Raw genomic sequence first — 72,089 nt, 5'->3', positions numbered from 1 at the left:
TATATCATTTAAATTTTGGTCTTTATTTCTATATCTTTATAAAGTAATGTTGAAGATAGTATGTGTGACCACAGGGGTAGTTTTAATAACCATCGAAATAGATTATAATACATCATTTAAATTGTTTGTATTTAGTTCATGTTTGATATAGAAATTAGCTAACTAACTCAAAATTTCTTGTCTAAACTGAAAGCATGACCTAATTTTATATTGTCTAATAATTAAAGCCTGACCTAATTCAAATAACCAAATGTTATTAAACAGTTCAATAAAGCCCCTTATATTTGATCAAATTAAGCTTACTAATGGATTAGATTTTGTAGGCCCGTTAAAACCCTTCTATCAAATATGGATTAGATTTGTTAAAGACATGTATGAAATGTCCTTAATACCCTTATCCCTTAATATCCCTTAATATTCCTTAATACCCTTATCCCTTAAAACCCGTAACATAGGCAGATTTACATCAGATTATAATATATCATTTAAATTTTGGTCTTTAGTTCTATTTATACTATATTAGACCATGTTTTATAGATAAATATTACTTTAGTTTAATCTTTTCTAATTAATTTATATATAATCCTCCTACTAAATATTATTTAGTTTAATTTCTTATGGATAATTATTTTTTAGTTTAATCTCCTTGTCATCATCACACTTCTCCAAAAATGCAACTTGACTGTTATAAGTTGTATGAAATGACTAACATCATCACCGATCATTATCATCATCACACTTCTCCAAAAATCTCCAAATATCTCTCTCAACTCTCAACAGTCAACACAGATCTTCATCATCTTCATCCAGCTTCATCATCTTCATCCATCTTCATCTTGAAAATAGAGGTTTGAATCATCATCTTATCTATATATATTTTTTGATATTTGTGATGTTTTTGTAAAAAACAGAGGGTTGATTTGGGTATTTTGTTTCAGTTTTTGATAATGATAATCTGAATGCCACATGATGATGATGATAATCAGTTTTTTGTGAATGTTTTTTTTTTTTGAAAAAACAGAGGGTTGATTTGGGTATTTAGGTTTCAGCTTTTGATAATGATAATCTGAATGCCGCATGATGATGATGATGATAATCAGTTATTTGTGAATCAGTTTTTGATAATCAGTTCTTTGATAATCTGAATGCCGTATGATGATGATAATCACTTATTTGTGAATGGGTTGATTTGGGTATTTTGCTTTCAGTTTTTCAGGTTTGTTTGTTCTGTTTTTGTTCTGTTTTTGTTCTGTTTTGTTCTATTTTGTTCTGTTTGTTTGTTTGTTTTGTTTTTGTTCTGCTTTGTTATGTTTGTTTGTTTTGCTTTGAAAAAACAGAGGGTTGATTTGTTTTGCTTTGTTCAGGTTTGTTTGTTATGTTTTTTGTGAAAATTTTGTATAGAATGGCTGTGGATGTAAAGATACGCAAAACACCAACTACGAAGGCGAGAACACTTGACAACCTCCTAGAAGATAGTGGGGTGCACATAAGGAAGTGATTGATCAAAACGATCAATTACATATGAATGAATACACCCCCAGTGGTAGATATGTAATTAGCGAACTCTGGAATTTCAAGGAAAATCTAAGAGCTACACTGGCGTTATATTCATTCATATGAATGAATATAACCCAAGTGGCAGATATGTAATTAGCTACACTGGGGTTATATTCATTCATATCTGCTACATTCCGAAGTGCACCGTCAGTAAAGATCCAAAATTGCTTGTAGTGGTATGACGTTTTGTCTATGTATTGTATGTTACAGTCTTCTGTTATCTAGTCTGTAAGTTCCATTAAGTCTACGAAGTTGGTATGAAGTTTTGTCTCTGTATTGTATGTATTAAAACTTTACATTTAATATACAATTTAGGCTTTAATAATTTGTTATAATTTGTTATAAAAAATATTAACACTGCCAATACAACTTTCATCAACAACTCTCCTTAAATATCAGGTTATGTGAATGAAATGAGAGAACCAACTGGATCAACTTTTTCTGTAATACGCAACTCTTCTGGAAGATGTCCTCCTTTCATCAGTTACTATAGATAAATCAACATTCAATGAATGATTAATAGTTATAATAAAACTCGATAGATAATACAGTTTGTAATATTTGTTAATGGGCTGCTCTCAATGTTATGATTTGACGATTCAAGTTGTGTGACCATTGAAGATACAAACAATGATAGATTGGTGAATTATACTTAGTGTTGTTAAAAAACTGTTTTGAAAACACTTTTGGCTTAAAACATTGGTTTCAAACACTGTCCTTAAATCAACAGTAGTTTCAAACAGTGTTAACCCAAAAATGGTTTCAAAACATGTCATTAACAACACTATTTTAACCGAATAGTGACAAACTAAACTGCTGCTTCTTCCTTCCATTGTTGCATGTCAAGCACTGATGTTTGACATTCTGTGGTTTCTTCAAAGTTGATCAGTCCTTGAGTGGGCACTACTTTAATCAACAGCAGTACTTATATAGCATCAGTAGATTGAACCAGCAGTGTTTAATCCTTAACAGTCTTCAGGGCTTCATCAGCAGTTTGAAGGATAGCAACTGTTGTATAGAGACAGTGGATAGAGGACATCAGATATTATAAACACTTTCAAGGGGAAAGCCTAGTGTAAACTACTGCTTATGATGAATGATTAATAGTAATAAGAAAACTCTATACACCATACAGTTACTGAATTAGGCACAAGTTATCAAATCCACCTGAGAAGGTTTCCACGACAGCGCCAAAAAATATCATTAACAACACTATTTTAGCCGAACAGTGGTTTCAAACACTGCTAACCTTAACCACTGATTCTATACAATATAAGTGATAAACTAAACTACTGCTTCTTCCTTCCATTGTTGCATGTCAAGCACTGATGTTTGACACCCAGTGGTTTCTTCAAAGTTGATCAGTCCTTAAGTGGGCAGTACTTTAATCAACAGCAGTACTTAGATAGCATCAGTAGATTGAACCACCAGTGTTTAATCCTTAACAGTCTTCAGGACTTCATCAGCAGTTTGAAGGACATCAATTGTTGTATAGAAACAGTGGATAGAGGACATCAGATGTTATAAACACTTTCAAGGGGAAAGCCTGGTGTAAACTACTGCTTATGATAAATCCACTGTTGTGAACCAGTTTTGGCTTTAATTATCTGTTCCTCTGATAGGGTTCAATCCCAATACTCTTTAGATTATTTTTCAGTACTGTAAAACTTATCAAAGTTTGAATTTTCTTCATTCATTCAATAATAAACCATAGTATTACAAAATTATGATTTTGAAAAATAATAAAAATTAAAAATTAAACATTACAATTAATACTTCCTAGAATATCTCGTTCTCTTGCCTTCTTCCATCCAATTTCATTTTTTGTTTTAATTTGCAGATCAGCTAGCATATCACGGGTCTTCTGATCCTGTTTCAGCAAATTTGTGATAAACTCTTCCGCTTTTTCTTTAAATTCTGTTGGAGTAGAAGAGGCAACTTCATCCAGCAGTGCAATGCTACTCCAGGTTTGCTTATAATATTTATCACTAACCATACCAACTTTTTTGTTGAGTTCTTCAGCGTTTCTCTGTTCTTGGAGTGACCATGTTGAAAATTCTATTTTAAGATCAGTAGTATCCGACCAGTGGTAGAAGGTTTTCCTTGCCACTTACGAAGAATGTGAGTGTTTTTGGACGGTTTGCTTTAGGATGAACGTTTTTTTTAAATTGAAGTGTTGATGTTTTCAAATAAACTAATAATGATCCTTTATAGTGTTTAAAATGTTTGATAGGATAACTGAAGAGACGTCTCCTAATTATGATAACCTTTTTTTGAAGGTTTCAATTTTGTTCTTTGGTTTTCTAGATATTTAATTTTACTTGTTTCCCATGAAAACTCATTTTTCAAAGGTTTTGCATTAAAATGTTTGATAGGGTGACTGAACAGGCATCTCCCATATACACGTTTTTTACTGTTAAATCATTAAATGTACATGGTTTTTAAGTATAAATGTTTATTTAATGATTGCATTTAAATCTGACCTTTGGCCTGTTTACATATATTCTATATAATAGCATTGCTAATAAAAAGTTTTTTCATCAAAACAGATTCATTCAGTGAAACAGAAGAGCAACTATTATTATTTTGCCTTAATTCTTATAAATATACTAAAATGGAGTCATATACTTCTGCAAAATATGATGATTTCAAGCAACGTTTTATTAAACAAATCGAAGACCAAGTTTTGGCTGATAGGTATACTCTTCAAGAGTTGAAGAGGTGTTTTAACGGTCTGGAAGTTGGTCTGCTGAAAAGAGACCAGGTTTCGAGGGACTTGAGGGCGATGCCGACTACTTCCGTTCGTGACCTGTGTGTTGCGAGTAATATAGAATGTGGAGAAAGAGACCTGGAGTTCATGAGAAAGATCAATGAGATACATCGAGAGGTTCAGTGCTCCATGGAGTTGAAGTTAAAGTTTCTTGATTCTTGTTATTAGAGTTAGACGTGTCTGATTAGTTTTCTTTTTTGTATGTAATTGCTACTTTATTAATACTTCATACTTTAATCGTATTAATTTGTCAGCAGTTTTTACATTCCACTGCTTCATTCCAAGCAGGGCTTTGCTCTTTAGCAGCACTTGAGTTAGGACAGTAGATTAAGTAGCAGCACCTTGTCTTCAGCAGTTGTTGTACACAAGCAGTACTTAATGGATAGTAGTTGTAGTATACAAACAATGGATGAGGGCCATCAGATGTTATAACCACTTTCAAGGGGGTAGTCTAATGCAAACAGCTGCTTATGATGAATCCATTGATGTGAACCAGTTTTGGCTCTTATTATCTGTTCCTCTGATAGGGTTCAATCCCAACAAAAGAGGCGTGTACAAAAGAGGCGCATCAAATTCAGATTATAATATATCATTTAAATTGTGGTCTTTAGTTCTATATCTTTATAAAATAATGTTAAATACAGTATGTATTAGTATTATAATAACCATAATGATAAAAGTTTTTGTCTATGTAAACTATCATGTGAACAAATATTTGATGAATTGACATTCGCACAAACTTTCATTAAAAGCAGTCTTATTTGGCCCAAACAAAACGTGTTCTTAGTTAAGTGTAACAAACGGATTTTCTTTAGTGGATAAGATCAAAACACATCTAACATTCTATAAAAAAACATCATTAACAACACTATCTCGATGGTTAATAAAAATATTATGATATTGAAAAATAAGATGGTGGGACCTCTTCTTCTCCTTTGAAAACTTTAATATTGAAATGCTGATGAAATTGTTCTTTTGCATAATTAATATAAAACTGCTATATTAGCCATATCATAAGAGCAAATACACCCCAAATAGAACAAAAGCAACAAACAAACTACACAGAAGCCTATACAAAATCCAAGTTTTACAAAATTGTTCCAGCTATCTAAGGTGAGATCCGCAATTTTTCTCCTTTTAACCATCCACCGATATGATTTCATTCTGCCTTTATACTTTCCAGGAGATGTGTTGATGTATCCATATACTTTAGTTCAAAAACCCTCTCGTCTCGGTTCTTCCAATAAAGCTCTAAAAACATTTCATAAATTCAGCCAATTTCACTACATATAAATAGAAAAAAACGTAAATGGAAAGAACTACATTGATATGAAACCACCAAATCACAAAACCACTTTATTACCCTTCGCTTCCACACTTTCAACACATCCAAACACTTTCAACACACATCCAAACAATGGTTCCAACCACTTTTTTAACCCAACAATGGTTTCAAACCTCCGTTTTAACCGAACAATAGTTTCAAGCAGTGGTTTGAACAAAACAGTGGTTTGAACCACCGTTTTAACCCCAACAGTGGTTTGAACCACCGTTTTAACCCAACACTGGTTTCAACCACCGTTTTAACCCAACAGTGGTTTCAACCACTATTTTCTACACAAAACACTGTTTAACCCAACAGTCGTTTGAAACGTCTGTTTTATATTCTAACATCTATTCACAACAAACAGAGGTTTCAAACATAAAACAAACCTTTGCAAAATACATGTTTCACAACAAACTTAATTGATACTATCTATTACCTAAACCGCTTTTCTGAACCACAAGTGATGATTGCATAAGGATCCAACATTCCATTCAGATTAGCACCAATAAGATTCTTCGCTGCTAACAGTTCCATTGAGATTAGCATAAGGATCCAACATTCCATTCGATTCGATTAAACCAAAACTCGTCCGATGAAACAGGTGCCCAATTCATCCATCCATCTCTACACAAAATTCAATCCCTAAACTAAATAATAAAAATGAAGATGTTATCATCCCATGAAATTAATTTGAACCAAGAATATGTGAGAGCACATACCTTGGTTTACCAAAACTTTTGGTTCACATTAATAAACTTAATTAAAAATCAAAATCCGTTCAATCAGTCGATTATTAAGCATAAATTATCACAAGTTCAAATCATAAACATAAAGCACAATCGGTTTAACAATTGTGAATACAATAAATAATTTTATTTCAACCCGCAAACCTTTGCAAAACTCACCTACATCAACAACTGCTGCTGCTGAACCTCACAAATTCAATCTTCATATTCCTAAACCTCACAAATTCAATCATTTTGGTTTAACAATGGTGAATACAATAAATATTTCAATCGGTTGATTATTAACTGAATCTCACAAATTCAATCTTCATATTCATGCATCAACAACTACTGCTGCTGAATTTGCCGTTGATTCGGTTGCAACACAACTGGAGCTAGAAACCCAACTATCTCTTTCTTCTCTATTCATGGTGAAGTTGCAAAACATTTATATTTTCAGAGGGTCACACTCAGATTAGGAGGTCGGTGACATGGTTGAGGGTTGTCAGGAAATGTTATCACTTTGCATTTCCTGACAACCTCGACAACGTCACCGACCCCTCCAAGTTTTCCACCAAAACACTCTCACTGGTTGCTTCTTCAACAAAGTTACATACAGCCTAAAAAACTTGGATTTCTTACAATTACATCGCTTGCAAGCCTCCACCTCTCCAGCAGTTTCCGCTCTACGCCTATAAAATTCAACCAAAACGTTAATAACCATTACGCTTAGCATATTGAAACGTTATACACCGACACTATAATGATCTATATATCTATATATAAAACTGAAACTCATACCTGAAAGTCTTTCTTCTTGCCACCAGACCTTTCTCCGATAACGTTGTCATCAATTCTAACTTCACCTTTATAAGCAAGAACATATCTTCCTTTATAATAACTAATAACTAGTAACTCTTAAGTTGGTTCTCATACCTGAAACTGTTTCTTCTTCTACCACAGATACATACTGATGACACGGAAATCCCCATTACCTAAATTAACAATCAACTTGTTATCACAACCATAGTAATTAGTAATTTCAATAAAAAACTCGTTCATCACCATTTATAAGATCGGGGTATTTATATTTTTTAACTTTGTATAAGATTATACTGCACAAATATCAGCTCATAAAACTCTGCCAAACATAAATGCTTTTTAACCTAGTGAAATTAGCTCATAATACTCTGCCAAACATAAATGCTTTTTATCACCTAGGTTATTAATGATATATGTTTGTTTATGGGCTCATAATCTACACATCGACGGTCAGGTAACGATTAACAACATGTCATACAAATACAATAATATTCAAATCGATGGTAAAGATGATGAATAAACAGTACATGAGGGTCAAGATTCGGTGTAATATTCAACTACCAGTGCCCTGATGACTCTAAAAACCCTAATATGGTTCCAGTAAATAAAAAGTAAGAAATCGAAAGAAAAGGCAAGAAAACCAAGATTGAATGTTACCAAAGAGATGGAATTGTACCTTTGTGATGAAGATTTCGTAAGGCTGAAGGATGGCAGACAGAATTAGAGCAGAAGATTTCGATATGAAGAAGAAATTGAAATAATTCCAGATTCTTGCCAAAGAAGAAAGATTTATCTTTCAAAAGAGGGGCCTGCTACTGTGAACCGAATGATTTATCTTTCAAAAGACTGTGAATTTTAGAGAGAGAGAGAGTTGAGAGAGAAATTGATTAGAGAGGGTAATTGATTGAAGAAGGTGATAGGTTATATATCTGGAGCCATAATTTTGAATTTTGAATTTGGAGCCATAATTTTGATTTTGAATCATCAGTGGTTGATTTTGAATCATCAGTTCGTGACTTTTGGAGTTGGTCAGTGGTTTGGATGATCATCAGTGTTTGCCCTTTTGCCCACATTTAGATACTGATTATATATTTTAGATAGATTATTAATTAATAGATATGATTACTTCTTACAGTGCATTAATTGCTGATTTATTCTCCCCATGCAATTTCAAACTTCCCTCCCAAAGAAATCTCTTATTTACTAATAATAAAATCTGATTATATATTTTAGAAAGATTTATACATATCTAAATATTGGAAAAGGAATTATGACATCAACGATTACATGTGGCATACCTTAGAAATTGACACATAGGCTGATGACGGGGGTAGCCCAAGACTAAATAAAGTGACTAAATATGCAAATGCTTAAATGGTTAAACGGTTCAATGGTTAAAAAGCTGTAAGATGGGAAAAGCGAGGAGGAAACAGTGGCCAGTCACATCCGGAGCTCGCTTCACCAACCCATGGCCGCAAAAGCAAAGCAGGTCTGCACAATGCACGCTATTACCCAGGGGTCAAAAGCCTTTAACCCCCAAAAGGGGAAACCCTCCACTGCAAGCAAGGTTACTAGTCTAATACATTCTACTTCGGGAGATGTCTTCTCTTATAAATTGACACTTCATATACTTCAAGAGACATCTCCTGGCCAGCTCTGATTCTCCAATCTCTGGTCATTCGTGTGGAGTACTTGTTCACATACAAGTCACTCCTTCTCACATTCAACACACACATTCCATTTGCTCCTACTTCCGAATCTGAATACATTTCAGAGAAGGAATCTTCAGCAAATAATTATAACAAACTAGTAAACCTCCTTCCACGTCTTGCAAACGTGGGGGGACCCCACGACCTGCGTTAGGCAAAGTTGAACCCTTCAACCCTTTTGCCTAACCAACCCAGCTACTACCGTTGGTCTTGTATTTGTTGCATCAACAAGTTGGCGCCCACCGTGGGGCTACGCCGCTATTTCTTCTCAAAAAAGACCTAGTAGAGTAGCTCTCTTCACTTAAAGTCACCATGTCTGAAAGTGGATCTCCGGGAGAAGTAAATCAGATTCCAAACACTTCCACCCCGGGTAGTAGCCAAGTTCACGTGGCTATACCAACATCTTTCTCAACTCCGGGGAGCACACCCGAGTTCCTTACCTTCAACACACCAACTCCGTCCAGATCCGGGGTTCCATCTCCCAATGTCGGTGTCTCGGACACCCCAGCACGTGTTGAACTTACCCCCGAGGGGGTCGCAAATAATTTCCTTGAGTTAAGGTCACTTCTCAACCAGCATGTGAGTAAAGAAAGGGAAAAAGGTATAAGGATTGTTTAGACTATGACGAACCTGAACCAACATTGTCTCCCGGACCACCCCTACCTCAAGAAGTGAGGTTGGTCCCAGCAACCTTCCAAGCCCTCACCCTTATCTGTCCACTATGACAAATCCTACAGTGCATCCTATCTTCTCTTCCCAACCAATTACTAGTGGTGCTCCTTTGGGACACGAGCTAACACTTGATCAGCTCCTACAGTCCCCAGCAACAAGCTATCCAGCTTCTGTAACAACCACGTGGGAGCAAGCTCTGTCTGTGCTCCCTTTAGCACGAAGTGCTGTTATAAGCACCCCTCTCGGGATAAACTGCTCGGTTGGTCCAGGAAGCCTTCAAGGTTTCAACCTCGTACCTAATATGATGACCCAGATGATTGCCAACTTCCCGTGGCAACACTTCATTAATCAAGTGCTAGCCACTCAGGGGAATCACGGCAATGGCAATTATATAGATGCAAGGGCTGAAGAGGATTTGGCTAAACCTTATAAGCCTAGTAACCTTTCATGCTTCTCAAGGCAGATAGCCGATTATGCTTTCCAATCAAAGATTAAGATGTCGTCCCACATCAGAACGTATGATGGGACTGAAGATCCTGAGGACCATCTCCAGATCTTCACTGGTGCAGCCCGAATAGAGAAATGGTCAAACGCTGAATGTTGCCTAATGTTCATGTAAACCCTTGTTGGATCCGCCAGAATCTGGTTCAACGACCTACCTGCTCAAAGCATTCGAAACTTTGATGACCTAAGCAAGGGTTTTTTGGCCAACTTCTCCCAGCAAAGGCGATATGTCAAAGATGCAACCGTCATTTTTCAAATAAAACAGCGAGACAATGAAAGTCTTCGTGAGTTTATTGAACGATACAAGAAGGAAGGTCTAACCTACGTAGGGGCAGATGAAAAAGTGAGGGTAGCCGGTTTCATGAACGCTATCACCTCAAAATACCTCACAAGAGATTTCAACAAGTCCCTGCCTAAGACCTTGGAGGAGGCTCTTGAAAGAGCAGAAGCCCACATTCGGGGAGAGGAAGCAGTTGACATCAAGGAACAGAGGAAGAGATGGTCTAGCTGGCGAAGTAATAGCCCAGTCAGAAAAAGAGGGAATTACAACTCCTACGATAGACGGCAAAAGGGTTCAGACCATCGAAGGTCTGAAGGCCGGAACCCTCCAACCAGGGAAAAAGGCATGAGTTTCACACCCCTCACAAAAACCCCTCAAGAAATCCTGGCAACAGAAAAAGTCAAACAAAACTTCAGACCTCCCAGGCCTCTCCCCAAGAGCAGAAAAAATGAGAACTCCACACAGTTCTGTGAGTTTCATGAAGAAAAGGGTCACCACACCAATGATTGCTTCCAACTAAAGAAAAGAATTGAAGAGGCTGTTAAGTCAGGTGAACTCGCCCATTTGGTAAAAGGAGTTCGAGACAAGATGGTTGAAGGCAAGGGAAAGGAAGTTAATATGGTAAACTCTGATGAAAAGGTTCCTCGCAAGAGGCAGCGGTTGGAAGCTTGGGAGCTTCAATGTGTTTGCTTTCCCCCAACAGAAAAAGGCCCCCTTTCAAGCCCGCTGGTCGTAGAAGCTACCATTGGAACGTTGGAAACACATAGGGCATACATAGACACTGGGGCAGCCACGGAGATCATATTCGAGAAATTTTTCAACCGTTTAAGCAACGAAGAACGTTCAAGGCTTCAACCCTCTGGAACCTCCATAAAAGGTATCGCCGATATACCCCTCAAGCCTTTAGGGCAATTGACACTGGATGTTTGCTTCAGTGAAGGTCTGAAGAAGAGAGTCCAGCTGCTTACCTTTGTGGTCCTCAACATACCTTCGAACTATGATGTAATCATAGGAAGGCCAGGGCAATGTGCCTTCTTTATGGCAGTATCCGTTGGACATGGCACGGCTAAATTCCCAACCGAAAGGGGGGTAGCAACCCTTCAACCCTCCCAAGAGGCCTACATGATCGAAGGTGAAGGTCCCAGAAATGAAGAAGACAAGCAAAGGCTCATCATAAACCCCAAATACCCTGAACAAAGAATAAGGGTTAACCCAAACCTCTCACAAGAAACTCTCTCCTATTTGGAAAAGTTGTTGACACACTACATCGATGTCTTCGCTTGGTGTCCGGAAGATATGACAGGAATCCCTCGAAGCATCGCTGAACATGAATTGAGAATACCTCCTGATGTCAAGCCTGTTGTACAAAAGAAAAGGAGCTTAGCACCTGAAAGAAGCCTAGCTGCTTGTCAGGAAGTTGAGAAGCTCGTCTCAGCTGACATTCTCCGAGAAGTTAAGTACCAATCATGGGTTGCAAACCCTGTCATGGTCAAAAAACCTGATAACTCCTGGAGAATGTGCATAGACTTCAAAGACCTCAATAAAGCTTGTCCTAAGGACTGCTATCCACTACCAGAAATTGACCTAAAGGTTGACTCGCTTACCGGCTACCCTTTCAAATGCTTTCTCGATGCATACAAAGGGTATCACCAAATACTCATGAAAGAAGAAGATGAAGAAAAGACGACATTCCACACTGATAAAGGAATCTTATGTTACAAGAAGATGCCTTTTGGGCTAAAAAACGCCGGTGCAACCTACCAACGTCTGGTGGACAAAGCTTTTGCAAGCCAAATTGGTAAAAACATGGAAGCCTATGTGGACGACTTGGTAATCAAAAGCAAGACGGAGAATCAAATGCTCGACGACATCCAAGAAACTTTCAAAAATCTCAGAAAGGTTAACATGAAACTTAACCCTGAAAAGTGCTCGTTTGGGTTCGAAGAAGGAAAATTCCTGGGTCACATCATCGGAAAACAAAGCATCAAGGCCAACCCAAATAAAGTAAAGGCTGTCCTTGAAGCCAAGCCACCAAAAACCAAAAAAGAGGTTGAAAGCTTAAACGGGAAACTTGCTGCCCTAAAGCGTTTTACTTCCAAGCTTGCTGAAAGGTCCCTACCCTTTTACAAAACACTTAAAAATTGCTCTGATAAGAAGGATTTCAAGTGGACCAACGAGGCTGAAGAAGCATTCAACCAGATGAAGCAACACCTGGCCTCCTTGCCAGACATTGCAACTCCAAAAACGGGAGAATTGATATCAGTTTATCTATCAGTTGCCGAAGAAGCCATAAGTGCGGTCCTCACAATCGAACGAAACACGGCTTAGGTACCCGCTTACTTCTTCAGCAAAACTTTAAAATTAGCTGAAACTAAATATCCTCCCCTCGAAAAACTTGCCTTAGCCCTAGTTCAAACAGCCAGAAGGCTTAGGAGGTATTTCCAAGCACATCCCATACAAGTGGTCACTGACCAACCAGTCAAAAATGTGCTCGAAAAACCTGAGAACTCAGGCAGACTAGCAAAATGGGCAGTGGAACTGGGTGAGCACAACATCACCTATGTCCCACGAAAAGCCATTAAAGCTCAAGTTCTGGCCGACTTCCTTGTGGAAGTCCCAAACCAAACAATTGACGAAGTAAACACTACAACCACTGAACCCTCCAACCCTGAGGCCTGGAAATTATTTACCGACGGGGCTTCAAGCGTTGAAGGGTCAGGGGCTGGTTTAGTTCTAATCAACCCCAAAGGGCTAGAATTCACATATGCTCTCCGTTTTGATTTTCAGACCACCAATAATGAGGCTGAATACGAGGCACTGATCGCCGGCTTAAGACTGGCCAAAGAAATAGAAGTTCAAAAGCTTGAAGTGTTCACAGATTCATTACTAGTCTCAAGCTAAGTCAACGATAACTACGTTGCTAAAGAACCCAATATGAGAAGATATAAAGAAAAATCCAAGGAACTGATAAACACCTTCCAAGCATGCAGCATCAAGCAAATTCCAAGGTCCCAAAACAAAAAGGCCGATGCTTTAAGTAAATTAGCATCCCTCACCTTTGCCCACCTCACTAAAAAGGTGTTGGTTGAAGTGTTGAAGGCTCCATCAATTGATGAATTGGAAGTCCAAGATGTAGTCACTGAGGAAGATCCAAACTAGATGACTCCCATCAAAAAATTCCTTCAAAGTGGTGAATTACCAAATGATCAAGTAGAAGCTGAAAGGGTTAAAATCAAAGCAAAACAATATGTGTTGCAAGGAGAAACCCTCTACAAAAAGGGTTACCTTGCCCCCTTGCTAAGATGTGTTGGTCCCGAGCAAAGTAAGTATTTGATCAAGGAAATTCACGAAGGCATATGTGGAGCCCATTTTGGAGCAAGGTCGGTGGTTGCAAAACTCATGAACCTCAGATATTTTTGGCCCTCGATGCATCGTGACACCACCGAGCAATTGAAGAAATGTGATGCCTGCCAAATTCATGCTCCAATCCCAAAAAGTCCCAAGCATGATCTTGTCCCAATAACCTCGGCGTGGCCATTCCATAAGTGGGGAATGGACATTGTTGGACCATTCCCTCCGAGCAAGGGGGAGTGAAATTCTTGCTAGTGGTAATAGACTATTTCACCAAATGGCCCGAGGTTAAACCCCTTGCAAAGATCACAGGCAAACAGGTCATTGACTTCATTTGGGAAAACATCATCTGCCGCTATGGATTGCCGGGAGTGATTGTCACTGACAATGGAAAGCAATTTGCTGAAAAGCCTTTCAGCCTTTGGTGTAAAGAGTACAGAATCAACCAGATCTTTAGCTCAGTGGCTTATCCACAATCAAATGGCCAGGTTGAAAGGGCTAACCGAAGCATAGTGGAAGGCATCAAGACAAGATTAGGGAGGTATGAAAGCAATTGGCTCGAAGAATTGCCTAGTGTTCTATGGGCAATTAGAACAACCGAAAAAACAAGCCACAAGAAAACACCCTATAGCTTGGTTTTTGGATCTAAGGCCGTAATCCCTGCTGAAATAGGAGTTGTAACCCAACGAATAGTCAACATGGATCCCGAAACAAACCAAAAAGAGACCATGTTGAATTTACAACTCCTAGAGGAAGCCCGAGATCAAGCCGCAATCCAAGAAGCCAAATACAAGCAGAAGATGGAAGCCTACTACAACAAGAAGGTTAAGAACGAACGATTCAAGCCAGGGGACCTAGTCCTCAGAAACAATGAAGCTAGCAAAAAGGAAAACCAAGGAAAGCTGGGCCCAAAATGGGAAGGTCCATACACCATCCTCGAAGCACACAAAGGTGGATCCTACAAGCTAGCAGATTCAGAAGGCAAAAGGCTTCCAAGACATTGGAACGGCAAAACCCTGAGAAGATTCCATGTTTAGACAGTAAAGTTTGGTTTGTATCAAAATGTACCTCGAACAACGCTATGAAAACCTTTTGTAAAAAGCAAAGTATTGCTTGAATGAATGAAGTTGTTTTATCAAACTTGTCTTTCTATCCTAAGATCAGGTTGAGAACCTAGCAAAAAACTCCATGGCAAGGGCCATGAAAGGGGATGAGCTCCCAGGCCACATCGCTCAATAGGTTCAAGGGTTGAATGAACCTATATAAGGGGCGAGTTCCTAAATCAATACAACTCCATGAGACTTATTAAGCCAAAACAATAATGTCTCATAGACAGGCCAGAACAGCCTACACCAATCGTTCCTTAAGCCTTAGAAATATAACCAACAAACAGGCTTACGAAGTAAAATAAATCACAAAGAAATAATAAAGAGGATAGGTGCTATGTCTTTTCGTTAAAAACACCAAGGCTAAGTGTCTGCAGCACTGATCCCTTTAAGGTGTAAAAACATAAAGGCAGCGCAAACTCAACAAAGGCAATGTTAAAAAAGGGAAAAAATTATCCAAGTAAAAATCCATCAGCAAAGCATACAAACCAAACCAAAAAATATCAAGGCTTCAAACCACCCACATGATAAGCTTGAAACGTTGAAGGCTTCAACCCAAAAACAGCCAACCAAAAGGCTTGAAGGGTTAAGAGCCTACCGAACAAACTAAGCAAAGCAAGCATAAAAACATAACACAAGTAACATAATAACCATCATATCATAGCAAAGAAAGTCATAAAAGACTTTCAGATAACAGTTAAAGCAAGTTCTAGTAACTTGCAAGGTAAACTACTGTTCAAATGGCCATACAGGCCCAACACACCACCAACAGGAACCTTAAGGGTTCCTGGAAACCTAACATTGTTCAAAATAACATTACAAACCATAAAGTGTTTTACTAAGAAAGCTACGAATAATCATCAGATGGCAGAAGGCTTGGAACCTTCAGCTTTGGACTTCTTGGCTTTCTTAGACTTCTTGGCCTTAGCACCATCATCACCACCAACCGCTGAGGCCTCTAAACCAACATCCTTCGAAACATCCGGCAGACTCGAGAGAGTATCATCACTATCTCCGGAATAAGATCTCTTCTTTGAAAGGGAGCCCAAAACCTCAGTGCACACCTTTTCATTCAGACCCTCAGGTTTCAAATCCTGTAAAACAGACAAAGGCTTACCAAAGCAAGAGGAAACCTCATGAACATAAGGATAGGTTAGCCTCTCCATTTGCTCAACGGAGCCTTTAAAAACATCAGAAGCCTCGGGACGAAATAGAGGTGACTTCTCCAAAGGATGTCCGGATTCATGAAGCTTGTAACCAGCAATAAGGCCTTGGTGTTTCCCCAGGTTGAGAAGCTTAGTATAAACATCACCAAGGGCATAATTAAACTCCTTGGAATGTAAAAGATAAGTAACAACCTGCTGGAAACCATGCTCAATTAACCACTGATTGTCAGCGGTAGCACGACCAACTGAAGCCTTCAACCCCTCTTTCTCCTCACGAAAAGCCTGTTGCTGAACAACCAAAGTCTCCCGGTCAGCTTTTAACTTCAATAAGTTAGCCTCAAAACTCTTCTTCAAATCACCCATCTCAATCTCATGCATCTTCTTCAAGTCACTAACCTCCTTCTGCCATGCTGTTTCTTTCTCGGCAAAACCAGCTATCTCCTTTTTCATCGAGGCCATGGAGGATTTCATCTTATCCTTTTTCTTGGAAAATTCCTCATATTCCTGCATCCTTTGACGAAAACGAGCAATACCTTGAGGAAGCATAGCAGCAAGGTTGCAAGTACTAAGAATCATCCGGGACAACATCACATCATCATCCATTTCGGAGATAGTCTTGTGAACCGAAGGAGGAGCAATATGACTCAAGGCCTCTTCACAAACAACAGCATCTTTAAAGCTATCATCAACCTTTACTGACCAGCTTGGCACATAAACTGCATCAGGATCCAACCCTTCAACGTCCATACTCGAAGAACCTTGAACAGGTGTAGCAGCAACCTTCCTGGTTGAATCCTTTTTGCCATGAACAACTAACTTCCTCTCTCGTTCAGAACCAGCCTCAACACCTTGGTCCTCAGACTCTTCAACATCATCACTCAACTCCACCGGTTCAGTAGATGTGGATTGAGGAGCAGCTTTCAGACAACGAGTAGATCGCCGGGTCGAAGTCTTGGGAGCAAGAGGTTTAGAGAAACCCTTGACATTGGCAACACTAGCATAACCCGTGCCCTCAAACCTTTGCTCAGCAGTCCTAACCACAACATTCTCACCAGGAACAGACGGAGCATCCTCAAACACAACATCGGAAGTATCATCACTTTTGATAAAATCCAAAGCAGACATGACTGCAAAGAACAAAACAAAAGCAAATAAGTCATAAGTCAAAGGAAATGCAAAAAGGGCAAGAAGGGAAAATGCATACCCATGCCATTTCTCATTAGTACCGGATCCCGATCGGCTTTCCCCCAAATGTTACTAACCCCTAAAAGAACTAACAAATGTTCAGGGAAGGGACGAACCCTCGAAGGGCACCCCCGAATGGCTGTAAGAAAAGCATCATTCAATTCAGATTTAGAGGGCTCCGGATCATTGAGAACAGCATCTGGATGCCTCCACACCATCTTGAAGGGAACAATAGACTCGGAAACCCAGAAAAAGCGATCCTTCCAAGACCCAAGTGTTGTAACCATGGACGAAATGAGGCAAGTGTCAACCTTTGATGTCTCAAAGGTGAACCAGTCACCATTCTTAGCCAAACGAAAAAAACGCCGGAAAAGCAACAAAGAAGGATCATATCCAAGAGCACGACATAAAACCTCAAAATGCAAAACCCTAGCCATCCCCTTCGGATGAACTTGCCCAAAAGAAACCCGATAATACTCCAGCAAGTTCAAAACAAAAAACGAAAAGGGATAACGAAGATTCGACCATTGAAAATGACGACAGTAAAGAGCAATCGAACCGGGGTTCGGTTTATCAACATAAACATCGCAAGCAGGGGCAGTTGGGTTAAATTTTCTATCAATACCATATTCCATACAAAATAAATCTACTTCCTCTTGTGTTATCCGAGAAAATGATTTTGCTAGGTCCTTACGAGCACCCATTTTTGAAAAAACAGAAAACGAAGAATGAAAGGTGTAAAGGAAACTAACCTTAGAGAAGGAAGGTAATTGGCAGAAACTTGGAAAGAATATGAATAATATGAATAGAGTTTGCAGATATAAAATAAATAAAAACCCACAAAAGGGGTAATAATGGCAAAAAGTAATTTCTGCAAAACCGCCACCCTATCAACTGCCACACATCAATCAAATCAACTGTCAGTTATTTAAAATTCAAATATTAACTGCCTCCAACCTTTCAAGCAATCAAGCAACGAACCCTTGAAACCTTCAGGCGATAAAACACATGCATAAAAGTCAGAAGCCTTTGAGCATACTACCCAAAAACCTCTGACTTGGGGGGCTGATGACGGGGGTAGCCCAAGACTAAATAAAGTGACTAAATATGCAAATGCTTAAATGGTTAAACGGTTCAATGGTTAAAAAGCTGTAAGATGGGAAAAGCGAGGAGGAAACAGTGGCCAGTCACATCCGGAGCTCGCTTCACTAACCCATGGCCGCAAAAGCAAAGCAGGTCTGCACAATGCACGCTATTACCCAGGGGTCAAAAGCCTTTAACCCCCAAAAGGGGAAATCCTCCACTGCAAGCAAGGTTACTAGTCTAATACATTCTACTTCGGGAGATGTCTTCTCTTATAAATTGACACTTCATTTACTTCAAGAGACATCTCCTGGCTAGCTCTGATTCTCCAATCTCTGGTCATTCGTGTGGAGTACTTGTTCACATACAAGTCACTCCTTCTCACATTCAACACACACATTCCATTTGCTCCTACTTCCGAATCTGAATACATTTCAGATAAGGAATCTTCAGCAAATAATTATAACAAACTAGTAAACCTCCTTCCACGTCTTGCAAACGTGGGGGGACCCCACGACCCGCGTTAGGTAAAGTTGAACCCTTCAACCCTTTTGCCTAACCAACCCAGCTACTACCGTTGGTCTTGTATTTGTTGCATCAACATAGGCAGTTTTACATCAGCTCATAATTTCTTTTTTTATAGATAGTATAGATAACATACATAAAAATAAAAAAATGCCATGTGACAATCTCTTAATAGACCAATCACCACATGGCAACTTCTTAATGGATCTATCACTATTCATTAGGTTTGTTTTTTAATATATAGATAGATAATAGTAAAAACATAGATTTGAAAATCCCAACGTATATCTATTAACAAACTAATAGGTATACCTGACATCCGACGGGTAATTACCCGAAAAATACCTGACAGGTATTGACTCGGGTATAAGACATGATTTTATAACCAGGTATGGGTATAGAATTACCAATACTCGACTGAACCTGAGTCCTGACCCATTACCATCCCTAAACATATGTTCTAAGAAGTCAAAGTTGATAAAGCGATGTTCTGCAACACCAAAAAATTTACACGAAATCTACATCAACAATAGTTTGTTCATGTAGCTTCACATAACATGTTTAACGAGTTTAATATATAAAAATGGTTATTAGAATGTATTCAACATATAAATATTATTTTTAATATTTTAACATATAAGTTAAACAATGACATTATAACTTTTAGTATTAGTCTAGATAACATCACTCCTACAACTCAACACCAGTCCAACAACGCACTTCAATATTTTCCGATGCAACCTCTCAGCCACCTGAGAACCGTCATTTGCGTGCCGTTAACCACCGCATCGCCACCGTCAAACCCTAAAAACCACCTCATCCCACACGCCGTGAGCGGCGGACCTACCAGCAGCTTCTCCGCCAGCAAATGGGCGAACCGACTCTTCGCCGACTTCCAATTCCTCCCTACAACCACCAATGCCGACTCGCCGGATGTAACCGACACCGCTCTCACGCCGCCGTACACTCCGCCGCCCTCCGACCGCCACGTGGCTATGCCGATTGACTTCTACAGAGTTCTCGGAGCGAAGGAACACTTTGTAGGTGATGGAATTGTTAGGTGTTATGAAGCTAGGGTTTCGAAACCGCCTCAGTATGGTTATAGTGAGGATGTGTTGATTAGCCGGAGGCAGATTCTTCAGGCGGCTTGTGAAACCCTAACGAACCCTAGCTTGAGACGAGAGTATGATTTAGGGTTTGTGGATGATGCGATTGTTACTGATGTTCCGTGGGATAATGTAATTCTCTCATCTTGCTATTTACTTGTTTTTTTTTCTTATATAGGTTAGAATCCTGTCTCATCTTGCTGTTTAATAATTTTTATGACTACTGTAAGTTTGATCTCTACTAGAGTTGTGGTTATGCAGAGTTATATATAATTACACTGGAAACAATTAGGGGGCGTTTGGTTCGCGGAATGTTTTGGAATTGGAATTGGAATTTGTATAGGAATTAGAATTTGTATAGGAATTAGAATTTGAAGGAATTGGATTTGAAATTTAAACATTCCAATTGGAATTGGAAATTGTTGGAACTGGAATCTCAATTCCATTTTTGTTGTGTTTGGTTGTCAAATGAATTGGAATCCATCACCCCGGCACCCACAACCCCCGGTTCGGGTCGAAACGGTACGAGTGGAAACAATACGGGTCGAAACGGTACGGGTCAAAACGGTGCGATTTGAAACGGTACGGGTCGAAACAGTTTGCGTCAAAACGGTTCGCCCCGAAACGGTTCGCGTTGAAACGGTTCGATTCAAAACGGTTCGCGTCGAAACGGTACGGGTCGATACGGTTCGCGTTGAAACGGTTCGGATCGAAACCAGTACGGGTTGAAATGGTTCGGATCGAAACCAGTACGGGTTGAAATGGTTCGGATCGAAACGGTGCGGCTCGAAACTGTTCGGGTCGAAACGGTCGAAGATTCCAAGGAATTACTTTAATTCCTTCACATATAGGAAGGATCTTGAATTCCTTTAGTTCAAGGAATTTGAAGGATTTCATGCTCAATTTCAATTCCAATTCCATTGTCAACCAAACACATGAAGATTGGAATTTAGATTCCAATTCTATCAAATTCTGTGAACCAAACATTTTAACATATGGAATTCAGATTCCAATTCCTTTAAATTCCATTGAATTCCTGCGAACCAAACGCCCCCTTCGGGAAGAATAACGAGGAGACTATGAATTAACTTACTAGCTTGGTATTTAAAGGCGTAAGGCTTTAGTTATTAAAAAAAATACTAAAGATTGTTTGTAGATAATATTTTAACTTGTTAACATTTAAACACTAAAATATAAGATATTCTTTTTATCTCTGGTTAGATTTGTTCAATTGATGGTCTAATTTGTTCAAATTTTCAATCCCATTGCTCAAATGATTGTCATATTTGTTTAAGTAGATTTGAAAAACTCAGAAGTGGTGTAATTTGTTCAAATACTGGTCAACTACATAAGGCGCTGCAGGAGACCGCATGGCATCAATTGCAACGATGCGTTTCCATTGCGCATCAGGTGCAATGCACATTATGCACTCGTTTTTAAACCAAGTTTAGTGGCCTAAAAGTATGATTTTTGTGAATAAATTTTTTCAAGGTGCCGGGAGCTTTGTGTGTGTTGCAAGAAAGTGGTGAGGATGAACTGGTGCTTCAAATCGGTGAGAGTTTACTGAAAGAGAGACTACCCAAATCATTCAAGCAGGATGTTGTGTTGGCAATGGCACTGTCCTATATCGAAATCTCAAGGGATACGATGGCGATGTCTCCCCCTGATTATATCAAGGGTTGTGAATTGCTGGAAAGAGCGCTTAAGTTATTGCAGGCAAGAATTTTAATTAATTCTTGAATGTTTACTTCCTTTGAAAATTTTCTTTTGTGTCTTCTAATCTATACATTAAAAAAAGCAAAGAAAACGGTTGGTTGAGTTCTTGAAATCTCATCATTTCATGAGTAAAGACTTAAAGTGCACAGATGGTCCCTGTGGTTTGCACTTTGTAACGTAATTAGTCCCAACCAACAAATCTAAAGGTTTCATCAGGTCTAAGTTATAGGCCAAATGCGTTACAAAATGCAAACCACCCATATATATTTGGCAAAGTTGGGGACTGAATGTGTTACAAAGTGCAAACCACCCGTGTACTTTTGAAAATCTAGTGACGTAATCCAAAATTTTGGTAAACTACAGGGACCGTCCCTGTACTTTACTCTAATTTCATCCTGTGTGCTAAGAATTATTTGTTTTTTATTTATTTCTTTGCTTTCTTTCAGGAAGAAGGTGCAAGCAGCCTTGCACCGGATTTGCAATCACAAATTGATGAAACTTTAGAAGAGATAAGCCCACGATATGTGCTGGAACTTTTGGCGTTACCTCTTGATGATGAATACCAAACAAGAAGGACAGAGGGTCTTCAAGGTGTGCGCAATATTTTGTGGGCTGTTGGAGGTGGTGGTGCCGCTGCTGTTGCTGGCGGATTTACACGTGAAGATTTCATGAACGAGGCCCTCTTACGGATGACTGCAGTGGAACAGGTAGCATTTTGATTATTTCAATATGCTTTGTTTAAATTATTGTTTCTAACTTATTATTTTTAAGATTGAACTCTTTAGTGCCACACCAAAGAACATACCGGCAGAAAGTTTTGAAGTTTACGGAGTTGCTTTAGCACTTGTAGCACAAGCCGTCATGGGCAAAAAGCCTCATCATATTTCAGATGCCGAAAATTTATTTCAAGAACTTCAACAAATCAAAGTAACATCCTTGAGTGATCCATCACTTACATACAGCGTAAAAGAAGTTCGCCAGATAGATTACTCATTAGAACGGGGTCTCTGTTCACTTCTTGTAGGTGAAGTTGACGAATGTCGCTCATGGTTAGGTTTGAACAATGAAAACTCACCGTACCTAGACCCTTCCATTGCTACTTTTGTTCTTGAACATTCCGGAAACGATCCCGACAACGATCTTCTTCCGGGCCTTTGTAAGTTGTTGGAAGCATGGTTGACGGCAGTTGTTTTTCCTAGGTTTAGAGATACCACGGATGTTAATTTTAAGCTTGGGGATTATTACGATGATCCTGTTGTATTGAGATATTTAGAAAGGCTCGAAGGCGGTGGTGGTGGTTCGTCGTTGGCGGCAGCCGCTGCCATTGCGAAAATCGGTGCTGAAGCTACTGCGGTTCTCGATAGTGTTAAATTAGAGGCAATTCAGGCGTTACAGAAGGTTTTTCCACTCGGTCAAGAGTCAGAGAGCACTGTTAGATGTTATGATAACAATAACGATGAGTTTGATGATTCTGATGTTATTGAGAGTGATAATTTAATCACTGTTTCTGAAGAAAATAGTTTAAATAATAGTGATGAAAGTAAAGAAGAAGAAACGATAACTTACCAGATAAAAGATGCGGCTGTGAAGATTATGTGTGCTGGTGTGGTGGTGGGATTGATGACTTTGGCGGGCTTAAAATTTTTGCCGTTCAAGAAAGGCTCTACTGAGTATAAAGAAGCAAGTCCGCCTATGACTTCTGATGCCGTCACTGTGGGTATGTTCTATCCGTGTGCTTTACTCTTTAATACATTAGTAGATGTGGCAAAATGGGCCAGGCTTGTTTTGAGCTCTATTTTTAAAGCTCGAGTTTGGCTCGCAGCTTATTTATTATATTTTAGCTAATAGCTATTCAAGTTATTTATTTATATATATATTTTATAATTTTTTTATTTATGTATTCTTTATATAACATAATTTATATTGACGAATTAGTTTTATCATAATTTAAAATAAAATAATAATTGATGTGTACATATATATATATATATATATATATATATATATATATATATATATATATATATATATATATTTAACATAACTAATATAAGTTTTATAAATAATAGGGATGTTGTGGCTCGCTCGCCTACCGAAGCCTGATAGGGCTGACCTGAAAATTTTGTGTAAAAACTGATATGGTTTATAAGTAGTTGTGTGTTCAATATTTTTAAAAGATATATGTTTTCCACTCATTATTTGACAACCATCTATGTCAGAGGAGAGTGTAGTTGAAGAAATACCTAGAATGGATGCAAGATATGCTGAAGGTCTAGTGCGCAAGTGGCAGAGCGTCAAATCCCAGGCCCTCGGACCTCATCATCACCTCTCAAAATTGTCCGAGGTAAAGTAATTGATTAATTTCCTTTCGTCAACCCCCCAACCCACACACACAGTCAGACAAACATATTTTAGTATCACCACAAGGTTTTTTTTTTCTTCCCAAAAGAGTGTTGGTGGAAAAACTGGTTAAAAAAATCGCACGGGAAGAAGGATTTCCATTGGAGTTCTCAAGTGCTTGCAACTCGGGGGAGTTCTCATCTGCACTTGATCCTATATACTCGACTAAACTTAAAAATATTATATATATTTATACACACAGAGAGATACACTTTTATAATAAATAATCAAAATATAATATCTTCGCATTTTAAATTATTTTCCTTAAAAAGTAATTTATAGTACGATTCTTTTAACTTTATGTTTTAAAAACTACCAATTTCATAATTATCTATTATAAAACTAAACAACTCAAAACACATGCCATTTTCATTTTGCGTCACATGAAAGCCACCTGCATATACCATTTAGATCTCAGTTTCAATCTGGTCTTTTCTCGCCGTTTGAAACCAACTGCAAATTACCATTTTGATCTCCATTTCATTTCAGTGCGAATCTTTACCATTTCTAGTGTCAAATTGAAACCACCTGCGATATACCCCAACCTCACAACAATCTGCTAACACACATCAACTTTCCTACCTCTACATATATGGTCTCCGCTGTTCGCCCATAACATGTTTGGTCCTTTTCAGGTTTCACCGATTTACTTGAAAATTTGTATTAAGTCGATGTAAAATGACCATGATACCGTTTTACCTAAAAACATACAACAAATCACCATAATGGTCATTTTACATTTACTTAACAAGCTTTTTAATGCCCATTTACTAAAAGGACAAAATGTGTTGCTAATGGTTGAACAACGGGACCATGTATGTAATTTCTACAAAGAAAGGATCAAACTTGCTTTATGAACATACCACTGGGATCATCCGTGTAGTTTAATTCAGACGGTTTTTTTTTTTACTAAAATGTCATTTTCGTCTATATGAGGTTTGGCCAGTTTTGCGACTTTCGTCCAAAGGTTTATCTTTCCGCATCTGGATCCAAAAGGTTTTATATCTTGCCATTTTCATCCAGCTCATTAACTCTTATCAATTTTTCTCCGTTAAGTAGGGGGTATTTCTGTCTTTTTTGTTAACTTAAAGGGCAATTTGGTCCTTTTCACTTTAGTAAGGGTATTTTACATGCTTGTACATAAAGTGGAAAAGACCGAATTATCCTTTAAGTTAACAAAAAGACGAAATTTAACAAAGAAAAATGGATCGAGTTAACGAGCCAGATGAAAATGGCAAGATTTCACACCTTTTGGATTCAGATGCAGAAAAACAAACCTTTGGACGAAAGTCGCAAAATTGGCCAAACCTCACGGACGAAAATGGCATTTTACTCTTTCTTTTAATACTGATCTGATTGAAGAGATCAAGCATTACCTGGTTTGACCATTCATAAGTCATGGGTATATTGTGACCTCAACATGACTTTGGTCACACTTATATTTTGACCATTACTCAACCATTTATAACTAAACGTTTCAATATTGCAGGTATTAGATGGTGAAATGCTGAAGATCTGGTTAGATCGAGCAACCGAAATTGGTGAACGTGGTTGGTTTTGGGAGTACAATCTTTTAAACATGAGCATTGACAGTGTGACGATTTCACCAGACGGGCGGCTAGCTGTTGTGGAAGCAACCCTCGAAGAGTCCGCTAAGTTGACTGATTTGACAAATTCGGAAAACAATGACTCGTACAGTTCAACCTACACTACACGTTATGAGCTGTCATATACAAACTCAGCATGGAAAATCACAAAGGGGGCTGTCCTTAAATCTTAGTTATGTCTCCTTCACTGTTAGTTGTGTTAGGTGTTGCTTATAAAAATAAAAATATAATACAAGTCTGTATAGGTAGCTGGTGTTTGGATGTAATTTTTAATATTTGTGGTCATTTACAAGAAATATCACAATTAAACCATATTATTATGAATCGGTTTTGGTTACTCAAAATGTTGGATAGATCGGTTTTGAGAGAGTGGAGCAGCGGAAGTCGTGCCTTTGGGTGTGGGAGGCACGAATAGCTTGAATCTCGGCCGGTATTGTTTGAAATTGGGTATTGACATGTGACTTGTATCATGCGAACGCTTGTTGCGCCAAGGCTTTGTGCATCCGCTAGTGATTTTGTCACTTGCGTTCATAGATGAACCGGCTCTCATACCAATTGACATGTACCAAATGTCCAAATTGGCAATAGGGAAAGCATGAGGAAACAAAGAGATAATGGACGTTTTTGAGAATCAATTCATATCAAACTTTTAACACAAAACACACAAGGCCACTTATAGGCTCAGAAATAACAAAGGCTTGAACTGAATCACTAACCCACTGCTGCTAACATTTAGGAAAATAATTAGGAGCACCATGTAAAATTAAAGCGCCCATGACGTATATGGTTATTGTACGGAGCGTGTGTCAACGTGGGTGGAAATGACACGCAGTTAGTAGTTATCTATTGGCTCGTTTTAGTTAATTCGACGCTGTAAATGTACCTACCCAAAACCGAACCAATATAATAGATTATTAAAACTGACCCACAAACTTTGTTTAGGTTTTTCTAATTAAAACTATTTAATATCACATAATCACATGTTTTTTAATAATAAAATGCTGAAAGTAGAATTTTATTCCATGAAGTACAAACATACAATGGTATTGACCCATGGGCAAAAGATACAAATTTAAAGCAAAATTGTAATGATGGATTTAAGTATACAACTGATTAAGGTTAGTTTTGTGTAAAATCGGAATGTTAGATTTGAATATATAACAGATAAGGTTACTTAGCATTTGGTTACATGGTATGACTTAATATCTTAGCAAGGAGAGGGCATTTCTCCATGAAGAGAAAAGGCCGGTCTGCGGTTCTTGTTTGGGAGCCGCGACACTCAATGCAAACAATTCCATTGGCGTGCTTGGTTCAACGAACCCGACAAGCTTTGCAACAATATCTGCACTCTCCTTAATATGCTCAAGATCATCTGTTTTTGTCCATAATAATTGAGCCAATTGGAATCTTCTGTTTTTGGATTCCAAAGCGATTCCCCACTTGGCAAACAAGCTCTCTCTTTCACTCGATGTGTATTTGCTCAAAAGCTTCCTGCTTAGCATCGCCCTCTCGAGCGTCAGGGCTCTTGCACTGTTAGTTATCAACAAACAAACAATATCATTAGATCATCAACACTTCATGATCCGATTTTGACGAAAGTTATGGCTACCTACGGTTTTGGGAAACAACAAGCAAAATTGGCCAAGCTGTGGGTTGGCCGGTTTGACGGTTCAGTTTTGGTCGAACTTTCTTATATTTTCTATTTCAAGATCGTTTGTCTGTATTAGAATTTTTAAAGGAATAGTGGATTTAAATAATCATCTTTCACCATTTGGCCGATAGCACTCTTAACTTACGAATTGTACCACACCACTCCCAACTTTCAACTTATTTTCCTCTGACACTCCCAAACTAACTAACTGAACCCTAACCCTGTTAGTTAACGTCAGATACCACGTCACTAAACAAGTGTCACATCAGATGCGGTGTCACTAAATAAGTGCCACATCATAAAAAGGCAATGTCAGAGAAAACTAACTGGGGTCAGTTAGTTTGGGAGTGTCAAGAGGAAAATAAGTTGCAAGTTGGGAGTGACGTGGTACAATTCGTAAAATGGGAGTGCTATCGGCCAAATGATGTTAACATATATACATAAGTGCTAGTTTCAAAAGTATATAAATGATAAAGATTAAAGTATTAAACCACCAGTTCCAAACTCAAAACCATTGGCCAGACCGTTGAACCGCCAAAACTTGAACTGTATGAATCTCAGACCGGCTAACATGCTTCGGTTCGGATGGTTTATGAACACCCCTGACATGCACCCATGGATGAATTGACCCCCCATAATAAACATCATTAAAATCAAAATGATTAATGTAAATAATGGGACTTATTTAAAATTGTATGGACAAATGCATTGCTCGGGTTTATCAAAATAAGAAGGAATGATAAGAGAGAGAGAGAAATGAAGTATGACCTTGCAACATCATCTAGCGTTTGCTTGAGGAATGATAGGCGTCTAAGCTCTACTTCAATGTACACAGAATCCGAAGGATCGCCTTTGACGAGCAAGAAAAAGTAGGTCCTATGAAGCAATGGTATGTTGCATTCATTCCAGAGTTCAACTATCATCCTTCTTTGCTCCTCAAACAATGCACACCACACGTTTTCACCCTCCTTCATTTCATCTCCTGATTCAATTGGTTCCGGTGTACCCTTCACAATGAATTATTATTACTAATTAATAAATAATAATACAAAACACATCGTTTTTGTACCAAGAAAGGTTTTATTTGGGTTATGTTTCATTAGTCAAACAAATTGCCGGAAGAGAAGAGAGTCAAATGGGTCGAAAGTCGGCCAAAGTAATTTATAATTGTATTTGACACTAATCATCTAAAATAATATATATTTTTTTAAAAAAGGAAATTGATAATGGTGTGAGAGCAAAATCCTTACTATGCAATCTTTAAACCTTCCTCTAAGGTCATACTCCATTACTTTTTCAAGCGTCCTAGATGATGGAGAAAGGTCGAAAATGCCCCCATCGGTCCGTTGCTGCATTTCTTTTTCATCAGCACTCATGGTTGATCTCTTAGAATCTTGTTGAGTCAAGTTCTTAATATCCGAATCGGATTTCGATTCAACCACCACATTCTTTTCAGATTTAGGAGAAGGCGATGGATCACCATCAACAATTGCAGAGCAACTTGTGCTTCTTGTTAACGTTTGAGGTTTCAAACAAGTTACATTTTCGTTTGACGGAGCTTGATCAACATGTGAATTTCCCAATTTGCCCTCATTGTCATCTGTTTCATCTTTCTCAATAACTTCTTCTACTTCTTTGAAGCTATCTATTGAATCTATACTTCTCCTGTTCTTTTGGGAAGGCTTCTCCCATTCCTGGGTCGAGTCTGGCCCGAAATATTGGTTCATAAACTCACGCGGGGTGATATTATCGAAAACGTAGTGGTCTTCATTTGGATTGCGTAGTTTATGGTCCTTTGGAAAACTGTATGTGTTGACCGAAGCATTGGGGAGAAGAGGAGCGTTGACCACCACCTCAGATGTATCTGACATGGAATGTGCATCCCATGAACCACTTCGTTGGTGGCCAGATGCCGAATATTCATCCCATGAAGCGTTGCGTAGGTGCCCAGATACCGAACTTCCATCCCATGAACCGTTACGCAGGTGGCCAGCTATAGAACTTTCATCCCATGAACCGTTGCGTTGATGACTAGATACCGAACTTCCATCCCATGAAGCGGAATCAATCTGCATGATAATACGACGGCTTAAAGATATAATATGCATGTGGGTTTGTTACTTTTTTTAATGGAAAAATAATGTAACAGCAGGATTCGAACTTGGGACCTCTGGGATGTAAACCAGAGTCTTAACCAGCTGGGCTGCCTAAGTCCTTAACTTGGGGTTATAGGGACGTCTGTTTCAATACCAATACTATGTTGAGAACCCCGAGAATCGCATAATCTATTTGCACCTATCGTCTTGAATGTGATACATGAGGCGTTATACTTCTGATTATCTTTTTGCACTACACATTATGTGGTTCTCATGATTCTCAACATACGTTTTTTTTTTTCTGTTTCTGAAAAGAACTTGCCCCTCTTGGGTTACGGGAAAATAGATTGCATACCCATGGCAGTATATTTTGATCAACTCCAGCTGCTCGTAATATTTCCTCAAGGCGCGCTCGAGCAAGATCACGTTCCTGAGTCAAATCTTTTACTTCTTGCTCCATCTGGAAGACAGTAAAATAATTTTATCAACTTAATTGGCAAATAGATCGACAATTATTATTTACTAATTTGTGTCACATTAACAAAACCTAGTAAAAAAGAAAACGAGTCAAGAGAAGTTATTTTAATCAACTAATATAAAACTTTTAATGGAGAGTGTTTGAGGTCAACGCAACTCACTTTTTGTATTTGAACTTCCTTTTCTTTGATTATTACTTCAGTATCATTTGTCGAGCCGGACATGCTTTTTAATTCATTTTCCAATCTAGTCATTTCTCGTTGCAACTGTTTGACCAATGCCTTCTCCGACATGACAACATTAACCTGGGCACTTGTTCTGACATCCTTGGCACAAACAGCAAACAGTAGTGTGTTTCTTGATTGTTCAAGATGAATATGTGCGGGACTCAGTGTGCATACTATAGCCGTTCTTGCATTTCCTCCAAGTGAATTTTGTAGGATTCGTGTTAGTTTTGAGTCTCTGTATGGAATATGACCGTTTGGCGCTTTGCTACATCCGCCCAATGAAATATCACAATTAGAAAAAAAGGTTAGCTTTCACAAGGATCTGAGAAGAATCATAAGATAATTATGTTTATCAGGAAATTTAATCTAGTCATTAAATGAGTATTTGTTTAGTTTGTTATGTTTATTTGTATATTTCCTAGTTTTATAAGCTAGCATAGGGAGCAAGATTTATTTTACTATAAATATAAATAAATGATTAGGCTTCATTGTAACACGTGGTGAGTTTTCCGGTTTTGATTAATAGAGTCAAACAAGTGTTTGTTCATATCTCGTGTGCATTATGTGAAAGAATTCGAGTGCCTGGGCCAATAGTTAAAAAGATAAAAACTCAAACATGGCCAAAAGTTACTGAACATGTTAGCTGTCACATCATATTTTAACAACAGACCGACAAAATCGAAAGTTGGTTACATTATATAAATGAAACTGAATTTTTTTTATGGAAAAACAAACCTTAATTTGCGAACAACAGTTCCTAGTGTTAGTAAACTGCGGTTTATGTGGCCACCTTCTTTTAGCCGTTTACCAGCTGCTAACGTCTGAGAAGCGCGTTCACTTCCTGCTAGATCAACAAAATTCTACAAAAAAAAAGAAAAAAAGAAATCATTTATATATTTAATCATTTTGACTTCATAACAAGGAGATTTATATAAATTGGTTTTTAATATTTGAAGTAAGCATCCATACCACATTAGCTGTAAGAGTGGTTGCACTATCAGTCACCGAGAATTCGTTGGCGGTACTTTCAATAGTCTGAAAAATAACCGAGTCATGATTTAAGAAATGCAATTTTGTTCATGTTGATAAGTATTAGATTATCAATATGTACCAGTCGAATAATCTGATGCGATCTGGAGCTCATTTCATTTAATGATGTTTCCCCAATTTTTCTTTGAGCTATAAATGTGATCCCAAATGAGTTATCAGTCTACATTCTTGTAAAATATAAGGATGGTTAGGCCGGAGGGTGTGGGGGCGCCACCCTTGCCAACTCAACATCAATGGCGCCTGGGTGGTGGCGCCACCCCACACCATGCGATTCAAGGAGGGGCGCTATAGGTAGCTCGTCAACATGGTAACGAGGAAGAACCATGTGTTCAGGTGGGGCCCACTTGATTTCATCCAATCAAATCTTTTTTTTTTTTTTTTAATTTTGTTTAATATGGGGCTTTTATCCCACACCCTGCAAGTTAAGGGAGGGCGTGATAAAGCCCCCTAGCTAACGTGGATCCTACGTGGCGCTGACGTGTCCTAATAAAGCCCCTAGGGGCTCCATCCCACACCCCATAGCCTTATAGTGAATGCTAGAGACAACAATTTCGGCTCATTCATTGTTGTTAATAGAGAGCATAGCGCCCGCTAGCATGGGCATGGCGATGCGGCAATAGGTCGCAATTTGATTTTGGCGCAGCCATAGCGTGAAACGTAGTGGGATTATAGATTTTTTTAGTTTTAATCAAAATAGCAATAAAATATACCTATAAATAGCGGGATTTTAGTCTATTTTATAAATATACATATAAAATATTTCTAAAATTTTCTTTTAGTGTATCACTAAACATAAAATAGTGCCCGCTATTTCATCGTTATCGCTATGTAGCATATAGGTAGCTTGTCGCTATCGTCTGCTATTCGCTATTAACAACTATGGGCCCATTGTGTGTTAATGGGTGGGTCTGGGTTATATATTGACTCGAATGGGTCGAAAGGGTAAATATTAAAAAAATTAGCCCTGACGGATCAAACAGTCAAAAGTCACCCAAAATGATTTTCGAAATACATAAAACTTCTAAAACTGAAACATTAATTATTAGTGATCAACGAAGGAGAAAATGTTTGTGAGTCAGCCCGGCCCGTCAATTTGTCCACTTGTAATACAAAATTGCTATTACCTTCACACACGGCGAGGAGTTCCATTAGATGGGTCCAGTCCTCTAAATGGATTTCTGTGAGTTTATCGACAACTGTCCCTTTCTGATGACAGCAAAAACCAACTGGATTAAGTTTAGATTTTTGTTTAATTAATTGAGCGTTTGTAATTAATAAGATAATACTCACCTCCGGATCATCAAGCAGTCTAAGTGGAGTACCATCTGCACTAAGAAGGTCTCTAACGCATTCATTGTAAATCTCAATGGCCGAAAATTTCAACATAAATTCTCTATCAATTTGCTGCAAACAAAAGCATACATAAGTTTTTAAGTTCCAAATGAAACGACCCATTAAAAGGTTTAACCTTTTCTCTTAGATTACCTGGTTTATGTGGTCAAATATGTCGGATATTGCATATTGAGTGATGCCAGTCATGGTGTATGTCTTCCCGCTGCTTGTCTGCCCATATGCGAATATACTTGCTGAAGAAATAATTTAATTTACAACATAATGGGTGATACATTTTAATATCGGAATTCGAAAATTGACAGAATAACACTCACAGTTGATGCCATTGAGGGCCGAAAGAGCAACTCTTTTGACTCCCTCTTCGTACACTTGTCTTGTTGTACTGTCGCTCCCATATACTCGGTCTATTTCCAAAACAAACCTTGTTACCTTTTGTATAACCACCCCATGTTGCATATTTTTATGTGGTTGAAGTTGAATATGAAGTGTGAACCTACTTTATATTTTTCTTCAACATGCAAAAGGACATGGATATATTGCTTACCAAATGTGTAGGCGTTGGGGTACTTTGAACGTTCTGTCACGGCAGTCTTGCATATGATAGTGTTGTTGTTTATGCATTCCCAATCAGAAGAATAGTTCTTGGCGATTTCCTTCTCATTCAAAGGCCTCACCCTCACAGACACAAAAATCTTCTCTCCTTGTCCATTCATCTCATCTCCGCTGCTTATCGACTCCATTGTAAATATTTCCCTAGCACTTGAAGACTTTGTTTTTCCTCTCTCTCTTCACAATGACAGAGAGAGAAGAAAACTCAAATGCCCTGATTTCTTGTATGTATCTGCAAAAAAAAACATCTTCACAATCCAGTATCTGATGTAAACTTATGTGGTTAGGCCTCTCATACCACAACCAATATTGTCTGTTTTGCTCACAAGGAGCTCACGGATTTGTCAGCCCAGAGGTTATCCATCCTGATACTAGTTCCCCTTGAGCACGCTTAACTATGGAGTCGCGCGATGTGATTCTATGATGTGGCGCGTTATGTAGTATTTGAAAATATTGGACCATGATTGCAATGAGTCTTAGTTTTTCAAATCTGATAGAACATATATGACCATCGATTGAGCAATTGGTTTGAGTATTTGAAAAAAATCAGACCATCGATTGAACAAATCTGACTAGAGACGTTTAAAATATCTTATATTTTAGTGTTTGAAAGTTCACAAGTAGAAATATTTAGCTTTAAATAACGAACAAGACGATTACAGACTAATGGCAGGTAGACGAGCAACAAGTTGCGCCGCTACCCCCTTCTGAATAGCAAACCCTACCCTACTAAACACAAAATTCTGCCCCTTAACATGCGCGGTGTTACTGCTTACCACCTGCTGAACCCGCTTGAGGAACCGCACCACGTCAGGGGCGAGAGCGCCAAAAGTATCGAAAGCGAATGGGGTGAACACGTGCTGATTCTCGATGCAAGCTTTCTCATGCTTAGCTACTTTGGCCGCCTCTGCCTTAGTTATTGCTTGACCCGCCACAAACCCGTGGTCCCTTAGCCCAACGAGGGGGGACACACCTGTCAAATCAACACACGCGTGTTTTCCTCCTTCCCATCCAAAAACAAGAATGTCAGCGGGCCGTAGGGTAGATCTCCCTTCTAATGGATCGGTCAAGAAGTTCACCGGAGCTTCCTTTTTCGCCGAGATCCCTGCCCGCTTAAGGACATCATAAAGCACATCACGAACTAAATCGTGTCGATATTTAAATCCTGGTAATTCTTTGCAATGGATTGCATGCTCCCCAAAAGTATCCAAGCAAGACTTCCGACATACAGGACATGGGTCATCAACCGGGAAAAGCGATACCATCAGCCGGTACTTGAGGATAGCCCGGTATTCCACAGCCGACATACATTGCCCTAAACCTTCAATGGGAACAACAGACAGGAAATCCTGAGCATGGGGGGCTCGCAAACACTCAAACACGGCTCGCTGCCGCGGAGACAAACACCTTGCAAGCGTGAAGCACGCACACACATCAGCTTTTGGGATCAAAACAGAGCCCTACACGCTCGCCCAAAACACATTGGTGATATATGAGGCCACCATGGATATTAACATATGGTTTTTGATTTCGAAAAACCCTAACTTGATCAAAAAGTACATGAAACAATTACACAATACCCTAGGTGATGCGAAGCTTGAGATTTCTGACCGGGGTCGAAAATGTATTTACCCGAAAATTTCTATAAAACCTGGGGTTAAAAAAAGTATATACCCAAATATTTCTATACATAAACTACATACTATCCACTACTGAGCGAAAAGGTCTGTGGTCGGCCGCCCCCGATCAATGATTACCGTGAAAGCATGAATTAAAGAATGCATGCAATAAGCAACAATGGGGAATCAGGAGAAATTAAGATCAAAATTCATAACTGTAAGATGATAATCTTAAAAAAAAAAGCCTCACCTCAGCCTCAGGGGTATGGAACGTCGATCGAGCTACCTGAGGAGGAGGATATGCAAAATGGGTAAATAAGAGAGAAATTGACATGATTCTGGTGAGAGAAATGCAAGAATTGAAGAAGATATTTGGGGTGGTGAAGATTAACGAACGAAAATAACGGAGAACCAGAAGAATTTCGTTTGATAATATTATTATAGCCGCCATCTTCAACGGTACTGCAATAACCAATTCCTTCCTTCCTACCCAAATGGGGACTTTAAGCAGGGTAACTAATCCTTTTCACTGTTTTTTACCATATTATACGTGTGAATTAAGAATTAGTAGTTTCCATGAGTGATCAAAGTGTTTATTTATTTTTGAGTTAATTGCCAAAATCGTCCTGGAGGTTTGGGCAGATTTGCCATTTTAGTCCAAAACGACACTTTTGTACCAAATTGCCCCCAACGTTTGTAACTTTTTGTCATTTTCATCCAAACCACTAACTTAGTTTATTTTTTCTGTTAAATTGAGGATATTTGGATGAAACTGACAAATATAACATCACAAGGACGATTTTGGCAATTTACTCAAACTCTTTTAAATTTCTTTTGTTTAATTAATTTTGTTACATATATAATAAAAAAAGAATATACATGCGCTTTTTATATGAAAAAAATAATAGGTTTGTCACATAACTTTATAAATTTTCATCCAACCACTAACTAAGTTAATTTTTCAATTAAGGAGAAGGATATTTATAAAGTATGACATAAATTAATTTCTAATTTTTTTATATAGACCAGTTTTATAAAAATAAAATCTACTTAAACCTTTAAATTTTATAAAACTAAAATGCTGGTGACCTTATTAAAAAATGTCAAATAAAAACTCTTATCATATCCAGTGCCCCCCCCCCCCACTCTATCAAACAACGTATCGTTACCAAACCTTAAAATTACCCACCAAATTGGAATTATAATGTTATGAACCAAAAGTTTCTTTACTCAAGCCACTCATAATAAGTATTAGTTAGTTACCCTCATAATCGTAATTAAATAAATATTTTATTTCTACCAACATATTTCCTAGGTGCTCAACACATTTAAAAAATATGTAACGTTTTACAATTTTTTTCCATCTCTACAACTGATAAATACTAAAACTTATAATCGATTGTTATGTGTTGCACAACAATGACGTTTTCTCTTTATAAAACTGATTTATATAAAGAGTTTTAAACCTCTAAATTTTATAAAACTAAAATGTTGGTGACCTTATTGAAAAAGGTCAAATAAAAAATCTTATCATATCCAGTGCCCCCCCCCCCCCACTCTATCAAACAACGTATCGTTACCAAACCTTAAAATTACCCACCAAATTGTAATTATAATGTTATGAACCAAAAGTTTCTTTACTCAAGCCACTCATAATAAGTATTAGTTAGTTACCCTCATAATCGTAATTAAATAAATATTTTATTTCTACCAACATATTTCCTAGGTGCTCAACACATTTAAAAAATATGTAACGTTTTACAATTTTTTTCCATCTCTACAACTGATAGATACTAAAACTTATAATCGATTGTTATGTGTTGCACAACAATGACGTTTTCTCTTTATAAAACTGATTTATATAAAGATTTTAAATTAATTTATGTCTTAGTTTATAAAATTTAAAACATCCTTCACCTCAACAGAAAAAATAAACCGAGTTAGTGATTTGTATGAAAATTTATAAAAATTATGTGACAAAACTATTAATTTTTTTTCTAAAAACGCCATGTATATATATTCTTTTTTATTATATATGTAACAAAATAATTAAATAAAAGAAATTAAAAAGGATTTGAATAAATTGCCAAAATCGTCCCTGTGGTTTTATATTTGCCAGTTTCATCCAAATATCCTCAACTTAACAGAAAAAATAAACTAAGTTAGTGGTTTGGATGAAAATGGCAAAATGTTACAAACGTTAGGGGCAATTTGGTACAAAAGTGTGATTTTGGACGAAAATGGCAAACGTGCCCAAACCTCAGGGACGATTTTGGCAATTAGCTCTTTATTTTTTAATTCTATTTTCAAGCAATGGAGAGGTATGGTACCAAATCACTACACATTTGGTATATGGACCACACCACTTTTTTCAGCTTAGCGTCTACATCAGCTGAGTACATCCAGAAGCTTCTGGAAGAAGTCGCAGGTGACAAAGAAGATGCACCTCCGGACATAAATGACGACACGTGATGTGTGTAAAATGCAACATATAAATCACATCAATTAAGGCATAAAACTAACCTTTTTTAAGTACTAATGTTGGAAAAAGAGTGTTTTTGTCTTCCTTTTGTATTTTCAGGATGAAATGAGCTCAAAATCACAAAAGAAGCAAAAAGACAACTAATTCTAGCATAAATACAAGAAAAGGAATAAAAGTAGACTGCCCGGATCCTCAACGGCACCTCCCAAGGCAAAGAAGAGAAAACAGAAGACTGAACACGCCCCGTGTCCAGCGAACACGGGGCCGTGCCCAAGAAGCAGCAGAAAAGACAAACCAGTAGAAGCTTCCATTGCCCACCACGGGGCCGTGTCCAGCGGGCACGGGGGCGTGGTGAAAGTACAGCAGGCGCATTAATTGTAATTGCGAATTACAATTAATGAAGAGAGAGAATGTCAGACGGGCACGGGGGCGTGTCCAGCGGACACGGGGCCGTGCCCAGCCTTCTCTTCAGCCTATAAATAGGGGTGCTTGGTTTCATTCCATCTCATCCCTTGGCACACCACCTCTCTCACACTCCATCCACCACCCACCACCACCATAACACCATCATCCATTGTCCATCGTAGAGTGTGTGAGTCGTCTCGGGATCCAAGATTGATCGTAAGAGTTCTTGACAATCAAGGCCATGTTTGCCTAAGTCTCTTACATCACTTGGTGAAGACAAGTGTTTAGTATAATACTTTTTATTTTTAATCTTTTGCACTTTTTATTTGGTTTTGTATTAATGACTTTAATAACTAGTTACTTATGTTGAAGGTGATCTTTCCTTATCGTTTGTCCGTGGTGTCTTGGCATTATTTTACTGTCTATATAAAATAAAAGATTTTCACCATTCATATCTCCACGGTCTATATGGAGGTATGTTGGCTACCTGGTCGGGGGTTAAGGGAACGGTTTGGTAAGGGTCTTGCCCTTGTTCAGCGTTTAGAGGTCCTGCTTGGGACCTGGGTCAAATTTAGTAGGATCTCCTTCAATGCCCATAGATATTGGATGGCGGGGATCCAAACTCTTTGACCCCCTCATAAGTTAACTACTATTAATACTATAACCCGGCTATTTAGGACTGTATCCCTGCTGACTCAGACTACTTAGCCGAGGGTAACGTCACCGCCGAAAGCGGGGCCTACCACAATTTGCATTAATGACTTAATTCATTATCTTTCAATAATCCGACCCTTTAGGATTGTATCCTTGCTGACTCAAACTACTGGGTTGAGGGTAACGTCGCCTTCAAAAGAGGGGCCTACTACAATAACTAAGATAATCTCTTAAACAAGTGCAAAAGTGCAAAAATAATCAAAGGTTATACTAACACACGTGTCGGATCCAAGTGATTCATCTTGTCTATCTGTTTTTATTTTATTTTATTTTTTAGCATTTAGTTAGTTTTTATTTTTCTTAGTTTAAAACATTTTTCTCACTTTTTGATTTGATTAGACGTTGAGGATAAACCGGTATTAAAAGCTCTTGTGTCCTTGGACGACCTCGGTATCTTACCAACACTATACTACGTCCACGATGGGTGCACTTGCCCATATGTGTGTTTAGTGTTAGTAAATATCGTGTTTTATAAATTTAAAACTTGGCTAAAAGTGTAAAAAGAGGCTTAAATATACATCTAAAATATAACACACTTCACGCACATCAAGTTTTTGGCGCCGTTGCCGGGGACACAAGGATTTTAAGAAAGTTAGGAATCAACGGCCTAATCATATTTTTATTTTTTTCTTTAATTTTTAGGATTTTTCGTAGATTTTCAGCTTCTGCAGAGCTCAGCACGGGGCCGTGCCTGGTCGGACACGGGCCGTGCTCAGCATCGTCACTGGCAGTTTTTGTTTTCCAAGTTACAGAAGGCTGACCACGGGGCCGTGCCGGTGCAACACGGGGCCGTGTCCAACTTCCAGTAACTGGGATCTGGAAAACAATCACTGAAATTCCGACCACGGGCCGTGTTCGCTCAACACAGGGCCGTGGTGAACCTTCTGACCAACATTCTTTTCTGTTTTTATTGCAGGACTTGGAACCCGACGCCAACCTCACGTAGTGTATGAGCTCCAGTTCCAATAAAGACATAAAAGAACCACTAGAAGAACCCGAACGCTTTCTCAGAAAAAGGTTAAAAGCCAAAAACCAAGAGAAGGTTTCGGGTGATCCACCTCCAATGGCGGACCAACGTACCCTTATGGATTATCTACGACCCACCGTAGGTAATCTAGGCGCCGCTATCAATGCCCCGAATGTCGAAGCCAATAACTTCGAACTTCGGCCGCATTTGATACAAATGCTCCAAAACTCCGCGACCTTCCACGGGCTTGCGGACGAGGATCCCCATCTACATATAACTAATTTCTTGGAAATATGTGATACCTTTCGGATCAATGGAGCATCAAACGACGCCATCCGCCTCCGTATGTTTCCCTTCTCACTAAAAGACCGAGCGAAAGCTTGGCTCAACGCCCTCCCAGCTGGATCGGTAAACACCTGGGATGAACTAGCCCAAAAATTTCTATGTAAGTATTTCCCTCCTGCTAAAACTGCTAAGTTAATGGCTGAAATTAATACATATTCACAAGAGGACGGGGAATCCTTATATGAAACTTGGGAAAGGTTCAAGGAGCTATTACGCAAGTGTCCCCATCACGGCCTCACAATATGGCAACAAGTATCCACTTTCTATAATGGATTGTTGCCACACACTAGGCAGACACTTGATTCTAGCTCCGGGGGACTTTTAGGTAATCGACGCCCACACGAAATATATAATCAAATTGAGGAAATTGCTCAAACCAATTTTCAATGGCACACCCCCGGGGAAATAAGTCTATCGCCCCGGGCGCCCATAAGGTCGATGAAAGCACTTCTTTACAAGCCCAAATCGAGGCCCTTTCTTCAAAGATAAAAAAATTGGAAATGACAAAAACAGTCTCGGTTATGGCTTGTGAAGGGTGTGGTGGGTCACATGAAAATTGGAGTTGCATGAAAGAAACAGACGATCAACAAGAAATGGTAAACTACATTGATAATAGACCTAGGCCGTCGGGTCCCCCAACGGGAACTTACAACCAAGGATGGCGAAACCACCCAAACCTTGGTTGGAGGGAACCCGGCAATAGTAGTAACCAACAAACCCAACGAACAAACTTTCAGCAACCAAGAAATGAGTCATAAAATTTCACTCAACAAACTGGACGAGAAAGGCTCGAAGATACGATATCTCGCCTCGTCTCCGACACTGATAAGAAAAACTCGGAAAGATTTCTACAATTAGAATCAAATTTTAGAAATCAACAAGCTAGTATTCAAAACATAGAAAAACAATTAAATCAAATAGCTCAAAATTTTTCCGAGAGACCGCAAGGCGCATTACCTAGCAATACCGAAACAAACCCAAAAGCACAAGTTCACCTCATCACACTACGGAACCGCACCGTAGGGCCTGCAGAAGTGCTGCCACCAACGGAGGAAACAGTACCCACACCTCTGCAGGAAAAGGACTCCCCTCCGTCACCAGAGCCTACCAAGGCTCCTCGAGTTCCATACCCTGGTAGGTTAATTCGTCAAAAGACCAATGAGCAATTCGCCAAGTTCGAAAGTCTGTTAAAACAATTGCATGTCAATATTCCTTTTATCGAAGTCCTAACTCAAATGCCCAAGTACTCTAAATTCATGAGGGACTTCCTTACACATAAAAGGAAAATTGAAAACTTGCAATTAGTCAATTTAGGCGAAGAATGCTCTGCCCTCGTACTCAATAAACTTCCCCAAAAGAAAATCGATCCCGGAAGCTTCACGATTCCTTGCTCAATAGGGGAATCACCCGTTCGTAATGCCTTAGCCGACCTTGGGGCTAGCATTAACCTCATGCCCTCATCAATGTTCAAAAGACTCGGCTTAGGAACCACAAGCCCTACAAAAATGAGCATACAATTAGCCGATCGATCCGTCAAATTCCCACAAGGTGTCATCGAGAATGTCTTGGTAAAGGTAAGCAGATTCGTTTATCCAGCTGACTTTGTCATACTCGATATGGAGGAAGACACCGAGGTCCCCCTTATACTAGGGAGACCCTTCCTTGCCACCGCCCAAGCAGTGGTGGATATGAATGATGGGACACTAACCTTGAGGTACGGGGATGATGAAGTGAAGTTCGGGGTTGGGAAGAGAATAGAGGACGACGACCCGGTAAAATACATGAAGGTTATTGATTCAAGCTTGGATGCTGCTCTCCGACGGTGTAACATGGGACGCCAGACATCCCACTCAGAAAACATATAACCTCGAATTGGGTCTAGCCAAGGACCCTTATAAACGTGGCGCACCACGGAGGCATTCCGCGGAACTATCCTTAGTTTAGTTTAATCTTTTAGTTTTATTTTGCAGAATAAAACACACTCATGGTGGTAATAGATGAAAAGGGGAACGAGAAAAATGGACCATGCACGAAGAACAGAGCAACCCGACACAAATCTCCATCACAGAAGGCTCAACACGGGCCGTGCCCAACCAACACGACCCCGCGCTGAGCCACCTGCAGAAAAACGCCCAGTTCAGGTAACTGGACACGGGCCATGTTCAGCGGACACGCCCCCGTGTCCAGGCTTCTGTTTTAATTCTTTAATTTTCGTTACTGGCACCTGACCACGGGGCCGTGCCCGGTCACCACGGGGCCGTGTCCAGGATGCCAGTAACATAAATCTTTGCTTTTTAACCTACTTTTACACATTCTAATCAACCAAAAACCTTATTTTTGGACACATTGAGGACAATGTGTAATTTAAGTGTGGGGGGGGGGGATGCTAAAACCTTGAATTTTGCAAATCCTAAATACAAGCCTTACACAAAACTCTATTGGAACCGCTAAACACCCCAAATTTTTTTCAAAAACTTTTTCATTTCTTTTTATCATTTACTTGTCTTAGTTTAAGTTGGAAATAACAAGTTCTAAAAAGGTTATATTTTTACAAATTTACAACCGATAGCGTCGTGATAACAAAGAACCAACATAAGAAAATTACGAAACGGCATAACAAGTCTAGTTAAAAATTCGATTATATATACTTGATCACATTAAAAACCCATTCCCACAAAAGTGAGTTTTGAGCCTTTATTGAGCATAAAGATATACATATTTAGACTAAATGCTCATTTTTCGTTTCTTGTGTGAATAGCCGCTTGGTTCTTACAACTCTAGAACTTGCCACGACAATACATTCCCGGTCCTTACCAACTTAAACCCAAGTAAGTAAGTGATGGAGGCATTAGGACTAACCATATTTTTCTTTCTAAACCATTATTTTTCATTTTTTTACCACCTACCCAAAATCCCCCTAGATAGCCCCTTTGAGCCTAAACCTTTCATTTCATTACCCCAAAACCCTTTTTACCCACCAAAAACCCTTTCTATTTTTCACCCTTTATTTTAGTAACAAGCTCGGTTTTTCGTAAACTCGCCTCTTTATGTGATGAAAAAAAAAAGAAAAAAAAAACAATGATGAAATCAAAAACAAACAAAAGCTATATAAAAGCTTGTTTGGAGAAATACTTCAAAATAAAAAGTCACTAAAAACAAGGTATGTCCCGAAAACCGACGCTTTTTACGATTTTCGCCCTTTTTTCTAACTAACCCAACCACCCACCTTTAACCCAAGCCTAACCCTTCACCCAAAAAGTCCTCTTGATATTTACAAAGGTAAAAAGTTAAAAAGGAGGAGGATTGATTGCTTGGCAAGCCTATGGAAGGCATAAGTTCCATGCCGCTCTCGAGTGATTCACTAAAAAATTACACCTTCGGCCGAGTGTTGAGTGATCCCCCGCGAGGTATGTGAACTTGTATATAAATGGAATTTTAATAAGGCATGCTATGCCCAAATAAGTAATTTATCTTATGAAACGTTCAAAATAAATCATAACGAATAGGATTGTAAATAAATAAAAATAAAACTTACAAAGACCTTGGATTCCCGACACTCTAGGACAAGCTAAAAACTTTCTCTTCTACCTATTCCATTTGGGAGTGTAAGCCACATTTAAAGAGTTTTGCTTGAGGACAAGCAAAAGTTCAAGTGTGGGGGTATTTGATGTGTGTAAAATGCAACATATAAATCACATCAATTAAGGCATAAAACTAACCTTTTTTAAGTACTAATGTTGGAAAAAGAGTGTTTTTGTCTTCCTTTTGTATTTTCAGGATGAAATGAGCTCAAAATCACAAAAGAAGCAAAAAGACAACTAATTCTAGCATAAATACAAGAAAAGGAATAAAAGTAGACTGCCCGGATCCTCAACGGCACCTCCCAAGGCAAAGAAGAGAAAACAGAAGACTGAACACGCCCCGTGTCCAGCGAACACGGGGCCGTGCCCAAGAAGCAGCAGAAAAGACAAACCAGTAGAAGCTTCCATTGCCCACCACGGGGCCGTGTCCAGCGGGAACGGGGGCGTGGTGAAAGTACAGCAGGCGCATTAATTGTAATTGCGAATTACAATTAATGAAGAGAGAGAATGTCAGACGGGCACGGGGGCGTGTCCAGCGGACACGGGGCCGTGCCCAGCCTTCTGTTCAGCCTATAAATAGGGGTGCTTGGTTTCATTCCATCTCATCCCTTGGCACACCACCTCCCTCACACTCCATCCACCACCCACCACCACCATAACACCATCATCCACCACTATCATCCATTGTCCATCGTAGAGTGTGTGAGTTGTCTCGGGATCCAAGATTGATCGTAAGAGTTCTTGACAATCAAGGCCATGTTTGCCTAAGTCTCTTACATCACTTGGTGAAGACAAGTGTTTAGTATAATACTTTTTATTTTTAATCTTTTGCACTTTTTATTTGGTTTTGTATTAATGACTTTAATAACTAGTTACTTATGTTGAAGGTGATCTTTCCTTATCGTTTGTCCGTGGTGTCTTGGCATTATTTTACTGTCTATATAAAATAAAAGATTTTCACCATTCATATCTCCACGGTCTATATGGAGGTATGTTGGCTACCTGGTCGGGGGTTAAGGGAACGGTTTGGTAAGGGTCTTGCCCTTGTTCAGCGTTTAGAGGTCCTGCTTGGGACCTGGGTCAAATTTAGTAGGATCTCCTTCAATGCCCATAGGTATTGGATGGCGGGGATCTAAACTCTTTGACCCCCTCATAAGTTAACTACTATTAATACTATAACCCGCCTATTTAGGACTGTATCCCTGCTGACTCAGACTACTTAGCCGAGGGTAACGTCACCGCCGAAAGCGGGGCCTACCACAATTTGCATTAATGACTTAATTCATTATCTTTCAATAATCCGACCCTTTAGGATTGTATCCTTGCTGACTCAAACTACTGGGTTGAGGGTAACGTCGCCTTCAAAAGAGGGGCCTACTACACTAACTAAGATAATCTCTTAAACAAGTGCAAAAGTGCAAAAATAATCAAAGGTTATACTAACACACGTGTCGGATCCAAGTGATTCATCTTGTCTATCTGTTTTTATTTTATTTTATTTTTCAGTATTTAGTTAGTTTTTATTTTTCTTAGTTTAAAACATTTTTCTCACTTTTTGATTTGATTAGACGTTGAGGATAAACCGGTATTAAAAGCTCTTGTGTCCTTGGACGACCTCGGTATCTTACCAACACTATACTACGTCCACGATGGGTGCACTTGCCCATATGTGTGTTTAGTGTTAGTAAATATCGTGTTTTATAAATTTAAAACTTGGCTAAAAGTGTAAAAAGGGGCTTAAATATACATCTAAAATATAACACACTTCACGCACATCAACACGTGCCACTTATAATTGGACGCCAACTGGACCTGCAAGATATTTGGAGGACAGTCCAACAGCTAGTACAAAAGAGAACCCAGCTGGATTGAATAGGCGCTTGCCACGTCATACACTAGACTGGCAGCGACAGAGGGGACAGAAAAGATATTCCCCTTGGTCGGACAGCTGGCGCCCACTGGCTAGCTGGCAAACCTCCCCCTCCTTCATCCTTTGGTTATAAATAGAAGACTCCACCTTCAACTTTAAGGATTCTACTCTCTCACTATTTACTCTCAACACACACTATTCTTCCCCAAAATAGTACTTATTCTCACGCCAGATGGTGGTCACAAAAAGAACCCCCCCTATTTCCCTCCTTGTGGTAAGTCACCGGTGTTCTGTTTTGCAGGATATCAGCTAACGGCGAATGGAGGAAGAGATTGAACCATCATACACGAGACAGTTCAGCTAGGATAACCTTGTGTTAACCATTCTTTCATCATTGGCGCCCACCGCATTTTTCACAACCATTTTCATCTCTTTTCTCTTTGAAGCTTTTCTTGCTGGATTACACTTGGCAATCAAGATGGGGGTCAAAAATCTGGAAGCGCATATAGACTAATTGCTAGTAGCAGGCCAAATCAACGGTCAATATGACGCCAAAGGTGATATAATGGCACTATACCTCCAGCAAGCAAAGACTCTGCTACAGAGTTTCAACTCCTTCAAGATCACGCACATTAACTAAAGCGAGAACAAGCCTTCAAATTCCTTGAGCAATCTTTCATCTACAAGTTTCCAACATTTGGCGAAGGACGTACGAATCGAGGTATTGAAAAACCATTTGTCCCATTGCGCCAAGTGTGCGTCATCCAGATGGGATCATCATCCTGGATGTCCCCGATCATCATGTATCTTCAGTCAGGGATCCTACCAGAGAATAAAGCAGAAGCCAGGAAGATACAGTACAAAGCTTTGCATTATCAGATGTCCGACGGCATCTTGTACCGAAGATCTTACCTAGGACCCTTGCTTCGCTGTGTAGACCCTAAAGACGCTAATTATTTGATCCGAGAAGTGCATGAAGGGATTTGCGGAATCCATGCAGGTCCTAGAATGGTGGTAGCTAAGGTGATGAACGCTGGGTACTACTGGCCAGGGATGCACCTGGACACAGTAAAAGTGTTGAGGAAATGCAATGGATGTCAAAGGCATGCACCTAAAACCCTATGCCCAAAGAATGAGCTGGTCCCAGTTACAACGACATGGCCATTTCAACAATGGGGAATTGATATGGTTGGCCCTTTTCCTGAAGCCCCGGGTGCAGTGAAATTCATCATAGTTGCAGTTGACTATTTCACCAAATGGGCAGAAGCGAAGGCATTAGCATCCACAACAACAATGGTGGTAAGGAGGTTTATTTGGGAGCAAATCATCTGTCGGTTCGGGTTGCCCTTGCGCATCATCACCGACAATGCCACAAATTTCGCGGCAAAAGATCTTCAAAACTGGTTCAAGGAATTGAACATTGAGCATACCTTCTCCTCGGTGGCACACCCGCAAAGGAATGGCCAGGTCGAAGTAGTGAACAAAAGCATCGTAGATGGAAACAAAGCTCGACTCGGAACTCAAAGGAGGTGTTGGGTGGACGAATTACCTAGCATTTTGTGGCCCCATCGAACAATGCCGAAAACAAGCACTGGGAAACCCCGATTAGCTTAGTATATGGGTCAGAAGCCGTCATACCAGCAGAGATTGGCATGCCATCTCCAAGGATGTTAACAATGAATGCTGTGAACAATGAAGAACAACAAAGATTGGATCTAGATCTCCTTGAGGAAATGAGAGAGATGGCAGTAGGGGTGTTCATCGGGTTTTTCCTTCGGGTTTCGGGTTTTTCGGGTCGGGTTGTTCGGGTTTTTCTCTGGAAAAAATTGACCCGATAACCAACCCATTTAAAGTTCGGGTTAGTCGGGTTTGGGTTGTTCGGGTTCGGGTTAGTTCGGGTCAGGTTATTCGGTTTTTTAGTTTAGATGTAAAATGAAAATAAATGTTTTTTTTTTCAAAATGTCATCAAAATTCATATTGTTACTTTATAAATATCATCAAAGTTCAAAGATTAATTGACAATATGCTATTATAATATTTAAAAGTCCCAAAACTTAGTGTTCCATCTATTAAAGACTTCAAATCTAAACACTTTTATATAAAAAAAAAACAATAACTGTTCGGGTTCTTTTCGGGTTTCGTGTTTCGGGTCGGGTTGTTTGGGTTTTTGGCCTAGAAAAAGTGACCCGATAACCGAACCATTTAAAGTTACGGTTGGTCGGGTTCGGGTTTTTCGGGTATTCGCTAATTCGGGTTCGGGTGGCTTTGAATTCGGGTTGGGTTTCGGGTTTTGGATAAAAATGAACAGCCCTAGATGGCAGCAATCAATGAGGCAAAATACAAGACGAAATTGGAGAAATACTACAACAGCAAAGTGCGGATCTGCACTATCAATCCCGAAGATTACGTCTTTTGAGACAATGAAGCCTCCAATGCGGAGCGACCGGGAAAGTTGGCCCCGAAGTGGGAAGGACCCTATGTTGTGGACAAGGTCCTAGGCAAAGGGACATAACAGTTGCGCACCCTAGACAACAAAGAAGTCCCAAGGACGTGGAATGCTCACCAACTAAGGAAGTGTTATATGTAATGAGCAAGTGTTCTCTTTCTATGTAAGGCCCCATGTCACACCCTGCTAGTAGTGGAAGCGTATTGTGTGTGACATAAGAAAGGTAATCATTGCATCCAAATGAGTAAACATAATAAACCACAACGATGCCATAGATATATTGTTTTCAAACAAAGTTTTCAAGTTTCCAACATAGTTTTCTAGTTTCCATAACGTTTACAAACATTAACCAAAACATAGTTATATTACGCAACACAAAAGATAGTTTTTGACATAAAACATAGTGAGGTTTTGTCCCCTATATACCCATACGAAGTTGGGATATAAAAGACAACCCTCCAAAAGCGGCTATCATTGTCATAGACTTTCCCGTTCCCCGTAGTGTATCACCGGCTCAAGACTTGTTTCTTGAAATACATGTAGTTTTAAAAAGTCAACAAAAGTTGAGCGAGTTCATGCAGTTATTATTATCATATGAAATCTTTGTATTCTTGTAATGAAATCCCGGTATGTTAATAGCATTTATGGAGTTTAAGGATCCATCAGTGGGTAGCGAGCCCCCTGACATTATGTACCATAAGTACGTAACCAACCCGAGACAACTTTGACATTTTTGGGATCACAAAAGCACTCCAGGGTATACCAACCAGGAGTGGAGCATGTCTCAAGCTCAATAGATCTACACCTTTTGCACCTTGGTCACTAAGTGATTATTGGTTACTATGTCATCATCCTACTTATGTACATTGATCATGTTATCATCTAAACCCATAGCTAACATACCCATAGTTTTGACATTTATTTCCCCTCGACTGTTTTAAAACAAAACATTGAAATCATTGAAAGGAGGGACATGAACTCACAAGTTTGCGTTCCTGTATGTAATACCGTAGTGAGCGTTCGTACGTGTGATTAACCTACATGTGTACTAACTTTATTAGACACTAGGTCTTATCGGACCTCGTACAAGTTGTTCATCTTGAATTCTTATTGTGTTTTCACTTGTCATTTTGGAACAACTTTGTATTTTAGAGTGTTGGTAGTTTGTTGGTTCACTTGTTATGTGTATAGATTTCATAAGTGCTTACATATATTTTATATGTATTGAATTACATGCGAACGGCTTCGCCGTGTACATGCCTTCGTGCTTCGCACGCGTGTCATTGGACTTAACCCATGTTTTTTTAGCAATTTGGGCCTAGCCCAAATATTCTAGCATTGGGCCCTAGCCCAAATAGTTTAGCAATTTGGGCCTAACCCAAATAATCTAGCATTGGGCCCTAGCCCAAATATTTTAGTAATTTAGGCCTATCCCAAATAATTTATCATTGGGCTCTAGCCCATGTGTTTTTTTAGTCCATTTTAATAGCCTTGCATTTTTGTATTTTTCAACTTTCCGGGTTTTGTTAAAGGTGATATTCATAATTATCCGTTAGACGCCTAAAATGCCTTACTTTGTCGGTTAGAGATATTTTTACTTCTAGGAAATACGCCTTGTAGCTCGTCCGTTGTCCGCCTCGTTTGTTCGTCCGTTTATTTGCTTATGGACATAATATGTTTTAGGATTTATTTATGCCCGTTTTCGTCGCATATCTTTGGAAAACATGTAGGAAACATGTATACGTATTCTTTTTGTGCCTTTTTATATTTGTTTCTTACAAATATTTCTTGGTTTCGTGGGTGTATTATTTTGATCTCCCTAAATGTATCTAAGTACATACATATAGCACAAAATACATATCTAGTAAGTTTCCAAAATATATAATTTTTGTTAAAAATTATATTTATACATTATTATTATTTTCACCCTTTTATTTTTGTGAAAATATATGTTTAAGCTCATAAGAACTCTTGAATATTTGATGCTTAACTATTCTCATCAAAGCTTCCATAATGAAGTTTTAAGACCACTAACCGCGTTTAACTTTGTTAATCACCCTTTAACCCCATTTTTAATCACGATTAGATTTTTAGAAAAATTCGCCATAGTTTCCCCTAAAACTATGGCGTTCCCACGTTCTAGAAACGTATTTAAACCATAATCAATTTTCCAAATCACCACTAATTCATCAAGTATCACCAACATCATTTTTACCACATGTAATCACGTATTCCTTCAAAGATTTCTCATAAGCATTGTTTAAGTTAACTTTCAAGACTTTAAAGTTAACTACTTTTCAAGTTTATTAGAAAATTTTCAAGACTTTTAAACCACACTTTTTATGGGTGTTTTCATATAAACTTGTTTTAAATAAAACCAAGTTATTAGTGTTTTTAACAAGTCTTGAATCATGATCATTTCATGTCTTATCTTTCAAAAATCACTAATCCAAGTTCATACACATAATACTCATGATCTTTGAAGTTGATGATCTTGTATGATTTAAACATATAAATGTTTAAATCACATCTTTAAGTGTATAATGGCTAGATTAACAATAATTTAAAATACTACACAAAACAAATCACAAGATCATCATAAATATAAACTTTAAACCACTAATCTTAACAAAATCAATATAATGAAAATGATTTCATCAACTAGATACACTAATCCACTCAAATAACCACATAATAAGTTTAGATTAGTAGATTATTAGCTTTGAGATTAGGGTTTTTGATTTGATTTTTATTAATTTTTAAGATGATCAACTTGTACTTTTGTAATCTACTAGTAACAAGAAGCTTAAATATGGTGTTTAGAAGACTTACAACTTTGCACAAGCTTAATGAGAAGATTAAGAAGAAATTAAGCTCCAAAGAAAGTCCTTAATGAAGCTCCATGCTTAACTCTTGCATTAATGACTTTAAAATGCCTTGAAAGTGAGTAATTATGGTGTTTAATGGATTTAAAGTGGGGTTTGTGTGGTATAAGACTAAGCGGTATGGAGGGTCGGCTGAGGCCCGTCCTCCCGCCGCCGCCCCAAACTGTAGGATCGGACTTCGACCTAAATGAGTCGTTCGGAAGAGCTCAAATCCGTTTCAGCGGCGGAAACAAAGAAACGGACATATACACAGCTTGTATCACACTTTAATCCTCTTGTATATTAATATTACAGCGTTTACAGTAAGAGGAAATACCGGCAGCACCTCGGTATCAATTCTGAACAACAGTTACAAATGAATTTACAAAGAAGCCTATTTATACTAGTTTGGAACCGTCCGAAATGACATGCCGTAAAGGCGGTTCCAACATTTACCGTAAAGGCGGTTCCATCATGTTGTAAAAGCGACTCCAGCATATGCCATAAAATCGGTTCTACAAAGTTGACTTCAAAGGCTATACTCTTCACTCATTGGTCATTTGATAGGTGCTCTCTCATTGGACCATAAATTGATCCAATCAATCATCATCTTGGCATAAATGTCTAGCAACTTTTCATGAGTTTTGTCGTTTGCTGTTGATGATGATCATAGGATTTTGATGATGTCACATGATGTCATCATTAAGCATGATGACATCATGCTTGACCAGATCCGCATCGCAACCCGAACTCGACATTAGACGTAGTCGACAGATGACTGCACCAACAGACTCCCCCTCAGATGTTGACGAGTCTAAAGTGTCGAGTCTTCAACGACTTCAGTCTTTAACAGTCTTTGGGCTTCTCTCTCTCTATCTTCAGACTCCCCCTCTCGATTTGCTGGCATTCCTTTGTTCTTCAGTAACATCTTCAGGATCGACGTCTGGTTTTCTTGTAAAAACTCTACCTCAGAGTAAATTTCTTTCACATATATTTCAAACATATGAATTTGAACCAATCCAGATTCTCATTCAAAACAAACTCAGATTGTGATGAACCACTTGAAAAGGTTAGATTATGAAAAACATTTTAATTTCACACACACACTCCCCTTCAAGCATTTGCTCATCATGTTTAGCACTCGGAATTTTGAAAATCAGCTATCCAACATCAGTTGTCGAAAATCTTTTTGAATTTTCAAAAATTTATGCTAAAACACACCAAAAATCTTTTTGAATTTTTCTGAAAGAGAAATAAAAATGCAGAAATAAACTATTTACAAACAATATTTTTTGTGAGCTCATGCAAGAGGATCATATCAGTTTTGAGACAAATCACCAACACCATTAAGCTTTAAACATACTAAGTTTTAAACAATTTACCTAGATTGTCAGTATGTTTGTCCACTTAAATTTTCAACACAAATTTCAATCGATTCGAGATACGATATTAATGTTTTAGAGACTTAAACTTAATTGTGTATCACTCCACTTGAATATACTCCCGTATCCAGATCCCAAATATTCAGTCTTACAGGTGAGTATACCACAGCTGATATCTGTAAAGGGGTTATGTGCGAGGGCCGTGAGAGCTCAGGTCGATACTTCCGTATACGCAGAGAGATGACGGCTTCGACTTTTGGTGGGTCCCCTTTAGAGGATCTTTTTGCATTTCAACAGCAGCGACTATCAATTTTATTGTTTCATCAGCATGCTGAGGGCGGCGCTTTTTCAAGCATTTGCAGAAAGTATTATCCGGGGACTAGGTCAGTACTTCCATACAGCAGAAGTCCCGGGATAATACCCCAGATATCACTGAGTATAAAGACCTAGTATCTCAGAATACGGGACCTTTCAAACAAGATTTCGAGGGTTACCCATATATCCAAGAATAGTTACCCACGAATTAAGCAAGTTTGATTTAGGTTTATATCTCGTTTCAATTTACTAAATGTGTGAAAATCTACTGACACATCCGCAGTAAGATCGTTTATCACATTTTGACTTTCCAATTCTTTAGCGTGTTGTGATAGTCCACTGATGCACTATCATTTCCTCTTTTATGCAACAAAAACTCATTTTTGATTTTATCATGTTTTTGGCTTTTTCAAATTTTCTGATGTTTTTGGATTTTCTAAAAATTCTTACTCCCCCTAAAATTTAAATACATCTAAAGAAAATTGAAAACAAACTGTACAGAATATGACAACTGATATCAAAACACTTCAATTCTCCATTCATTTGGCGTAAACAATCAGAACTCCCCCTCACAACAAACTATTTTCCCATAATGATTTCAAAACACTTAAGTTTGTTTTAATCAGAATGGTTTTTCCGGAAAATAAGTTTAGTTGTTTTTATCTTTTGTAAAATGGGGTTCAAATCATCACTTTGTTTACTAAATTCTTGAATGATAATTAAATCAAGTCCAATTTAATGACCCTGATTTAACCACTTGTAAGATCTACACCAATTACTACCATACAACCACTTGTAAGTTTAGCAATTCAATCTCTTCAAACCTGTTTTTCAACCAATTACCATCTTTAGGTTGAATTCTCAAGATGCCGATTCCTACTCCTCGCTTACAAACTTGGGAGTTCCGGCAAGTCCTGCAACTACACAAACAGATTTAGAAAGATGCCGATTCATGATCCGCAATACCATCTTGGGATCTCCGGCAAGTCAGGATTTTATTCTTGGAAAAATATATCCACCCAAGCCTGACCATCCTTGGGTGTAACCTCATCATTTTCATCCCTCTTTTCAACCGACTTGTAAACCCATCCTTTGGAAGCATAAAACTCCTGAATGCTTTGGGCCTTACCACTGGCCATTCTTCCAAAGATGCGTTTCACATTGCCATTGAAAGTTTTTCCAACATCAATTTTCTTTTTGTCTGAATAAAATTGATTTGGAACATCAACTTTTCCGATTTTAGATTTGTAATTTTTAGCATGTAGTGGCGGAAAATTCACATCGTCCACTTTCGGAGTTTTCTTTACAACCTTTCCTTCAACACATGGCTCCTCTGATTTTATGGAATCAGATTCATCACCAGAACTGTTACCTGAACCTTTCACAACCCATTTCTGATTTGATTCTTTGGCTATGCGTTTGGAAGCACTCTTTGAAGATTCTCCTTTTTCATAAGTTGAATTCTCAAATCCTGTAAACTTCCGGGTTGATAGTTCAGTCGTTTCAACAACTTTGTCTTTCATTTTTCTTGAGATTTCCTGTTTTGGTCTGAATGTCATCGGACAATCTTCCGCAAGATGACCAACAGCTTTACACTGAAAACAGGATCTCTTTTCAACCTTCTTTAGAACTTCGGTCTTCTTTGGTTCTTCTTGCTTCTTGGCAAGGAATTCCTGATTTGTCTGATTTCTGAATAATTTTTCTTTTTCAGCTTCCGAAGTTTTCCCTGAAACAAACACTTTTTTTTGTTTATAAAATTTTTCATTTTTATAGTTTTTCGGTGGAATAAAACCGAGACCTTTCTTTTTGAAATTACGATTATGGTTTGATTTCTGTTGAAAACTATAACCACAATTGTAACCCATTTTCTTGTTAATTCTTTGTTGATCTCTTGAAGTGTACTGTTTAGGTTTTCCGTTAAGATTAAAATCTTTTATTTCAGAAATATTAATTTCTGTGATTTTGAAAACCTTTTGAATCATTTCAATTCTGACACTTCTTATTGGAAAACTTTCATCTGAATATAATTTGTCAGAACCCTTCAAAGTATATGCTACTTTGACTGATTCATCATTCAAATTAGATTTCGAAATTAAAAACTCTTTGTCATAAACCCGTTTGTCATTTTTGACTGTTTGCTTTGACGCACTGGACCCAGACTTTGACTCGGATTTTGACTCCTCATTGTCATCTTTGTCTAACACCTGATCGACCACACTTTTTATCAACTTTGACTCATGATCAGTGTCTGATGACGTGTACGTGACATCGATACTTTCTGGCAAGTTATCCGACAGCCCAGACTCCCATTTCAGATTGATTGCTTTATTGACTCTTTCTGAATTAGGATTTCGGGGTGAATATCCATTTTCGACTGGAGGCGGACATCTGTTGTAAGATACACTCGGTTTCTTACCAGAAGCTTTCACTTTTTCTTCATCTTTTGTCACGGATTGTTCTTCTTCACCAATCTTCACTTCTTCAAAGGTCTTCAAATCTTTCACCACTGGATAAATTCTGTCAACAACAAAAGTAGAACATGAGTAGCTGTCCAATAATTTCTTGACTTTCTCAGTTTCTATCTTTTGTGTCGCTAACTGAAGCTCGAGATCTACACATTTCTTTATGTTATAGTTCGCCGTATCAAGCTGTCTCAGATATGCTATCTTCAAAGTATTCATAGCTTCAGCTTGTTCACCACCAGAATCTGTGTATTTGTTGATTTCTCTGTTCATTGTGTCATACGATTCTTTTAACTTGTGAATGTTGTGCAACAGCTCATTGTTCTGCTTGATCAGCGAATCACAGTTCATGCACTTTTCTTGGACCATGACCGGTTCAGCATCCACTTTAATTTCAAATTCAGGAACTTCTTTCACTGTCCTGCCTGAATTTAAAAAATGAGCTCTTCTCAATTTTTCAGCTTTTGCTTCTTCCTTCAATCTCTCTTCCTCTTCAGCCTCCTCTTGAATCTTTCTTCGTCTCTCTTCAGCAGCTTCCATGACTTTTCTGCATCGTTCTGCACATTTTAGATCATAAGCATTAGCAAAGAAAGCATGAGAAGTATTTTTGGCCATAAAGTCTTGATCTGTACAGAAATCATTCCAAGTAAATCCTTCAGCCAACTTCTCGTCATTGTGCTCAGCTACACACACTTTAAACTTTGCTTCCAATTCTGTCCACATCGAATATGCAGTTCCATCGTGTTGAAGCAAAATCAAGATATCTTCTTTTATCGCTTGCTGAAGTAGACTGACCATTAATTTCTCATCTCGATACTTCTTTTTCTCATCTGTACTCATCTCTCGAAGTGTTAGTTGCACACCATTTTTAACTGGTTTAACATATGGTTCCTCGGTGTGTTCCCATGCATCAAGATGATAAGCTTCAACCCAATTTCCGAAACGTTCTGACCACACGTTATAATCCTCAATATCCATGAGTTTCGGTGGTTTTTGAGATGTTCCGGTTTCATTTTCAATCAAAGCACTTTGGGTAATCGAGGTCGGAGTAGCAAAAGCGTTGTAAAAATCAGAATCCATTCTTCAAGAATCAGATAATACTTCGAGCAATACAGTAATGCTTCGGGAAAATACCTGAAAGACAATCAAACAACACAATCAGTTTACGGTATTATCAATTAATAGAAGCGAACTGGTACTCGAACTGATGATCAATTCTGTGCGAATTTGAAGGTTGACAAACTGACTAAATGACACACTGAGCGGACTGCTTTGACTCGGATCAATTTTCAACAAACAAACTCGGTATGAGCGAACTGATAAACTTTCGGACAACGTGAACAATTTTTGAACTCCAAATCGTACGGACTGTCAAGCGAATTGATGACTTTACTGCAAACCGAAAACCTCTGACAACTGTGAACTCCAAACTGTATGAACTAAGACCAATTTTCCTGTGAAATTTGGCCTTTCAAACTATCTCATGTGACCTGAACACACTTTCAAACTTGATTAATGAGTGGTGCTATATAAATGGACGGTGATGAAACAATTTTTAAAGCAAATTTGAATTGGGCCAAACTAAATGTATTTGGACGGTGAGTTTTTAAATGGCAAATGTGATAGGCACAAATGGGCGGCAACAGTTATAATCTGTCACATGGACTTGACAGGGCGGTGGTAAAATCCTTAAGAGCGATCCACGTATATGATATGAACAAATAAGCGGTTCACGTATGTTCAAAAAACGGTTCCAGATAGTCTTAACAGCGGTTCATAAAGTGTTCCTATGAGCGATCCAGGTAAGGTCTTATCAGCGGTCCACACGTTACACTTTTGAGCGGTTCAAGAACGAATTTTCGAGCGGTTCCAGATATATGGCACCCGCCTATTTGGAAGTAGGTTGAACCGCTTATACGGCACCCGCTTTTAAGGCATGAATTACGGGCGGTTCATGAAGTGATGTCATCAAACATGGACCGTTTTTTAAGCAAAAATTCAATTTTAACCAAAATTAAGCCGAATTAAGGTCTGAAACTTTCCAGGTTTTGTTAAAACATGATTCCGCACACAATATGTAAATTTGACGCAATTTTGACCGTAAAAAGTTGCGTTTTTCGAAAAAGAAAGATGTAGAAGCAGAAAAATGATGAGAAACGAGCTGTATATGCGAGATCTCCTCCTCCTTGGCTCTGATACCAATTGTAGGATCGGACTTTGACCTAAATGAGTCGTTCGGAAGAGCTCAAATCCGTTTCAGCGGCGGAAACAAAGAAACGGACATATACACAGCTTGTATCACACTTTAATCCTCTTGTATATTAATATTACAGCGTTTACAGTAAGAGGAAATACCGGCAGCACCTCGGTATCAATTATGAACAACAATTACAAATGAATTTACAAAGAAGCCTATTTATACTAGTTTGGAACCGTCCGAAATGACATGCCGTAAAGGCGGTTCCAACATTTACTGTAAAGGCGGTTCCATCATGTTGTAAAAGCGACTCCAGCATATGCCATAAAATCGGTTCTACAAAGTTGACTTCAAAGGCTATACTCTTCACTCATTGGTCATTTGATAGGTGCTCTCTCATTGGACCATAAATTGATCCAATCAATCATCATCTTGGCATAAATGTCTAGCAACTTTTCATGAGTTTTGTCGTTTGCTGTTGATGATGATCATAGGATTTTGATGATGTCACATGATGTCATCATTAAGCATGATGACATCATGCTTGACCAGATCCGCATCGCAACCCGAACTCGACATTAGACGTAGTCGACAGATGACTGCACCAACACAAACTCCCTACCCCCATGCCCGTCGCCGCCCCATTTCCGGCAACTCCGGCTCCCACCAGCCGAACTCGACGACCCAACCTCCTCTCTCATTCTCTCACATATACCTATACATACATACATATATATATGTTGGACCGTTCTTTGACCCGAAAAGTCAGTCAGAGTAGCTCATCCTCACATATAAAGGCGGAATCAGAATATGCAAGGTTACAACAGCTTGTCCTATTAATCTCCTTTGCTTTTATTGCTTTCTGATGAAATTTTGACAGAGTTTCGCTCCAGAGCACCAACACACATCTAAGGTCCGCTCGGATGACCACCCTATATATAGACATCCTGGTTCGCTTATATGACATGCCATATAAGCGGACCTGTTACAATTTGACACATAAGCGGACCACAATAATTCCCTATGAGCGGACCACTATGCAACATGTACAGAAAAGAGAACCCACTTCTATTTTACATAATATTTACAGTTTGACCCCCTGTTGACCAATTTCGACCTTGACTTCTTGTAGACGCAGTCAACAGACATTCCGTGCATCAACAGACTCCCCCTTGGATGTTGACGTAGTCTTTATCAGTCTTTAGATCCGTAGTCTTCAGTCTTAGTCTTTTCCTCAACTCTGCCTATTCTCACAAGCATTCTTCACAGGTTTCAGGATTAACTTCTGACTCTAATTTTCATCTTCCCTTTAGATGAACCAGACTCCCCCTTTCACAGACTCCCCCTCTCAGTATGCTGGGATCTAAGGTATCTGGCTCAAACTCTGACAGTTTGCCTCCATGGGAATAATGAAGTCTCCAAACCTGTTACTCAACCAATAACGTTACAATCTATCTTTTCAAACAATAAGACACAAACTTAATCAGTTATAAACATCCACTCAAGTATTCAGGTTCAAGTTAATGACCCTGATCACCTGATTAATCTACCAAGTTCAATTTAATGACCCTGGTTGATCTTTTTGACGAATCAAACTGATTTAATAAAATCATTTTCAACTTTTTCTGAAAAAAACAAGTATCAAGTTAATAAACTTGTTTGACACTCAATCTTCCAACAATGTAAGCTCTCCTCATTCTTCAGCTCAGAATCTCCTGCATCTGCTTCATCTTTCTAGAATCCGACAATCAACTTTCCACTCTGGTTTGTCTAAAATAAAGTAGAAATAAAATCTTTTTGGATTTTAAGATGATCTAAACTAAGAAATGAAATAACAGAAAACTTAAATTGCAGAAAGTAAACTATTTACAAGTTTATTTTTTTGGCGAGCGTGTCAGGGAATCATATCAGCTTTTCAGACAGATTACAAGTACCGTTAAGCTATATTACATACTCAGACTTATACAATTCACCTCGATTGTCAATATACTGATCCATTTTAAATTCTCACACAAACTTCAATCTATTCAGGATACCATTTAAGTGTTTTAAGAACTTAGATCAATTCATGTGTCCCACCTCTTGAATATACTCCCGTATCCAGAATCTCAATATTCAGTCTTACAGGTATCTACACTACAATGATGTCTGTACATAAATTAGGGGTTAAATGCGAGGACTGGGGGATCTCAGGTCAGAACTTCCGTTCAGCAGAGAGATATCAGCTTCGACTTAGCAGTGTGTCCCCTTTAGAGGATCTTTTCAGCTACAACAGATGATTATCAATTTTATTGTCTAATCAGCCGAGGGCTTTATGCTACTGATACGTGGGTGAAAACCGGTGCTTGTAATTGTTTAACTTAACGTTTTTACGTGAATTTTAGTTTCGAATAGCCTACTTTTAATCAAGAATGTGTTTTGCAGGTTTGATGAAGTTTAAGGAGCTTTTCGGGAGCTTTACGGGTCATCGGATTGAAAAACGGAACATCGGAACGCATTACGGATCAAACGGGAGCGAAACAAGCGGAAACTGGAAATCAGGTTTTGAGAACCCGTCGCCGACGGGTACCAGGCCGTCGGCGACGCCCCTTGGATAAGCCCGTAGGCACACTTTTCTCCGTCGGCAGACATTTAGGCCGTCGGCCAAACAAGGGATTTTGGGGACCCGTCGGCGACGGGGTGGGACCCGTCGGCGACGGGCTTTGGTTTCGTGAAACGCGAATCTTGGGCAATTGGGGGTTTATTCCGATTTTGATTGGCCAAGACTCATTCATTACGGGAGTTACAACATTCTTGGAGTTTGAAAAAAAAACATTCTTGGAGCCAATTATCACTATCTTTTCATCACCAATTCATGCCCAATCCATCATCCATCCGCTACATAATCAAATCACCATTCGAATCAAAACCCTAGCTCATCACCATCACCATCATCCTTCCACATTCAATCCATCCATCACCACCAACCATTCCTAAACCCTAATCATTCCACCATCCATCCTCAAGCTCCAAAGATGATCCAATTGAAGTCTTGTGCATCCGTTGATCGTGTCGTTTACACCATGAGCGGCTAGTTTCTTGGAGGTTTCACCCGGTGTAGACTTTTGTAAGGTTTAGGGTTTGCTATGTTTTGTTAATTGTTTTGTGACAACTTGAATTGCGTTTGAATCTTAGACAATTGTCCTACGTTGGTATTGAATTTGCAAATTGTCGAGTGAATGATTAAATTTGACTTTGTGAAATGAATGCACGTATTTATGCCTTGTCTTTTGGTAGGATTTGTTAATCCAAAGTAACGAAGTGTATCATGGTCCGTTGTTTACGACGTTGATAGCGATTGACACCTAAGCTTTGTGATTGCGACCCGTTAACGAACTTTTTCAAGTAAAATTAATTAAAATACATAGTAACCCTAAGTCTTGCAATTGTTGAAACCGGGTGTGAGCCTTGTTTTCTTCTTATTGTTTAAACAATCATTTTCACTTCTTGCATTTAGTAGTTAATTTTAGTTAATCGTTTTAGTAATTTCAACTCACATCTTTCAATCAAATCAAAATATTCAAAATCAAGTTAGCAAGCTTCATAAAAGTGACAACTATTCATCATTCAATCAAATCCGCACACAAACCACATACTCTTCGTGGTTCGACCCCTTGCTACCACTAGCTATTTGTTAAGGGTAATTAGGGTATATAAATATTATCTTTGACCGGAGCGCGACACTCCGATCAAATTTTGGCGCCGTTGCCGGGGAGTGCGTGCGCTTTGTGTTTGGATATTGTTTGAATTTGTGTGATTAACTGTTTAAATTGTTTTGCTTTCTTTTTGTCTTGTCTTTTTCCTTGTTACGCGGGGTGTGTTACTTGTGCAGGTTACAGGTAGTGCATGCGTACACGAAATTCCGGGAGGACTTCACCGCTAGTCTACGAACCGGAAATTGAAAGACTTGCAAGAAGAAACCTAGCAAGCCGGTTAGAAGCAACTCTCGCTTCTAATCAAACCAACCAAACACCACCACTTACACCGACCATTGAAACCGACTCAATGGCGAACCACAATTCCAACCAAGAATTTAACCCAAACCAAAACCTCCACCCAAATCAATTCCAAACCCGAGGAACCTTTTTCCCCGCTCAAGAGCTACCGGGTGGTAACACCAATGCAAGACCACCCACTCCCCCTTTCCGAAACCAAAACACCAACAACACCCAACGAACACCTCAGCAACAACCTATTCACCGACAAGCATCGTTGCCTATTAATCTTGATGATCGGAATGTCAACTCCGATCGAAGAGGTAACCGTGATCACGGCAATCCCGTGAACGAAGACCCATTCTTCAACATTGACGATTTACGGAATGCAATTCCCGATGACGAACCGTATAGTGTTCCCGGTTATCAATCGCCGGAACACGTGAGTATTCATACGGAAAATTCGGACGATGGGGGTTATTATGATGATCGAGCCAATGATGATGAAGATTGGGGTTACTTGAATAGGGGAAACGTATATAATGATCGAAGGTATGATGATGAGGAGTTTGGGTCTCAAAACGCCAATTACGTTGGGGAAGAGGAATATGGTTATGGAGGTGGAAGAAATGAGGGTTATGGGAACAACCGTCAACCACAAAACAACAACCGACGAAACCGGAATGAAGAGTTTTACAACAACAACAATAACAACAACAATGTAAACCCTAACCGGATTCCTCGTTTTGTGGGAGGTGGTAACCCGAGAGATAATCGAAGAGAGGAGCGAAGGGATGAAAGACGGGGTAATCGTAGACAAGTCGATCAAGAAGTCAACGGGCCACAACGTCGTCAACAACCTCCACGGGGAGTCAATGACCGTTTCCGACCGATAGTGACCGAAAACAATTCTCCAATAGTATGTGAAAGGAGGATGTTTGATTGTAAACCACATTACATCAACATCCTTCCTCATTTCAACGGAAGGTCTAACGATGAGCCGTACAACCACTTAACGGAGTTCTCATCCATTTGTGATACTATTGGAGGACACAACTTCGCATTGGAGGAAGTGAAGCTTCGCCTTTTTCAATTCTCATTGAAGGATAAGGCAAAGCAGTGGTTCTTTACACTTCCGCCTAATAGTATTCGAACTTGGGAACAAATGCAACAAGCATTTTTGGACGAGTACTATTCCATGGCCAAGACCGATGATGCTAGAGATGAAATTCGGTCATTTCGTCAACTTTCAAGTGAGCCTTTACATGAAGCCTTCACCCGATTCAAGGAACTAATGAGGAGATGCCCACATCACCAAATAGAAAAATGGGAATTGGTGAAATGCTTCGTACGGGGCTTAGATGATGCGACTTGGAATCGGCTTGAGACGACAAGCAATGGCACACTTTTGAGCAACCATGAGGATGACGATTGGGAATTTTTGGAGAGAATGAGCAAACGGTCCAAACAAAAAGAATCAGCCGATAGAGCGAAAAGGCATCCAGTTTCCCGGTCACTTCCCGATCTCGATTCTAAGGATCGGATTTCCTCTTTAGAAAGGGAGATAGCTCAATTGAAAAAGAAGAAAGAGGTGAACGCGGTTCAATTCGAAGTATGTGAGGAATGTGGTGATATTGGACATGCGACCGAGCAATGTTCAATGGGTTCGAGTGGTTATCCCGAAGAAGTCAATCAAGTGTATGGAGATAGGAAGCAATATGACATGAACTCCAACACTTACCATCCGGGTTTGAGAAATCACCCCAACTTTCGGTATGGTAATGCTTCAAATCAAATGAACCCGAATTTCCAAGCGGGTAATCAAGGGGGAAGCGGGTCATCATACCAAAACCGCCAAGGTGGTAACCAAGGAGGCTACCAACGAAATTACAATCAAGGGTACCAAGGTGGATATCAAAAGAATTACAACAACCAAGGCGGTAACGGAGGTGGGTCAAACAACCAAACCGGTGGCAATGACTTGAATACAAAGATGGATGTGATGCTCTCGATGATGCAAGAATCTAAGAAGGAGAATGAGATTCGAGACAAAGCACATGAGGCATTAGCAAAACAAGTGGGCCAACTAGCGGAAGAAGTAGCCCAAATCAAGGGAGGCGCGGGAAAGCTTCCGAGTGACACCACCGTAAACCCTAAGCATCAAGGGTCGAATTCAAGGAACACACGTGAGGTACCAATTAATAAAGTTACTTTACGTAGTGGTAGAGTTGTTGATAATGGTGTCAAAACACCACCACCCCAATTTGTTGAAGGGGTGGTGGAAGATGCTAGTGATGATGAGCTTGAGGATGGCCAAACGGGTCAAAACAAAAACGATTTGAAAAAGAATAATGTTACCCCCGTTGTGGCCATCCCCGTCCCCAAGGCTAAGGAAAAGGGTGTGGAGGTTAATACCGCCCCTTATCCCGAAGCATTGAAAGGACCGACGAAAAAGGTTGTAAACAAAAGAGGTCCACAACAAGAAGAGTTGTTGGAAATTTTCAAACAAGTAAAAATCAATTTACCTCTTTTGGATGCAATCAAACAAGTACCGTCTTATGCTAAGTACTTGAAAGATTTGTGTACTCAAAAACGCACTCACAAATTTCCAAAGAAATTAGATTTAACCGAAAATGTGAGTTCGATCCTTTCGGGTACACTTCCACCTAAGCTCCAAGATCCGGGTGCGCCTATCATTTCAATTCAAGTGGGCGATTTTAAAATCAACCGGGCACTTCTAGATCTTGGTGCTAGTGTAAGCATCCTACCGGGTAGTTTATATGACCAATATGAGTTTGGTCCACTTCAATCGGCAAACACCACCGTGGTGTTAGCCGATTTGACACCTAAACTACCCCGTGGAATTGTTTCGGATGTGATAGTGAAAATCGAGGATTTTTATTATCCAGTGGACTTTCTTGTACTTGATTATGTGGCCAAGGACCCAACCAAACAACCTACGGTGATTTTGGGTCGACCGTTCTTAGCAACTGCAAATGCTCAAATTGATTGTAGAACGGGAACGGTTGACATGACATTTGGAAACCGAAGGTTGAGGTTGCATGTTTTTTCCGGACTTATGAACCCTCCAGTTGATGATGAATGCTTTATGGCGGACATCGTTGACACGTGCATACCCCTTTGCGACACAGTCGTTTATGGGGAAAACACAATGGAGGATTGTTATGTGTTTGACAGGTCACAGGTGGAGGTGGAACAAAGCATGGACGAGGAAGTGAGGAGTTTAGAGGTGCTTGCGGTTAGAGAAGGAAAACCGACATGGACGCACCAAGTCGAGAGCTTACCGGAGAGCATTGATACTAAATTGAAGCCGTCTTTAGTGGAGCCTCCGGAAGTTGAGTTGAAAGCATTGCCAAAGCATCTCAAGTATGCTTATGTTGGAGAGGGCAATACTCTCCCGGTTATCATTGCATCTAATTTAACCGGAGAGCAAGAGAAAAAGTTGATGGAGGTGTTGGTCACCAATCGGGCGGCGATTGGATGGACCATTGCGGATTTGAAGGGTATTAGTCCCTCGGTGGTGATGCACAAAATCATCACGGAAGAGAATGTGACTCCCGTTAGAGATGCGCAAAGATGGTTGAATCCGAACATGCGGGAGGTTGTGAAAAAAGAGGTATTGAAGTGGCTTGATGCGGGTATCATTTACCCGATCTCGGATAGCCAATGGGTGAGCCCAACACAAACGGTTCCCAAGAAAGCCGGCATACAAGTCGTCAAAAATGACGCAGGTGAAGAGGTAGCTACCCGGCCGGTAACCGGGTGGCGAATTTGTATTGATTATAGGAAGTTGAATAACGCAACTTCTAAAGATCATTTTCCTTTACCGTTTATTGATCAAATTGTTGAGAAATTATCGGGGCAAAAATTTTATTGCTTCCTAGATGGTTATTCTGGTTATAACCAAATTGCCATCCATCCGGAAGATCAAGCAAAGACTACCTTTACATGTCCTTACGGTACCTTCGCATTTAGGCGGATGCCGTTTGGATTATGTAATGCTCCCGCCACCTTTCAAAGGTGCATGATGAGTATCTTCTCCGATATGGTGGGAGAGTCTTTAGAAATCTTCATGGATGATTTCTCAATTTTTGGATCATCATTTGAGACTTGTTTGGACCAACTAGACAAAGTGTTAAAAAGATGTGTTGAAACTAGTTTGGTCCTAAGTTGGGAAAAGAGCCATTTTATGGTTCAAGAGGGAATTGTGTTGGGGCACGTAGTGTCAAGTCGTGGGATAGAGGTTGATCGTGCTAAGGTACAAGTCATATCTACTCTACCTTATCCCACGACCGTTAAAGGTGTTAGGTCATTTTTAGGTCATGCGGGATTTTATAGGAGGTTTATAAAAGGGTTTAGTGATATTACAAAACCTCTATGTAATCTTTTGTTAAAAGACCGAGACTTTAATTTTGACAAACAGTGTGAAAATGCCTTTAATGTGTTGAAACAGAAATTGGTTGAAGCCCCAATCTTGCAATCACCAAATTGGTCATTACCATTTGAAATTATGTGTGATGCGAGCGACTATGCGGTTGGGGCCGTGTTGGGTCAACGGGTAGACAAAAAGCCGGTTGCCATTTACTACGCAAGTAAGACTCTTTCGGATGCACAACTTAACTATACAACAACTGAGAAAGAGCTACTTGCGGTAGTTTATGCATTAGATAAATTCCGGGCTTACATATGGGGTAGCAAAGTTATTATTTATTCTGACCACAGTGCTGTCAGGTACCTCATGGAGAAAAAGGATGCTAAGCCGCGGTTGATTCGATGGGTACTCTTATTACAAGAGTTTGATTTGGAGATTCGAGATAAGAAAGGGAGTGAGAATGTGGTCGCGGACCATTTGTCTCGGTTGAGTGTAGAGGATTCTTCCCGTGAAGAAATTAATGAGACTTTTCCAGATGAGCACATCTTAAAAATTGGCATCTTACCATGGTATGCTAACATTGTTAACTATTTGGTTACAGGTGACTTGCCGGCTCATTGGGATAGAAGGAAGAGGTTGCATTTCCTGTCTCAAATCAAGTACTACACGTTGGAAGAACCGGACTTATTCAAGATCTGTCCGGATCAAGTCGTTCGAAGATGCATACCCGACGAGGAGATTCCTAGCGTCTTGATGCACTTGCATTCATTTGCTTGTGGGGGCCATTTTAGTGGTCACAAAACAGGGCACAAAGTGCTAAATAGCGGTCTTTATTGGCCGACTATTTTTAAGGATGCTTTTCATTTCGCTAAAAACTGTGTTGAGTGTCAAAAGTTGGGGAGTATCTCTAAAAGGGATGAAATGCCCATGCAACCGATCCTTATTGTAGATATTTTTGATGTATGGGGGATCGATTTCATGGGCCCATTCCCTAATTCACATGGCAACTTATACATTTTGGTGGCGGTCGATTATGTATCCAAATGGGTCGAAGCGATTGCTACCAAAACGAATGACCATACCGTTGTTTGCAATTTTGTTCAAACGAATATAATTTCTCGATTTGGGGTTCCCCGGGTAATCATTAGTGATGGGGGATCTCATTTCAAGAACTTTAATTTTGGCAAACTCTTAAAACGGTATGGTGTTGACCATCGAATTGCTACCCCCTACCACCCACAAACAAGCGGTCAAGTTGAAGTTTCCAATAGGCAAATAAAAGAAATTTTGCAAAAGACTGTTCGACCCGACCGAAAGGATTGGTCAACAAAGTTGAATGATGCTTTATGGGCTTATAGAACGGCTCATAAAACACCTATTGGAACTACTCCTTATCGCTTAGTTTATGGGCGAAATTGTCACTTGCCGGTGGAACTTGTGCATCGTGCTTGGTGGGCTATAAAAGAGGTTAACATGAAATATGACGATGCAGGAAAGGAGCGAAAGTTGAAACTTTGTGAGTTGGAGGAGCTTAGGGAAGAAGCGTACGAGTGTGCTTCAAAGTACAAGGATGACATGAAGAGAGCACACGATGCAAAGTTGAAGCCAAAAGAGTTTGAAGTAGGCCAAAAGGTTTGGCTCTACAATTCGAGGATTAAGTACTTCCCGGGAAAGCTCAAGAGCAAGTGGATGGGCCCGTATGTGATAACACGGGTCGGGAAACTTGGAGATGTCACGATCGAGGACCCGAAGGACGGGTCGAAGCAAACGGTTAACGGTCACCGCCTTAAACCATTCCTCGATGGTAATGAAGAGAAAAAGGATGCAAATGTGGAGTTGATATGCTTCTTGGGAAGCGTACCAACATATGAGGTGAATTAAAAGGACCGGTAACACGTTTTGTAAAGTTATGTACACTTATTCAATTGTTTGCGTAATTGGATGTGAATCGTTTCCGGTTCATACTAACCTTTCTTGATTGTGTGAAGTTCGAGCATTCCAAACGGGTCGTGAAGATACAAGGTATGATTTAGACTTGATTTGGTGCATTGAGGACAATACACGATTTTTTTGGGGGGTGGTAGGGCCGTTAACGGTTATTTGTTTAAAAATTTTAATTTATAAAAATCACAAAAATATTTTTAATATTTTTAGGAATTTTTGATGTAAATAGTCCCTTTGGTAAATATTCATAATTTTCTTCCTCTTAAAAAAAAAAAAAAAAAAAAAAAAAAAAAAAGGGGGTGACCGTCGGCGACGGGGTGGTGGCCGTCGGCCACGGGTCCCAGAAATGCCCGTAGGCACCAAAATAGCCGTCGGCAGACGGTTAACCCGTCGCCCCAATTCCAAAATCTACAACCCGTCGGCGACGGGGTGGGACCCGTCGGCGACGGGCTCTAAAAAACGGTCCGGCGCAGCTTTGTTTCCAGGGTTTAAAAACGAATTAAAACATACTTTTACCTCACCAAACATCATCTAAACCCATTATACACCACAAGTTCGACCCATATCAGTTTTTACCACACATTCCCTGCCTTCTCTCTCTCCAAACTTACCCAACTCTTCCATCTTCTTCACCTTCTTCCCCAAAACCCTAGCAACCTTCAAGCTTCCATAACTTCCTCAATTCTCCACCAAATCCACTGATTCTTGGGTCCATCTTGAGTAGTTTTTCAAGACAAACAAAACCCCTAACACGGTTTTCGTCAATTCTTGCTATTGTGCAAGATTTCTGGAAGTGTTCTTGAGGGTTTTTGAAAGGGTGTTCATCAAAGTGCTTGCTTGTCATCTTTTCTTAGTTTTTCTTGTCTAACAACATCAAAGGTATGGTTTCTTCTTAAATTTATGCTTGATTATTATATAGTAGTGTCTTTCTTCCGAAATTTTAAACTTTTGGTTTAAGAGTAGGTTGTTTAGACAATGTATGTTATGATAGCATGATTTTGGGCAAGATTAGTAGTTTTGAATGGAATTTGAGCATGTCATAACCTTAGTGAAGTGATTACACTGTTATGAACATGATTGAACATGAATATGATGTTGATTCTTGTTGAAATTATAAGATATTGTAAGATTGACAAAAGATTAATAAGTTATGATAAAGTAAGCGATTTTGGAAATTTAAAGAGGCGACTTTACATATACTCGTTAATTAAATTGTCAACATCATACTTCATGTTCAAAGTTTGGGAGTTAATGAAGGTTGAATCTATATTGATGATTTGCTTGTTTGTGATTGTAGTCATGGCAGGAAGCAAGAGACAAAAGACTACGGGTCAAGCGTCATCATCCGGGATTGGGTCTTCTTCCGGTTTGATACCGAAGAAATGGGAACAACCGAGCACTGTTGCAGAAAATGATCCAAGATTATACCGACAAGATTGGGAATGGGCAAAGTTCAGGGATAGTCAAAATGCCCGAATTTGGGAAGATGAGAAGAACAGGCAGTTGTCGAGCTACCAAGATAGAAAGTTGGAAGCTAAGTTGTGGAAATGGAAGATGACAAATGGGGTAAACACATCGGTTCCAACAAGAGTGATATGTGAACGGACCGTGAATGTAGAAGAATTCCGGAACATCGGAATTGTACAAATGTTTGAGAGGTTGGGCTGGGAGAGTGTATTCCATTGGTGTGAAGACAACACTCACCGGATTTACTTGTCAGAAGTATGTGAGTGGTTGTCCACATTGAAGCTTGTCAACAAGAATGAACCCCCTTCGCAATGGAAGTTAGTGGGGAAGACATCTCGAGGAAACATGACGATGTCTTTTGAAACTATGAATCGTATTGCTAGGTTTGATTCTTTGGGGGTACAAGCCTATGATTATCCATCCATTGAAAATTTTTTGGACAATCATTTGAACACCAACGACATAGATCAATTGGTAGATGTTATCTTGCCAACCCACCCGGGGGGTGATATGAAACGAAAGCATATGTCACTCGAGGGAAAGATCCTTCAAGGGATCTCGGTTGAGAACATTTTAGCAAGATTTGGTGATCGTGGGGGTGTGAGAGTAAGTGATTGCAGGGTGGCGCATGCCTTATTGTATGGGACCCCGACACTGTCGTGGAGGCACATAGTCATGATGAACACATGGGCTACCAGAGAGTCGTCTCAGAGGCGGTTTATTCCGTATGCACGCCTCATTAGTGCCATGCTTGTGCAGCAGAATTGCTTGCCCGAGGAAGCGCTATGGGTTTCTAAGCCAGTGGAGGAATTTACTTGGGGTTACATGAAGAAAAATTGGAAGATAGAGGTCAAGTTTTCGGGAAATAGGTATGTGGTGACCGATGAGTTGGGGAACAAGTTTGAGGTTCGTACTTCCGGGGCACCACCCGTGCAGGAAGAGGATGTGGAGATGGAGGAAGAAGAGGAAGTAGAGGAGGAAGCTGAACCCTCCGAGGCACGAAGGCCAAGGCAACGTTATATGCGGCCACATAGGGAGATAAACGCTGAGGTGGCAGGTTTTGTGACCCGACGACGGGTACCCTCCTACAAAAACTTTGACAGGGGGCAACAGGAGATATATGATAATGTCTCCGCGTGTATAGGAGAGGGTCGGGAATACAATCAAAGGAGAGAAGATTGGCAAGGGTCTTACGGAGCTTCAATGCAAGAATATTGGGACGCTCAAGGAGCCCAACGTGAAAGAATGAATAAGTTCATGGAAGAGCAAGAACTGTTTCAAGCCATGCAAAGATCACATATGGAACAGTTAGCAAAGCAACAGGAGGATGAAGCAGCCCGAAGGCGGGCATGGGAAGAAGCGGAAACGGCGCGTCGACAACAAGAAGAAGAATTGAACCGCCGCCGTTGGAGTGCCATGTATGTCTCTCAAGAGATGGCGCTTAATAACGCCAAAGTGTTGCATGATCAGGAGCGACACCATAGAGACTACCAAGCCGGCCTCCCCTACGCCGAGCACTCGGGGTGGACAAATTACTCCGATCTTCCCTATCCTCAAGGCCCATCCAACCCGACTCCGCATTGGCCTGAAGCGGTAGGGTCTAGCTTCGTTCCAATCCCATACCAACCACCACCCAAGGGGAGCAAAGCCCCTTAGATAACTATAGGGAGATGTTCGAGGCCCTCACTGGTTATCCATACCAACCCAACCCGCCCATGGATCCAAACGAGCGATATCAGCGGTAGAGGTATGGTATGTTTTATGTTGTTGTTGTTGTATATTATTTTCCGTTATTTCTTTTTGTTTTTACTTAATTATTGCCTAGTTAAATGAACTTTGTGGGTGTGTTCCCTATATAACCCTCACGAGACCTACTCGTCCTCCCGAGCTATCGGGAGGTTTAAAGGGCTTGTTGCATACGCTAAATGCAACCGTGATTCCTACGAAAGTGAGTTAGGATTGTTATTGTTGTAAATTATTTTTCCACATAAAGTTAAAGGTACAATAATGTATGGCTTGGTAATAATTTCATAAAAGTGGTAGAACTAGGTAACTAACAAGTTTTGATGGTCGTGAGAAGCATGCTTCTACACGAGGGTTAAAATTTGTAGGTGCGCTATGTTCGTGAGACGACCGCTTGATTGAAAAGATGAAGAGCACACGAGGAACTAATGAAAAACCAGGTGCATACGTTTCTTTTTACCTTTGATTTTTTTTAGCAAATAAGTGGATTGTATTCTGTATTTTATTTTCCGGGGTGTAATTTTGGGGAGGTTAGCCGTGTCACATCCCTTGCGTTTTACAAACTCTAGTTCTTACATATTGAGGACAATATGTACCTCAAGTGTGGGGATGGGGGAGTAGTAAAAATTTTTCGATTTTGACCCGTTCATTTAAATACTACACATTGAGGACAATGTTTACCTCAAGTGTGGGGATGGGGGAAAATTTCAAAAAAATTTTTCAAAAATGTCTCGTTTTCAAAGCAATCTCAAAAGCACAAGTAACCAAGTCAACGAGGGATGTCACAAACCATTTGGTCTTTTGTCATGGTCAAGTTCAAATTAATAAGCATATCGGGTATTTAGTGGGTGGTTATTTGAGAATAATTCGCCTAAGGAACTAGCAATGTATGCATATCACATATCATACCCTTATACGTGAGGATTGAGCCATTCTACATCATAGATTCACATTTACATGTTTCATTGTTGAGTGGGCCATTAGTCGCGTATTGTAGAACTTGCAACTTTTGATACATTCGAGACTATAGACCGAATACAAGCACGAGAATGATTAAGGCATTAGGTAAACCTTTTTTCTTTTACACCATTTGCTAACCTTTACCCAAATAAATCCCCTAGTCGCCCATTTCGAGCCTAAACCTTTCATTTGACTACCCTATAGCCCATAACCATAGACCATTTTCTTTTAAACCCATGTGATGGAAATTCGATTTTAGGATTATTTGTTGTGGTTTATATAAAAATAAAAAAAAATAAAAAAAAAAAAAAAAAAGAGAAAAAATTAGAAAATATTGCGAAAAAGAATGAAAAAGCAGTGAGAAAAACACAAAAAGATGTGCTAGTAGTTGTTGAATAAAAGGCGAAAGTTTTTGCCCATGTTGGATGTTTATAGTTTACTTTTGTTTAGGATAGTCGTTGGTAATAAAAATCGAGTTTTCATCACCATAGCCACTTAAAAATATCCTATTCCTACCCTTCGCTTAGCCCCGTTACAACCCTTCAAAGACCTTTTGACTTGTGCTTAGTATTTGTGTTCAATAGTGGAGAATGATTGAGTTGCAAGCCTATGCGGGTACGTGTTCTATTTGGTTTTGAGCGATTAACTGTTGAAAAGCTAACACATTACATATGTTAGCATACTTTAAGCCGAGTGGAGAGCACATTGTGAGGGATATGCACGATTTGTTAGTTTTACGGGCGGGCTAATCTTGGGTAACCATTTGTGTATCTAAAGCACGTCACCGTTAAATACTTTGAATTTTGTGAAGAGTTTGAACTTTTGTATGACATTAGACCTTAACCTTTGTCTCGGGAATGGGATGTATATTCTTTGTTTGACCCA

At 39.3% G+C, this 72,089-nt stretch overlaps 2 protein-coding genes and 1 non-coding gene across 4 annotated transcripts; 1 reads left to right on the top strand and 2 right to left on the bottom strand.

Moving 5' to 3' along the window:
• The first annotated feature begins 19,447 nt into the window (after positions 1-19,447).
• Positions 19,448-25,948, top strand: LOC110916523 (protein ACCUMULATION AND REPLICATION OF CHLOROPLASTS 6, chloroplastic). The gene is made up of 6 exons (XM_022161240.2): positions 19,448-20,020; positions 21,380-21,604; positions 22,051-22,311; positions 22,376-23,321; positions 23,824-23,948; positions 25,494-25,948. The coding sequence occupies exons 1-6, from the start codon at positions 19,517-19,519 to the stop codon at positions 25,782-25,784; spliced, it is 2,352 nt and encodes a 783-aa protein (XP_022016932.1). The 5' UTR covers positions 19,448-19,516; the 3' UTR covers positions 25,785-25,948.
• Positions 25,949-26,676: 728 nt separating this feature from the next.
• Positions 26,677-35,189, bottom strand: LOC110916506 (kinesin-like protein KIN-7C). 2 transcript variants are annotated; one of them, XM_022161226.2, is made up of 14 exons: positions 34,944-35,189; positions 33,010-33,306; positions 32,780-32,869; positions 32,598-32,698; positions 32,403-32,516; positions 32,237-32,318; positions 31,174-31,241; positions 31,032-31,097; positions 30,798-30,922; positions 29,997-30,327; positions 29,714-29,818; positions 28,513-29,331; positions 28,031-28,269; positions 26,677-27,141 (listed from the first exon to the last, which is right to left on the bottom strand). In XM_022161226.2, exons 2-14 carry the CDS (start codon positions 33,203-33,205, stop codon positions 26,811-26,813), a joined length of 2,667 nt encoding a protein of 888 aa, XP_022016918.1. In that variant the 5' UTR covers positions 33,206-33,306; positions 34,944-35,189; the 3' UTR covers positions 26,677-26,810. The 2 variants fall into 2 exon arrangements, with proteins under 2 accessions (XP_022016918.1, XP_022016923.1); XM_022161231.2 differs by lacking the exon at positions 34,944-35,189 and having other exon boundaries at positions 32,598-32,675; positions 33,010-33,047.
• A 4,546-nt stretch (positions 35,190-39,735) lies between these two features.
• Positions 39,736-39,842, bottom strand: LOC118489977. Its single transcript, XR_004887988.1, has one exon. It is a non-coding gene; the product is annotated as a small nucleolar RNA R71 (small nucleolar RNA).
• Positions 39,843-72,089: the final 32,247 nt, after the last annotated feature.

This window comes from Helianthus annuus, chromosome 2 (genome assembly GCF_002127325.2).
Source record: "Helianthus annuus cultivar XRQ/B chromosome 2, HanXRQr2.0-SUNRISE, whole genome shotgun sequence".
Lineage (NCBI taxonomy): Eukaryota > Viridiplantae > Streptophyta > Magnoliopsida > Asterales > Asteraceae > Helianthus > Helianthus annuus.
The sequence above is the reverse complement of the archived record's forward strand: the minus strand, read 5'-3'. Positions and strand labels throughout refer to the sequence as shown.

Bases quoted from the DNA above. Each gene is read 5' to 3' on its own strand.
- LOC110916523 (XM_022161240.2), top strand. From the start codon at position 19,517: ATGCAACCTCTCAGCCACCTGAGAACCGTCATTTGCGTGCCGTTAACC. The intron at 22,312-22,375 runs GTAGCATTTTGA...ATTATTTTTAAG, and splicing joins GGATGACTGCAGTGGAACAG to ATTGAACTCTTTAGTGCCAC. The intron at 23,322-23,823 runs GTATGTTCTATC...CATCTATGTCAG, and splicing joins TTCTGATGCCGTCACTGTGG to AGGAGAGTGTAGTTGAAGAA.
- LOC110916506 (XM_022161226.2), bottom strand. From the start codon at position 33,205: ATGGAGTCGATAAGCAGCGGAGATGAGATGAATGGACAAGGAGAGAAG. The intron at 32,319-32,402 runs GTGAGTATTATC...TGCTGTCATCAG, and splicing joins GACTGCTTGATGATCCGGAG to AAAGGGACAGTTGTCGATAA. The intron at 27,142-28,030 runs GTCATACTTCAT...GATAACTAACAG, and splicing joins ACGCTAGATGATGTTGCAAG to TGCAAGAGCCCTGACGCTCG.